Source organism: Oncorhynchus keta, chromosome 37, assembly GCF_023373465.1.
Source record: "Oncorhynchus keta strain PuntledgeMale-10-30-2019 chromosome 37, Oket_V2, whole genome shotgun sequence".
NCBI lineage: Eukaryota > Metazoa > Chordata > Actinopteri > Salmoniformes > Salmonidae > Oncorhynchus > Oncorhynchus keta.
Window position 1 is genome coordinate 24,447,690 of NC_068457.1, and position 61,921 is coordinate 24,509,610.

The 61,921-nt window shown below is 50.0% G+C and overlaps 1 protein-coding gene, 1 long non-coding RNA gene and 1 pseudogene across 2 annotated transcripts; 2 read left to right on the plus strand and 1 right to left on the minus strand.

Annotated features, from left to right (window-relative positions):
* The first annotated feature begins 17,929 nt into the window (after positions 1 to 17,929).
* On the plus strand, positions 17,930 to 19,557 carry LOC127916610 (uncharacterized; annotated as a pseudogene).
* An 8,404-nt stretch (positions 19,558 to 27,961) lies between these two features.
* On the minus strand, positions 27,962 to 28,653 carry LOC127916771 (uncharacterized). Its single transcript, XR_008095862.1, has 3 exons — positions 28,594 to 28,653; positions 28,267 to 28,486; positions 27,962 to 28,046 (listed from the first exon to the last, which is right to left on the minus strand). It is a non-coding gene; the product is annotated as an uncharacterized LOC127916771 (long non-coding RNA).
* An 8,088-nt stretch (positions 28,654 to 36,741) lies between these two features.
* Positions 36,742 to 60,626, plus strand: LOC127916611 (uncharacterized). Its single transcript, XM_052498914.1, has 4 exons — positions 36,742 to 37,285; positions 56,611 to 56,669; positions 58,055 to 58,142; positions 60,607 to 60,626. Exons 1-4 carry the CDS (start codon positions 36,742 to 36,744, stop codon positions 60,624 to 60,626), a joined length of 711 nt encoding a protein of 236 aa, XP_052354874.1.
* The last annotated feature ends 1,295 nt before the right edge of the window (positions 60,627 to 61,921 follow it).

Here is a 61,921-nt window from a genome sequence, read left to right on the forward strand (position 1 = left end):
CCTTTTGCTGAGCTTTGGGACTCGTCACTCATACAGCTCATCATGTGTTTTTCACTATATTGCCAACATTCCCAAAGAAGAAGTGCATACTATATTGTGGTGGAGGGCATAGTGTACACTCCTGCCTACAGGACAGGTGCAACACTCCCATCCCCCCTATCCTCTCCACTCCCTTCCTTCTCCTGCACACTTCAAACATTATTTCATTCAGTCAAACCCCTTTGTCTTTTAAGACTATGAATAAGTACAGCACAGTCTGTACTGTCTCTGAGAATCTACACACACACACACACACACACACACGCGCTTTGAGATGGATGTATTTGTATTGTTTCAGCATGCGTACCACCAACTGTACTGTGGATGTGTGCTCCAGGTGTGTTATTTGGGAGAGATCAGACTGAGACCGAACCCTGTGTTCTCAGATATGAAGGAGACGACCTCATCCTTGACAAAATATAGTGCTTCGAGCATGTTTGAAATTGGGAGCCCGATTCATTTCAGATTATAGTTGTAAAAAAGTGTCTGTGAAAGTCATTACGTTGCTTGGCTGCAGTGCAGATGGTCCTGTCAGTGTTGCCTCCTGATATGGTCGTCACTGACCCTGCTGTTGTCTTGGAACTCAAATGGTGAATTTCAAGTCCACCAAAATGCTGAGAATTGATTCAGACTAGACTTCAGGTACTGCATGCAGATGGCAGCATTGTCACAATAGAGAGTCACTCTGTTACTTTCTTCCTCAGCCTGCTTTGCTGTTGTAGAACACGCCCAGCCTCAGGTTCATGGTAGCTACTAGCTTAATATGTGAAATACATTTTTTAGGCTTAATATAATATATGCTTGACTCACTGGCCTATCGGTTGTTTTTACACCCCCGTTCAGGCGTCTAGCTGCTTGTGACAGCCAGGGCAGGGCTGTGATGAAAGTGTGATGAGGTGTGTTTCAAATCAGTCGGTTCTTTGCAGACAATACGGTTGGGTGTGTACTGTACCTTCGCTCTCTGCCTGGCTGCCTCGTGGGAGTGTTCACCCTGGCTGCCTCGTGGGAGTGTTCACCCTGGCTGCCTCGTGGGAGTGTTCACCCTGGCTGCCTCGTGGGAGTGTTCACCCTGGCTGCCTCGTGGGAGTGTTCACCCTGGCTGCCTCGTGGGAGTGTTCACCCTGGCTGCCTCGTGGGAGTGTTCACCCTGGCTGCACTCACCCAATAGGTTTAAATCTCTTCAATGATTTCCGAGATGAACGGTCGCCAGCCTGGTGGGACTGGAGCGCTTTGTCGCTGTCAAAATGGCAGAGGTTACAGTGATGTAGAAAAGTGCAACTTAACAATAACCTTTATGCTTTTAAAGCTAGCAATCAAACCAGTCAATTCAATGTGGTGTTTCTGTCTGTTACAAATAGGCTCTATGACCTGGAAACACACTGGTTTGGAGGCATTGTCAGTCTGGTCAAGCTGTAGGCTGACTGGACCTGTTAATGTTGTATAGGTTTATTTTCCTCTCTTCAGTAAAGGTGAGGAGGCAGACAGAGGGGAATGAAAGGACTAGCAGGGAGAAAGATGAGGTGTGTGTGTGTGTGTGTGTGTGTGTGGACGGACACAGGGCATATAAGAGCTGATCAACTTGCTGTAATCTCTCTTGATGTGAATAATGATCCATAAATGTCAAGCAGAGAGAAATTGAAAGCGAAAGGAAGACGAGGGGGTTTAGGGTTGAGATAAGGAAGGTAATCTCCAACACCAGCACCTTCCCTTGAGACCAGGAGAGAGGCTGGGGAAACTGGGTGAGGGAGGGGAGGGGAGGGAGGCTGGGGGAAATGGGTGATGGAAAAGGGATGAGGGAGATGGGGGGGAAAGGGCGAAGGGGGGAGAGAGGGCAAAAGGCGAGGGAGTGTGGGGAGAGGTGAAAGGGTGAGGGAGAGGATGAAAGAGTTGCTGACTGGAGGCTGGGAGAAGTGCTGCATTGAAAATCATGTGTGTGTGACTGCCAAGGCATGACTGTTCCATTACATGCTGACCAAACTGCCTGTGTGGCGTGAGAGAGCGTTGCAAAATAAATGTACACATATACATGTTATTATCATTTCACCCAAACTGCTCGTGTGCGTCAACGGACGTCTGTGTAGCCAGGCGGTAAAATAGAACTTGGTTGCAAGTCCCGCCTCTCCCTTCTACTCATTGGTTTTTACAGCACATACCCATGTGTCATTTAAAAAAATGAACGATGTCCACACTCCAGTCCAGTTGGTGGCGGTAATGCACCTTAAAGTTGGTTGCCAACTGCCATATAAGATCCACAGAAGAAGGACATGTAGTTGACCAATCAAATGGTCTGACGTTGAAGTGGACATGCTCGGTATTCATATCCATAAAGAAGTAAAGGAGCTTACTACAAAACATTTGAACAGAAAATTAGCAAAATTAGATAAGGTCTTGCTTACCACGGAAAGGTCGATTTGTGGAAAAATCACCCTGATTAATTGTTTAGTCATATCCCAGTTTACCTATTTACTTATGGCCCTGCTTACGCTGAAAAGTTTAAATTATTTGGGAAAAAATATTTTACTTTATTTCGAACGGCAAGCCAGACAAAATTAAATGAGATTATTTATATAATGTATAATAATACATTATTAAAACATTTAAACCTCTCACAAAAAGCATCAATCAACTAATGTTAACTGTTTATTGTGGGTTTTCCTTTCCTGTGGCGGTCCTCATGAGAGCCAGTTTCATCATTGCACATGATGGTTTTTGCGACTGCACTTGAAGAAACATTCAACGTTTTTGAAATTTTCCAGATTGACTGACCTTCATGTCTTAAAGTAATGATGGACTGACATTTCTCTTTGCTTATTTGAGATGTTCTTGCCATAATATGGACTTGGTGTCTTTTACCAAATAGGGCTGTCTTCTGTATACCACCCCTACCATGTCACAACACAACTGATTGGCTCAAACGCATTAAGAAGGAAAGAAATTCCACAGATTAACTTTGAAATTGAGGCACACCTGTTAATTGAAATGCATTCCAGGTAACTACCGCATGAAGCTGGTTGAGAGAATGCCAAGCGTGTGCAAAGCTGTCGAGGCAAAGGGTGGCTACTTAGAAGAATCTTAAATATAAAATATAATTTGTTTAACACTTTGTGGTTACTACATGATTCCATGTGTTATTTCATAGTTTGTCTTCACTATTATTTTAAAATATAGAAAATAGTAAAAATAAAGAAAAACCCTTGAATGAATAGGTATGTCCAAACTTTTGACAGGTACTGTATATACAGTATATCTTTTCATGTGACAACACTGAAGAAATGACACTTTGCTACAATGTAAATTAGTGAGTGTACAGCTTGTATAACAGTGTAAATTTGCTGTCCCCTCAACTCAACACACAGCCATTAATGTCTAAACCGCTGGCAACAAAAGTGAGTACACCCCTAAGTGACAATGTCCAAATTGGGCCCAAAGTGTCTATTTTGTGTGGCCACCATCATTTTCCAGCACTGCCTTAACCCTCTTGGGCATGGAGTTCACCAGAGCTTCACAGGTTGCCACTGGAGTCCCCTTCCACTCCATGACAACATCACAGAGCTGGTGGATGTTAGAGACCTTGCACTCCTCCACCATCCATTTGAGGATGCCCCACAGATGCTCAATAGGGTTTAGGTCTGGAGACATGCTTGGCCAGTTCATCACCTTTACCTTCAGCTTCTTTAGCAAGGCAGTGGTCGTCTTGGAGGTGTGTTTGGGGTCGTTATCATGTTGGAATACTGCCCTGCGGCCCAGTCTCCAAAGGGAGGGGATCATGCTCTGCTTCAGTCACAGTACATGTTGGCATTCATGGTTCCCTCAATGAACTGTAGCTCACCAGTGCTGGCAGCACTCATGCAGCCCAGACCATGACACTCCCACCACCATGCTTGACTGTAGGCAAGACACACTTGTCTTTGTACTCCTCACCTGGTTGCCGCCACACACGCTTGACACCATCTGAACCAAATAAGCTTCTTGGTCTCATCAGACGACAGGACATGGTTCCAGTAATCCATGTCCTTAGTCTGCTTGTCTTCAGCAAACTGTTTGCATCTTTAGAAGAGGCTTCCTCCTGGGACGACAGCCATGCAGACCAAGTTGATGCAATGTACGGCGCATGGTCTGAGCACTGACAGGCTGACCCCCACCCCTTCAACCTCTGCAGCAATGCTGGCAGCACTCATACGTCTATTTCCCAAAGACAACCTCTGGATATGATGCTGAGCACGTGCACTCAACTTCTTTGGTTGACCATGGCGAGGCCTGTTCTGAGTGGAACCTGTCCAGTTTAACCGCTGTATGGTCTTGGCCACCGTGCTGCAGCTCAGTTTCAGGGTCTTGGCAATCTTCTTATAGCCCAGGCCATCTTTATGTAGAGCAACAATTCTTTTTTTTCAGATCCTCAGAGAGTTCTTTGCCATGAGGTGCCATGTTGAACTTCCAGTGACCAGTCAGTATGAGGGAGTGTGAGAGCGTTGACACCAAATTTAACACACCTGCTCCCCATTCACACCTGAGACCTTGTAACACTAACGAGTCACATAACACCGGGGAGTGAAAATGTCTAATCGGGCCCAATTTGGACATTTTGACTTAGGGGTGTACTCACTTTTGTTGCCAGCGGTTTAGACATTAATGGCTGTGTGTTGAGTTATTTTGAGGGGACAGCAAATTTACACTGTTATACAAGCTGTACACTCAGTACTTTACATTGTAGCAAAGTGTCATTTCTTCAGTGTTGTCACATGAAAAGATATACTCAAATATTTACAAAAATGTGAGGGGTGTACTCACTTTTGTGATATACCATATATATATATATATATGTATGTGTGTTAGTTTCACAGTTAGTTTTGGTAATTTAACCTGTTTGTCATGAACGCTTCTGGTGAGGATAGACACAATCAACATATGCGCGGATTCGGTTTGGTCAGGAAATTAGTTGTACAGTAGTTTAGCTAAGTGCATTACAAACTATGATTCTAACCGTGAATGATTGGACCGTATCAATTAGCATATTTAATAAGGTTTCACCTTCGACAATTATTCTCAAGGACTGTACCCAGTTATATCAGTGGTTTGTTTTGCTTGTAGACTCGTTTATCAGGCTGCTGCCAAATTGGTTGACTAGAGTAGCCTTGAAGCAATACAACTAAATTCTGCGATGTCCACACAATATCTATCGGCAGTGAGCACAGCTCGTTTGAATATGGATGTGTTTGGAATTGTTATCAGTCTGTTGTAGTCATTGTTATCATTCCATAGTTTCCCTTTTTCGTAATATCACTTTCGTTCATCCTTATGGCGCTAGTAGTATCGATGGGGCAGCCCAGGTGGGTTTACAGATCCTGATGGCAGAGAGAAAAGCACAAGCCACTCCCCTAAATGAGAACCAGTGAGATGCTACAAATCCCGGAGTGGAATTTCCCAATGTTTGTTTTGAGCAACCTGATAGCCTTGTGTTGATAACCGTGTCCAATCGACCTTGGATGTAGGTGAAATCAATGCCACAATGTCTCATTTTCTCCCGGTGGTTGTTTTATCTCTGAATGAACCAGACTGTTCTTTGTAGGTATATATTACTGCTGTGGTTCTCATATATACAGTATATGCCTAGTTCCTATGTAAGTACACAGTTGTTACACATTTTAAATTCTTAATTAAAACACGGCTTTTGTTTATTGTAGAGGCCTGTGCAACCCTAAATTACTCGTAATATCTATATGAACTGTTTTGAAACGCCAGCAATCCGTCTGTGAATTCGTTCCATTCCATGTTTGAAATCCGATTCGTGTTTTGTTTCTAATCCTGGATTCTTGCTGGATGATCCGTGTCCCTCTTGAGTGTGAAGTGAGGAGAGAGGTGGAGGGGGAAAAGGATATGAGACCGTGGTTACGTTTCCTCGCGTTCTCAGGATAACCGTGTGTGAGTGAGGGATTGGGGAAGCTTGGTTTTGGCTATACATTCCCCCATTTCAATCACAATCGGACACTGGGGTTGAAAACAAAACCACTAAATCAATGTTCCTACGGCAAGCTGGCTTCGCTGCAGGAGATGCGCGCGAACACAATGGGAGACAACACACTCACTTCGCTTGGAGGAATACAGCGATGTAATAATATTACTCTACAATAATGGGAATACTGTCGTGGTGGATCTTGAAGCAATACACCCGGACACTCTGCTGCCTGAACCAGTAATATTTGTTTTGTTTGCTGTGAAAACAAATGACTCTGTAAGCGACTGCAGTCTCGTAAAGAACTGTGGGCATTTTTTTTGCACAAGCCATGCATTTTGAGAGGGAGAGAAGCCGGACATGCCCTAAATGAAGACGCGGTGCTTGTTTCGTTGCTTCATTACATTTGTTGCCAGTTTATAAATCCACCGGGATGTGAAAGGAATTCATTTCCTGCGTCGAATTCTCATGCCCTTTTGCACATCTGGATAAGTAAATTGTTTTGTTATTTAATATTAATTTAGTAGTGTAACTAATTTAATATAGTACGCGTTTAATTATAGTATTATTATAAATAGCCTACTATTACTTGCTTATTACTAGACGACATCAAAGGACCAGTGTCTGTAAGTCATTTTTCCATTCAAAGTAACGTCTGTCCCACTCGTGGAGCCTATTCAGTAGCTCCCAATTCAGTTCGTGTCCCTAGAGAATGTACCTTCTTGACGGTAATATAGAAAGGATGGAGCGAGGAACGCCACAAAGGAAAACAGTGTACCGGATCTCTCTCACCTTGGTAAAGAAAGAGAGCTTGGAGGAGGAGGATGGGGTTAGCTGCGGGAGCTCTGGACAACGACGTCTCGAGAACCCCAACGTGGGCGCTTACCGTCGCGAAGTCTCCTCGGAGCTCCAGAGGAGTTGTCTGCTGGAGGAGCTGAAAGAAGTTGAGGATGAAAGCGAGGAGTTCCACTCACACAACTACATGAGAAATTTCAGGACATTCAGCACCGGACAATTAGAACTGGGAAGGCTTAAAATGAAAAAGGTGCATCAGTTGCATAAAGAGTTGAAGGAAACTAGCCCCTCCACAGAGCCTGGTAACAACAGCCAGGCCTCAGAGGAGACCATGTCACCGCAGAGTCAGAAGAAATCACAGGGGATAAGCTGGACACAGGAAGGCGCTGAAACTGACTCGAGGCTTAAGGGGGATATTTGCACAGAGACCTTGACAACATCTGCTTCCAACGGTGAGAATGGGAGTGTTGATAAGAAGAAAAGACTTCTGAAAGCCAAGAGCACAGAGGACAAGGGCAGTGATGCTCCAACTAATGGGGACGGGGGTAAGGACAAGGGCAGTGATGCTCCAACTAATGGGGACGGGGGTAAGGACAAGGGCAGTGATGCTCCAACTAATGGGGACGGGGGTAAGGACAAGGGCAGTGATGCTCCAACTAATGGGGACGGGGGTAAGGACAAGGGCAGTGATGCTCCAACTAATGGGGACGGGGGTAAGGACAAGGGCAGTGATGCTCCAACTAATGGGGACGGGGTAAGGACAAGGGCAGTGATGCTCCAACTAATGGGGACAGGGGGTAAGGACAAGGGCAGTGATGCTCCAACTAATGGGGACGGGGGTAAGGACAAGGGCAGTGATGCTCCAACTAATGGGGACGGGGGTAAGGACAAGGGCAGTGATGCTCCAACTAATGGGGACTGAGGGGTAAGGACAAGGGCAGTGATGCTCCAACTAATGGGGACGGGGTAAGGACAAGGGCAGTGATGCTCCAACTAATGGGGACGGGGGTAAGGACAAGGGCAGTGATGCTCCAACTAATGGGGACGGGGGTAAGGACAAGGGCAGTGATGCTCCAACTAATGGGGACGGGGGTAAGGACAAGTTGTGTGTGTCCAAAAGTAAGGGAAGAGCCGTCAAGGCCTCTCCCGAGACGCCGCCACTGAAGAACCACCCCAGCCTGCTTCGCCGGAGCTTCAGTTTCCGCCACTGGACGGGTGGCGAACTGCTCCGCATCCGGGCCCTCTCCAAAGACCAGCACCACGGCAGCTCTGGGTGTGTCGGCCGCGGGGAAGGAACAGCCGGGGACGACAACCATCTGCCTCATCTCTCTCTGCCTCTACATCTCTCTCTCTGCCTCCCTCTACATCTCCCCTCTACCCCAGTCCACAGTCCTCCAGAACCCGGCTTACGATGAGACGGGACCGCCTAAACGAAACACATTAGAAGTCGGGGCTGTCCTTAACAAGACTGACTCAATGACGGAGCTGAGCCGCTGGGAACGAGCGAGAGGCAAAAACCGCACACTGGACAACAGCGATCTGATCACTCTTTCCATGAAGAGTGTGTCGGAGAAGGAGGGGTTTCTGAGAGGCACCGGCTCCCGCTCCAGTGGCTCAGACCGGCGGCTGGTCAGGTTCTTCAGCGGTATCTTCTCCAGGAAGGATGGAGGGATGGTGTCTACCTCTACTCCGGTGGGCAGCCCCAGCACTAACCGCTCCCTCAGGAAGGGGAAGAGGAGCGGCCCCATGGCCTACTCCCAGTCCAGCACAGAGAGTGTTAACGGAGGAGGAGGCCTGTCATCAGAGGGTAAAGGATGCTTTTCTTTACACACACACACCAGTTGTAGCTACAGTGTCCTTTCAGATATGCTCAAAAGGGTCCACGGATTGTTTTTGGCCTGCGCCTCTCCTGTCTCTGCCTCCCTCTACATCTCTCCTCTCTCTGCCTCCCTCTACATCTCTCCTCTCTCTGCCTCCCTCTACATCTCTCCTCTCTCTGCTGTTTGTAGAGCCGAGGGGTGAAGGGCCAGGATATCTCTCTGCTGTTTGTAGAGCCGAGGGGTGAAGGGCCAGGATATCTCTCTGCTGTTTGTGGAGCTGAGGGGTGAAGGGCCAGGATATCTCTCTGCTGTTTGTGGAGCTGAGGGGTGAAGGGCCAGGATATCTCTCTGCTGTTTGTAGAGCTGAGGGTGAAGGGCCAGGATATCTCTCTGCTGTTTGTGGAGCAGAGGGGTGAAGGGCCAGGATATCTCTCTGCTGTTTGTAGAGCCGAGGGGTGAAGGGCCAGGATATCTCTCTGCTGTTTGTAGAGCTGAGGGGTGAAGGGCCAGGATATCTCTCTGCTGTTTGTAGAGCTGAGGGGTGAAGGGCCAGGATATCTCTCTGCTGTTTGTGGAGCTGAGGGGTGAAGGGCCAGGATATCTCTCTGCTGTTTGTAGAGCTGAGGGGTGAAGGGCCAGGATATCTCTCTGCTGTTTGTAGAGCTGAGGGGTGAAGGGCCAGGATATCTCTCTGCTGTTTGTGGAGCTGAGGGGTGAAGGGCCAGGATATCTCTCTGCTGTTTGTGGAGCTGAGGGGTGAAGGGCCAGGATATCTCTCTGCTGTTTGTAGAGCTGAGGGGTGAAGGGCCAGGATATCTCTCTGCTGTTTGTGGAGCTGAGGGGTGAAGGGCCAGGATATCTCTCTGCTGTTTGTAGAGCTGAGGGTGAAGGACCAGGATATCTCTCTGCTGTTTGTGGAGCTGAGGGTGAAGGGCCAGGATATCTCTGCTGTTTGTGGAGCTGAGGGTGAAAGGCCAGGATATCTCAGCTGTTTGTGGAGCTGAGGGGTGAAAGGCCAGGATATCTCTCTGATGTTTGTGGAGCTGAGGGTGAAGGGCCAGGATATCTCTGCTGTTTGTGGAGCTGAGGGTGAAAGGCCAGGATATCTCTCTGCTGTTTGTGGAGCTGAGGGGTGAAGGGCCAGGATATCTCTCTGCTGTTTGTAGAGCTGAGGGGTGAAGGACCAGGATATCTCTCTGCTGTTTGTGGAGCTGAGGGGTGAAGGGCCAGGATATCTCTGCTGTTTGTGGAGCTGAGGGGTGAAAGGCCAGGATATCTCAGCTGTTTGTGGAGCTGAGGGTGAAAGGCCAGGATATCTCTCTGATGTTTGTGGAGCTGAGGGGTGAAGGGCCAGGATATCTCAGCTGTTTGTGGAGCTGAGGGGTGAAAGGCCAGGATATCTCTCTGATGTTTGTGGAGCTGAGGGTGAAGGGCCAGGATATCTCTGCTGTTTGTGGAGCTGAGGGGTGAAAGGCCAGGATATCTCTCTGCTGTTTGTGGAGCTGAGGGGTGAAAGGCCAGGATATCTCTGTTTGACGGTAGAAGACCATTATTTGTTTAGGACAGGAGGGTGATGTTTCTCCTGTCTCTCTGATGCCTGCTGCTGGCGTTGATCTTTCATTATAGTCTACTACTGTTGTCTGTGGTTCTTATAGGCCACTACTGTTGTCTGTGGTTCTTATAGGCCACTACTGTTGTCTGTGGTTCTTATAGGCCACTACTGTTGTCTGTGGTTCTTATAGGCCACTACTGTTGTCTGTGGTTCTTATAGGCCACTACTGTTGTCTGTGGTTCTTATAGGCCACTACTGTTGTCTGTGGTTCTTATAGGCCACTACTGTTGTCTGTGGTTCTTATAGGCCACTGCTGTTGTCTGTGGTTCTTATAGGCCACTACTGTTGTCTGTGGTTCTTATAGGCCACTACTGTTGTCTGTGGTTCTTATAGGCCACTGCTGTTGTCTGTGGTTCTTATAGGCCACTGCTGTTGTCTGTGGTTCTTATAGGCCCCTGCTGTTGTATGTGGTTCTTATAGGCCCCTGCTGTTGTCTGTGGTTCTTATAGGCCACTACTGTTGTCTGTGGTTCTTATAGGCCACTACTGTTGTCTGTGGTTCTTATAGGCCACTGCTGTTGTCTGTGGTTCTTATAGGCCACTACTGTTGTCTGTGGTTCTTATAGGCCCCTGCTGTTGTCTGTGGTTCTTATAGGCCCCTGCTGTTGTCTGTGGTTCTTATAGGCCCCTGCTGTTGTATGTGGTTCTTATAGGCCCCTGCTGTTGTATGTGGTTCTTATAGGCCCCTGCTGTTGTCTGTGGTTCTTATAGTCTACTGCTGTTGTCTGAGGTTCATATAGTCTCCTGCTGTTGTCTGAGGTTCTTATAGTCTACTGCTGTTGTCTGAGGTTCATATAGTCTACTGCTGTTGTCTGAGGTTCTTATAGGCCCCTGCTGTTGTCTGTGGTTCTTATAGGCCCCTGCTGTTGTCTGAGGTTCTTATAGGCCCCTGCTGTTGTCTGAGGTTCTTATAGTCTACTGCTGTTGTCTGAGGTTCATACAGTCTACTGCTGTTGTCTGAGGTTCATACAGTCTACTGCTGTTGTCTGAGGTTCATACAGTCTACTGCTGTTGTCTGAGGTTCATACAGTCTACTGCTGTTGTCTGAGGTTCATACAGTCTACTGCTGTTGTCTGAGGTTCTTATAGTCTACTGCTGTTGTCTGTGGTTCATATAGTCTACTGCTGTTGTCTGAGGTTCTTATAGTCTACTGCTGTTGTCTGAGGTTCTTATAGTCTACTGCTGTTGTCTGAGGTTCATATAGTCTACTGCTGTTGTCTGAGGTTCATATAGTCTACTGCTGTTGTCTGAGGTTCTTATAGTCTACTGCTGTTGTCTGAGGTTCTTATAGTCTACTGCTGTTGTCTGAGGTTCTTATAGTCTACTGCTGTTGTCTGAGGTTCTTATAGTCTACTGCTGTTGTCTGGGTGGTCCTTCTGTGGCTCAGTTGGTAGAGTGGCGGTTCATAACGTCTAGTGCTGTTCGATTCCCGGGACCTCTATAGTCTACCTGTTGTCTGTATTCATACATGACTGTAACTGCTGTTGTCGTCAGCTTGGCATATAGTCTATTGCTGTTGTCTGAGGTTCATATAGTCTACTGCTGTTGTCTGAGGGTCATATAGTCTACTGCTGTTGTCTGAGGTTCATATAGTCTACTGCTGTTGTCTGAGGTTCATATAGTCTACTGCTGTTGTCTGAGGTTCTTATAGTCTACTGCTGTTGTCTGAGGTTCTTATAGTCTACTGCTGTTGTCTGAGGTTCTTATAGTCTACTGCTGTTGTCTGAGGTTCTTATAGTCTACTGCTGTTGTCTGAGGTTCTTATAGTCTACTGCTGTTGTCTGAGGTTCTTATAGTCTACTGCTGTTGTCTGAGGTTCTTATAGTCTACTGCTGTTGTCTGAGGTTCTTATAGTCTACTGCTGTTGTCTGAGGTTCATATAGTCTACTGCTGTTGTCTGAGGTTCATATAGTCTACTGCTGTTGTCTGAGGTTCATATAGTCTACTGCTGTTGTCTGAGGTTCATATAGTCTACTGCTGTTGTCTGAGGTTCTTATAGTCTACTGCTGTTGTCTGAGGTTCTTATAGTCTACTGCTGTTGTCTGAGGTTCATATAGTCTACTGCTGTTGTCTGAGGTTCATATAGTCTACTGCTGTTGTCTGAGGTTCATATAGTCTACTGCTGTTGTCTGAGGTTCTTATAGTCTACTGCTGTTGTCTGAGGTTCATATAGTCTACTGCTGTTGTCTGAGGTTCATACAGTCTACTGCTGTTGTCTGAGGTTCATATAGTCTACTGCTGTTGTCTGAGGTTCATATAGTCTACTGCTGTTGTCTGAGGTTCATATAGTCTACTGCTGTTGTCTGTGGTTCATATAGTCTACTGCTGTTGTCTGAGGTTCATATAGTCTACTGCTGTTGTCTGAGGTTCATATAGTCTACTGCTGTTGTCTGAGGTTCATATAGTCTACTGCTGTTGTCTGACTGCTGTTTCTGAGGTTATAGTCTACTGCTGTTGTCTGAGGTTCATATAGTCTACTGCTGTTGTCTGAGGTTCATATAGTCTACTGCTGTTGTCTGAGGTTCATATAGTCTACTGCTGTTGTCTGAGGTTCATATAGTCTACTGCTGTTGTCTGAGGTTCTTATAGTCTACTGCTGTTGTCTGAGGTTCATATAGTCTACTGCTGTTGTCTGAGGTTCATATAGTCTACTGCTGTTGTCTGTGGTTCATACAGTCTACTGCTGTTGTCTAGTCATATAGTCTACTGCTGTTGTCTGAGGTTCTTATAGTCTACTGCTGTTGTCTGAGGTTCTTATAGTCTACTGCTGTTGTCTGAGGTTCATATAGTCTACTGCTGTTGTCTGAGGTTCCTATAGTCTACTGCTGTTGTCTGAGTTCTTCAGTCGATCTACATACATCTGTGAGGGAAAATGTGCAGGTGGCACAAACATGAAGAGAAGGATGTTTTAATCCATAGCTACCGACTGATTCATCTGCTTGATTTATCTCTCCCTCACACACTCCACACACACACCTCTGCATCCTCTTCCACTTGTGGAAAGTGTGATATGATAGAGGAAGTGTGTTGTTCCATTTAGAGCTGGCGACTCACTTTAGTCTTCCTGTGTCTGTATGACCAGAGGCCCTCTCTGACTGACTGGCTGGATGGCTGACTTCAGGACCCTAAAAACATCAGGCTCTTGACTCCCTGTATTGTTATTGGCAAGTTCCCTCTTCAAGGGGATCTCAGGAATTCCGGCAATGTGGATGCCCCCCTAGCCGTATCAGGGACGGTGTCATCAAAGTCCATTAAATCTCCCTCTGGCCCCACCCACACCTTAACCCAACTCCCAACCCCACCTCCCTCTGGCCCCAACCACACCTTAACCCAACTCCCAGCCCCACCTCCCTCTGGAGGGAAAACCACACCTTAACCCAACTCCCAAGCCCCACCTCCCTCTGGCCCCAACCACACCTTAACCCAAACCCAACCCCACCTCCCTCTGGCCCCAACCACACCTTAACCCAACTCCCAACCCCACCTCCCTCTGGCCCCACCACACCTTAACCCAACTCCCAAGGCCCCACCTCCCTCTGGCCCCAACCACACCTTAACCCAACTCCCAACCCCACCTCCCTCTGGCCCCAACCCACCTTAACCCAACTCCCAGCCCCACCTCCCTCTGGATGCCCCACACCTTAACCCAACTCCCAACCCCACCTCCCTCTGGCCCCACCCACACCTTAACCCAACTCCCAACCCCACCTCCCTCTGGCCCCAACCACACCTTAACCCAACTCCCAGCCCCACCTCCCTCTGGCCCCACCCACACCCTAACCCAACACTCAGCCCCACCTACCTCTGACCCCACCCACACCCTAACCCAGCCCCACCTCCCTCTGGCCCCACCCACACCCTAACCCAACACCCAGCCCCACCTCCCTCTGGCCCCACCCACACCCTAACCCAGCCCCACCTCTCTCTGGCCCCACCCACACCCTAACCCAACACCCAGCCCCACCTCCCTCTGGCCCCACCCACACCCTAACCCGACACCCTCAGATACCCACACCCTAACCCAACACTCAGCCCCACCTACCTCTGACCCCACCCACACCCTAACCCAGCCCACCTCCCTCTGGCCCAATCCACACCCTAACCCGACACCCAGCCTTATCCACACCCTAACCCAACACTCAGCCCCACCTCCCTCTGGCCCCATCCACACCCTAACCCAGCCCCACCTCCCTCTAACTGGTTAATGGTGTCAGGTATGGGTGGGTGTATATGGAAGACAGGTTATAGAGGGAGGGAATGTGTGTGTTAGGGGTGTATGACCTACAGCCATGCAGAAGTGATGTGAAGGACATGTGTCAAAAGGCACATGTGAGTGTTTAAAAATATATATATATATATACCCAGAGGAGTCGTTCCTCTCTCCTACTCACTCTCACAGAGAGTCGTTCCTCTCTCCTACTCACTCTCACAGAGAGTCGTTCCTCTCTCCTACTCACTCTCACAGAGAGCAGATTCCAGTCTCCTACTCACTCTCACAGAGAGTGGTTCTCTGAGCTTCTACTCACTGAGAGTGTTCCTCTCTCACTACTCACTCTCACAGAGGAGCAGATAAACAGTAATTTACTCAGTCACTCTCTGAGCTTCACTCTGATATGTTACTAGGTCACATATTACTCACTCGTCTATTTCACACACACACACACACACACACACACACACACACACACACACACACACACACACACACACACACACACACACACACACACACACACACACACACATCAGAGGGGCTCATTTGACTTGCAGCTCAGTGCCTGTTAACTGGCTGAGATGAAGCAGGTCTTTTTAGTTACAGTTCCTTTGATCTCTCTCTCCTGAGCACCCTCTTCTTTTTCTCTCTTTCTCTTCTCTCTCTCACTCACCCTGAACACACACACACACAGTGACTACTGCAGTGGTGTTATCTGAGACCCACTCCCACAATGGGTATAATAGGAGTAATATCCAGTTAGGACTGTGGCCAAGAGGGATTGGTGTTGGTTCTACTAGATTCCTGCAGCTGTTTTCTCCACTAGTTTGGTCTGGCTCTCTTCTGTTCTGGGGAGGTTCTCCACTAGTTTGGTCTGGCTCTCTTCTTTTCTGGGGAGGTTCTCCACTAGTTTGGCCTGGCTCTCTTCTGTTCTGGGGAGGTTCTCCACTAGTTTGGTCTGGCTCTCTTCTTTTCTGGGGAGGTTCTCCACTAGTTTGGTCTGGCTCTCTTCTGTTCTGGGGAGGTTCTCCACTAGTTTGGCCTGGCTCTCTTCTGTTCTGGGGAGGTTCTCCAGTAGTTTGGTCTGGCTCTCTTCTGTTCTGGGGAGGTTCTCCAGTAGTTTGGTCTGGCTCTCTTTTGTTCTTGGGAGGACAGCATGCCTAGAAGACACAATAAGACCAAGTTTATCCTTCCCAGACAGTCTGTCTGTTAGTGTGTGTCTGTCTGTTAGTGTGTGTCTGTCTGTTAGTGTGTGTGTCTGATAGACTGACTGTATCCCTGAGTCTAGGCCTATATATGTCAGTATTGTGTCTGTGTCTGATAGACTGACTGTATCCCTGAGTCTAGGCCTATATATGTCAGTATTGTGTCTGTGTCTGATAGACTGACTGTATCCCTGAGTCTAGGCCTATATATGTCAGTATTGTGTCTGTGTCTGATAGACTGACTGTATCCCTGAGTCTAGGCCTATATGTGTCAGTATTGTGTGTTCCTCTCTCCCTATTTGACAAATGATCAGAGATGAAAGTTAAACAGGACAGTCCATTAACTTTATGCACAGTTCTAATTGTCGACATAGGACTGACATCTGTCTGTCAGTCCAGGTCTTTATTGTGATGTCAGTCAGTCCAGGTCTTTATTGTGATGTCAGTCAGTCCAGGTCTTTGTTGTGATGTCAGTCAGTCCAGGTCTCTATTGTGATGTCAGTCAGTCCAGGTCAGGGTATAAGTCAGTCCAGGTCTCTATTGTGATGTCAGTCAGTCCAGGTCTCTATTGTGATGTCAGTCAGTCCAGGTCTCTATTGTGATGTCAGTCAGTCCAGGTCTCTATTGTGATGTCAGTCAGTCCAGGTCAGTGTATAAGTCAGTCCTGGTCTCTATTGTGATGTCAATCAGTCCAGGTCTCTATTGTGATATCAGTCAGTCCAGGTCTCTATTGTGATGTCAGTCAGTCCAGGTCAGTGTATAAGTCAGTCCTGGTCTCTATTGTGATGTCAGTGTATATGTTCTCCACCTTGACCTCACTTCTCTTCTGGCCTCTGTTCTTTCTTATTTAAAAAGTTGCTGTGACCAGAAAGAGCATACACTGTGTGTGTGTGCGTGCATACCCATGTCTGTTTCTCTGTATCTGCTGTCTCTCTCTATTCCTCCCTCCATGCCTGTGTGTGTTTCTCTGTATCTGCTGTCTCTCTCTATTCCTCCCTCCATGCCTGTGTGTGTTTCTCTGTATCTGCTGTCTCTCTCTCTATTCCTCCCTCCATGCCTGTGTGTGTTTCTCTGTATCTGCTGTCTCTCTCTCTATTCCTCCCTCTGAGTCTCTGTGCAGTAATGAGTCCACTGTGGCCTGTTCTGGCTGTGTAGAGACATGGAGTCAGGACTGGAGAAATCACCAGCTCCGACAGATAACTAACCATAGCAGTGACAGTGTAGTTGCAGCCAGAGTAGTAGCAGCAGCCGCCAGTGTAGTAGCAGCCAGTGTAGTAGCAGCCAGTGTAGTAGCAGCCAGTGTAGTAGCATCCAGTGTAGCAGCATCCAGTGTAGCAGCAGCCAGTGTAGCAGCAGCCAGTGTAGCAGCAGCCAGTGTAGCAGCAGCCAGTGTAGCAGCAGCCAGTGTAGCAGCAGCCAGTGTAGTAGCAGCCAGTGTAGTAGCAGCCAGTGTAGTAGCAGCCAGTGTAGCAGCAGCCAGTGTAGCAGCAGCCAGTGTAGTTGCAGCCAGTGTAGCAGCAGCCAGTGTAGCAGCAGCCAGTGTAGTAGCAGCCAGTGTAGCAGCAGCCAGTGTAGCAGCAGCCAGTGTAGCAGCAGCCAGTGTAGTAGCAGCCAGTGTAGCAGCAGCCAGTGTAGTAGCAGCCAGTGTAGCAGCAGCCAGTGTAGCAGCAGCCAGTGTAGTAGCAGCCAGTGTAGTTGCAGCCAGAGTAGTAGCAGCAGCAGCCAGTGTAGTAGCAGCCAGTGTAGTAGCAGCCAGTGTAGCAGCAGCCAGTGCAGCAGCAGCCAGTGTAGTAGCAGCAGCAGCCAGTGTAGCAGCAGCAGCCAGTGTAGCAGCAGCAGCCAGTGCAGTAGCAGCAGCAGCCAGTGTAGCAGCAGCAGCAGCCAGTGTAGTAGCAGCAGCAGCCAGTGTAGTAGCAGCAGCAGCCAGTGTAGTAGCAGCCAGTGTAGTAGCAGCAGCAGCCAGTGCAGCAGCAGCAGCAGCCAGTGTAGCAGCAGCAGCCAGTGTAGCAGCAGCAGCCAGTGTAGCAGCAGCCAGTGTAGCAGCAGCCAGTGTAGCAGCAGTCAGTGTAGTAGCAGCAGCCAGTGTAGCAGCAGCAGCAGCCAGTGTAGTAGCAGCAGCAGTCAGTGTAGTAGCAGCAGCAGCCAGTGTAGTAGCAGCAGCAGCCAGTGTAGTAGCAGCAGCAGCCAGTGCAGTAGCAGCAGCAGCCAGTGCAGCAGCAGCCAGTGTAGCAGCAGCAGCAGTCAGTGTAGTAGCAGTCAGTGTAGTAGCAGCAGCAGTCAGTGTAGTAGCAGCAGCAGCCAGTGTAGTAGCAGTCAGTGTAGTAGCAGCAGCCAGTGTAGCAGCAGCAGCAGCCAGTGTAGTAGCAGCCAGTGTAGTAGCAGCAGCAGTCAGTGTAGTAGCAGCAGCAGCCAGTGTAGTAGCAGTAGCAGTGCCAGTGTAGCAGCAGCAGCCAGTGTAGCAGCAGCTAGTGTAGCAGCAGCAGCAGCCAGTGTAGCAGCAGCAGTCAGTGTAGCAGCAGCCAGTGTAGCAGCAGCCGCCAGTGTAGCAGCAGCAGCCAGCCAGTGTAGCAGCAGCAGCAGCCAGTGTAGCAGCCAGTGTAGCAGCAGCAGCCAGTGTAGCAGCCAGTGTAGCAGCAGCAGCCAGTGTAGCAGCAGCAGCCAGTGTAGCAGCAGCAGTCAGTGTAGCAGCAGCAGCCAGTGTAGCAGCAGCAGCCAGTGTAGCAGCAGCAGCCAGTGTAGCAGCAGCAGTCAGTGTAGCAGCAGCAGCCAGTGTAGCAGCAGCAGCCAGTGTAGCAGCAGCAGCCAGTGTAGCAGCAGCAGTCAGTGTAGCAGCAGCAGTCAGTGTAGCAGCAGCAGTCAGTGTAGCAGCAGCAGCCAGTGTAGCAGCAGCAGCCAGTGTAGCAGCAGCAGCCAGTGTAGCAGCAGCAGCCAGTGTAGCAGCAGCAGCCAGTGTAGCAGCAGCAGCCAGTGTAGCAGCAGCAGCAGTGTAGTAGCAGCAGCAGTCAGTGTAGTAGCAGCAGCAGTCAGTGTAGCAGCAGCAGACAGTGTAGCAGCAGCAGTCAGTGTAGCAGCAGCAGCAGCCAGTGTAGCAGCAGCCAGTGTAGCAGCAGCAGCCAGTGTAGCAGCAGCAGCCAGTGTAGCAGCAGCAGCCAGTGTAGTAGCAGCAGCAGCCAGTGTAGTAGCAGCAGCAGCCAGTGTAGTAGCAGCAGCAGCCAGTGTAGCAGCAGCAGCCAGTGTAGCAGCAGCAGCCAGTGTAGTAGCAGCAGCAGCCAGTGTAGTAGCAGCAGCAGCCAGTGTAGTAGCAGCAGCAGCCAGTGTAGTAGCAGCAGCAGCCAGTGTAGTAGCAGCAGCAGCCAGTGTAGCAGCAGCAGCAGCCAGTGTAGCAGCAGCAGCCAGTGTAGCAGCAGCAGCCAGTGTAGCAGCAGCAGCCAGTGTAGCAGCAGCAGCCAGTGTAGCAGCAGCAGCCAGTGTAGCAGCAGCAGCCAGTGTAGCAGCAGCAGCCAGTGTAGCAGCAGCAGCCAGTGTAGCAGCAGCAGCAGCCAGTGTAGCAGCAGCAGCCAGTGTAGCAGCAGCAGCCAGTGTAGCAGCAGCAGCCAGTGTAGCAGCAGCAGCCAGTGTAGCAGCAGCAGTCAGTGTAGCAGCAGCAGTCAGTGTAGCAGCAGCAGCCAGTGTAGCAGCAGCAGCAGCCAGTGTAGCAGCAGCAGCAGCCAGTGTAGCAGCAGCAGCAGCCGCCAGTGTAGCAGCCGCCAGTGTAGCAGCAGCCAGTGTAGTAGCAGCCAGTGAAGCAGTAGCAGCAGCCGCCAGTGTAGCAGCAGCCGCCAGTGTAGCAGCAGCCGCCAGTGTAGCAGCCGCCAGTGTAGCAGCAGCCAGTGTAGCAGCAGCCAGTGAAGCAGTAGCAGCCAGTGTGGCAGCAGCAGCCAGTAGAACCAACACAGCCAGGGAACATAACATAGTCCTACTGTAACACCTGGCAGCCCTCTCTGTGACTTAACAGCACCTTTCCAGATCTTGATTCAGGAGAGGAGAGACTGGTTTTTGATGGCCTTGGATTCTTTGTTCTCTCTCTTTTGGCCAAATGTTGCGTGTGTGTGTGGTCTTGCCCTAGACCTTCTGAGCTGTCCCTGCATTGTGTTGTTTGTTTGAGTAGGACACACACACAGCCCTCTGTGCTTATTAGCTGGACACTGTCACCCTGTGGTTGTCTTCACAGGGGTCATCTCATCATGGGGTTAAAGAGCATGCATGGGGCGGTGTGTGTGTGTGTGTTAGGGGAGGCATTGTTGGGAGGTCGAGCCTTCACAGCCAGCGTACAACTGCCCTGTCTCCTCTCCTCCTTTCCCCCTCTCTCCTCCCTCTCTCCTCCTCTCCTCCTTTCCCCCACTCCTCTCTCCTCCTCTCCTCTTTCCCCCACTCCTCTCTCCTCCTTTCCCCTTCTCCTCTCTCCTCCTTTCCCCCACTCCCTCTCCTCCTTTCCCCCACTCCCTCTCCTCCTTTCCCCCACTCCTCTCTCCTCCTTTCCCCCACTCCTCTCTCCTCCTTTCCCCCACTCCTCTCTCCTCCTTTCCCCCTCTTTCCCCTCTCTCCTCCTTTCCCCCTCTCCTCTCTCCTCCTTTCCCCCTCTCCTCTCTCCTCCTTTCCCCCCTCTCCTCTCTCCTCCTTTCCCCCCTCTCTCTCTCCCCTTTCCCCCTCTCCTCTCTCCTCCTCCTTTCCCCCTCTCCTCTCTCCTCCTTTCCCCCTCTCCTCTCTCCTCCTTTTCCCCCCTCTCCTCTCTCCTCCTTTCCCCCCCTCCTCCTTTCCCCCTCTCTCCTCCTTTCCCCCTCCTCCTTTCCCCCTCTCTCTCTCCTTTTCCCCCCCTCTCCTCTCTCCTCCTTCCCCCCCCCTCTCCTCCCCCTCTCCTCCTTTCCCCCCCTCCTCTCCTCTCTCTCCTTTCCCCCTCTCCTCTCTCTCCTCTCTCCTCCTTTCCCCCTCTCCTCTCTCCTCCTTTCCCCCCCTCTTTTCCCCTCTCTCCTCCTTTTCCCCTCTCCCCTCCTCCTCCTTTCCCCCTCTCCTCTCTCCTCCTTTTCTCCTCTCTCCTCCTTTTCCCCTCCTCCTCTCTCCTCCTTTCTCCTCTCTCCTCCTTTCCCCTCCTTTCCCCCTCTCCTCTCTCCTCCTTTCCCCCTCTCCTCTCTCCTCCTTTCCCCCCTCTCCTCTCTCCTCCTTTCCCCCTCTCCTCTCTCCTCCTTTCCCCCTCTCCTCTCTCCTCCTTTCCCCTCTCTCCTCCTTTCCCCCTCTCCTCTCTCCTCCTTTCCCCCTCTCCTCTCTCCTCCTTTCCCCCTCTCCTCCTTTCCCTCCCTCCTCCTTTCTCCCTCCTCTCCCTCCTCCTTTCCCCCTCTCCTCTCTCCTCCTTTCCCCCTCTCTCCTCATTTCCCCCCTCTCCTCCTTTCCCTCCTCTCCTCCTTTCCCCCCTCTCCTCTCTCCTCATTTCCCCTCTCTCCTCATTTCCCCCCTCTCCTCGCTCCTCATTTCCCCCCTCTCCTCTCTCCTCCTTTCCCCCCTTTCCTCTCTCCCCTTTCCCCCTTTCCCCCTCTCTTCTCTCCTCCTTTCCCCCTCTCCTCTCTCCCCTTTCCCCCTTCTCTCTCTCTCCTCCTTTCTCCTCTCTCTCTCCTTTTCCTCCCCCTCTCTCCCTCTTTCCTTTCCTCTCCTCTCTCCTCCTTTTTCTCCCCCTCTCCTCCTTTCTCCTCTCTCCTCCTTTCCCCCTCCCTCCTCTCTGTAGTCATGTTGCCAGGGGCCTGGAGAGAGGGATGCTGTGTGTGTCGTGTGTGTGCTGTGTGTCACGGGTCGTTTGTGTGTGCGTTCATGCGCATATACATTGTCTGTGTGTGTTGCTCTCCCTTCCAGCAAAGGCCTGGCTCTAACCTAACCCTGCAGAGAGGGGAGGAGTGCTAGCTAGCCAGCAGGCTCTAACCTAACCCTGCAGAGGGGAGGAGTGCTAGCTAGCCAGCAGGCTCTAACCCTAACCCTGCAGAGAGGGGGAGGAGTGCTAGCTAGCCAGCAGGCTCTAACCTAACCCTGCAGAGAGAGGGAGGAGTGCTAGCTAGCCAGCAGGCTCTAATCTAACCCTGCAGAGAGAGGGAGGAGTGCTCCGAGCCAGCAGGCTCTAACCCTGCAGAGAGAGGGAGGAGTGCTCCGAGCCAGCAGGCTCTAACCCTGCAGAGAGAGGGAGGAGTGCTAGCTAGCCAGCAGGCTCTAACCCTGCAGAGAGAGGGAGGAGTGCTAGCCTAGCCAGCAGGCTCTAACCCTGCAGAGAGAGGGAGGATTGCTAGCTAGCCAGCAGGCTCTAACCCTGCAGAGAGAAGGATGAGTGCTAGCTAGCCAGCAGGCTCTAACCCTGCAGAGAGAGAGGAAGGAGTGCTAGCTAGCCAGCAGGCTCTAACCCTGCAGAGAGAGGGAGGAGTGCTAACTAGCCAGCAGGCTCTAATCTAACCCTGTAGAGAGAGGGTGGAGTGCTAGCTAGCCAGCAGGCTCTAACCCTGCAGAGGGAGGAGTGCTAGCTTGCCAGCAGGCTCTAACCTAACCCTGCAGAGAGAGGGAGGAGTGCTTCCCCAGCAGGCTCCCTAACCCTGCAAAGAGAGGGAGGAGTGCTAGCTAGCCAGCAGGCTCTAACCCTGCAGAGAGAGGGAGGAGTGCGAGCTAGCCAGCAGGCTCTAATCTAACCCTGCAGAGAGAGGGAGGAGTGCTAGCTAGCCAGCAGGCTCTAACCCTGCAGAGGGAGGAGTGCTAGCTTGCCAGCAGGCTCTAACCTAACCCTGCAGAGAGAGGGAGGAGTGCTAGCTAGCCAGCAGGCTCTAACCCTGCAGAGAGAGGGAGGAGTGCTAGCTAGCCAGCAGGCTCTAACCCTGCAGAGAGAGGGAGGAGTGCTAGCTAGCCAGCAGGCTCTAACCCTGCAGAGAGAGGGAGGAGTGCTAGCTAGCCAGCAGGCTCTAACCCTGCAGAGAGAGGGAGGAGTGCTAGCCAGCCAGCAGGCTCTAACACTGCAGAGAGAAGGAGGAGTGCTAGCTAGCCAGCAGGCTCTAACCCTGCAGAGAGAGGGAGGAGTGCTAGCCAGCCAGCAGGCTCTAACCCTGCAGAGAGAGGGAGGAGTGCTAGCTAGCCAGCAGGCTCTAACCCTGCAGAGAGAAGGAGGAGTGCTAGCTAGCCAGCAGGCTCTAACCCTGCAGAGAGGGAGGAGTGCTAGCTAGCCAGCAGGCTCTAACCCTGCAGAGAGCAGGAGGAGTGCTAGCTAGCCAGCAGGCTCTAACCCTGCAGCGAGAGCGGGAGGAGTGCTAGCTAGCCAGCAGGCTCTAACCCTGCAGAGAGGAAGGAGTGCTAGCTAGCCAGCAGGCTCTAACCCTGCAGAGAGAAGGAGGAGTGCTAGCTAGCCAGCAGGCTCTAACCCTGCAGAAGAGAGGGAGGAGTGCTAGCTAGCCAGCAGGCTCTAACCCTGCAGAGAGAGGGAGGAGTGCTAGCTAGCCAGCAGGCTCTAATCTAACCCTGCAGGGAGAGGAAGGAGTGCTAGCTAGCCAGCAGGCTCTAACCCTGCAGAGAGAGGGAGGAGTGCTAGCTAGCCAGCAGGCTCTAACCTAACCCTGTAGAGAGAGGGAGGAGTGCTAGCTAGCCAGCAGGCTCTAACCCTGCAGAGAGGGAGGAGTGCTAGCTAGCCAGCAGGCTCTAACCTAACCCTGCAGAGAGAGGGAGGAGTGCTAGCTAGCCAACAGGCTCTAATCTAACCCTGCAGAGAGAGTGAGGAGTGCTAGCTAGCCAGCAGGCTCTAACCCTGCAGAGAGAGGGAGTGCTAGCTAGCCAGCAGGCTCTAACCCTGCCAGGAGTGGCTAGCCAGCAGGCTCTAACCCTGCAGAGAGAAGGAGGAGTGCTAGCTAGCCAGCAGGCTCTAACCCTGCAGAGGGAGGAGTGCTAGCTTGCCAGCAGGCTCTAACCTAACCCTGCAGAGAGAGGGAGGAGTGCTAGCTAGCCAGCAGGCTCTAACCCTGCAAAGAGAGGGAGGAGTGCTAGCTAGCCAGCAGGCTCTAACCCTGCAGAGAGAGGAAGGAGTGCTAGCTAGCCAGCAGGCTCTAACCCTGCAGAGAGAGAGGGAGGAGTGCTAGCTAGCCAGTAGGCTCTAACCCTGCAGAGAGAGGGAGGAGTGCTAACCAGCCAGCAGGCTCTAACTAACCCTGCAGGGAGAGGGTGGAGTGCTAGCTAGCCAGCAGGCTCTAACCCTGCAGAGAGAGGGAGGAGTGCTAGCTAGCCAGCAGGCTCTAACCTAACCCTGCAGAGAGAGGGAGGAGTGCTAGCTAGCCAGCAGGCTCTAACCCTGCAGAGAGTGAGGAGTGCTAGCTAGCCAGCAGGCTCTAACCCTGCAGAGAGAGGGAGGAGTGCTAGCTAGCCAGCAGGCTCTAATCTAACCCTGCAGAGAGAGGGAGGAGTGCTAGCTAGCCAGCAGGCTCTAACCCTGCAGAGAGAGGGAGGAGTGCTAGCTAGCCAGCAGGCTCTAACCCTGCAGAGAGAGGGAGGAGTGCTAGCTAGCCAGCAGGCTCTAACCCTGCAGAGAGAGGGAGGAGTGCTAGCTAGCCAGCAGGCTCTAACCCTGCAGAGAGAGGGAGGAGTGCTAGCTAGCCAGCAGGCTCTAACCCTGCAGAGAGAAGGAGGAGTGCTAGCTAGCCAGCAGGCTCTAACCCTGCAGAGGGAGGAGTGCTAGCTTGCCAGCAGGCTCTAACCTAACCCTGCAGAGAGAGGGAGGAGTGCTAGCTAGCCAGCAGGCTCTAATCTAACCCTGCAAAGAGAGGGAGGAGTGCTAGCTAGCCAGCAGGCTCTAACCCTGCAGAGAGAGTGAGGAGTGCTAGCTAGCCAGCAGGCTCTAACCCTGCAGAGAGAGGGAGGAGTGCTAGCTAAGGCTCTAACCCTGCAGAGAGAGGGAGGAGTGCTAGCCAGCCAGCAGGCTCTAACCCTGCAGAGAGAAGGAGGAGTGCTAGCTAGCCAGCAGGCTCTAACCCTGCAGAGGGAGGAGTGCTAGCTTGCCAGCAGGCTCTAACCTAACCCTGCAGAGAGAGGGAGGAGTGCTAGCTAGCCAGCAGGCTCTAATCTAACCCTGCAAAGAGAGGGAGGAGTGCTAGCTAGCCAGCAGGCTCTAACCCTGCAGAGAGAGGGAGGAGTGCGAGCTAGCCAGCAGGCTCTAATCTAACCCTGCAGAGAGAGGGAGGAGTGCTAGCTAGCCAGCAGGCTCTAACCCTGCAGAGGGAGGAGTGCTAGCTTGCCAGCAGGCTCTAACCTACCCCTGCAGAGAGAGGGAGGAGTGCTAGCTAGCCACCAGGCTCTAATCTAACCCTGCAGAGAGAGGAGGAGTGCTAGCTAGCCAGCAGGCTCTAACCCTGCAGAGAGAGGGAGGAGTGCTAGCTAGCCAGCAGGCTCTAATCTAACCCTGCAGAGAGAGTGAGGAGTGCTAGCTAGCCAGCAGGCTCTAACCCTGCAGAGGAGGAGTACTAGCTAGCCAGCAGGCTCTAAACCCTGCAGAGAGGGAGGAGTACTAGCTAGCCAGCAGGCTCTAACCCTGCAGAGAGAGGGAGGAGTGTTAGCCAGCAGACTCTAACCCTGCAGAGAGAGGGAGGAGTACTAGCTAGCAGGCCTAACCCTGCAGAGAGAGGGAGGGCTAGCTAGCCAGCAGGCTCTAACCCTGCAGAGAGAGTGAGGAGTACTAGCTAGCCAGCAGGCTCTAACCCTGCAGAGAGAGGGAGGAGTACTAGCTAGCCAGCAGGCTCTAACCCTGCAGAGAGAGGGAGGAGTGTTAGCCAGCAGACTCTAACCCTGCAGAGAGAGGGAGGAGTGCTTGCCAGCAGTCAGAGACAGCCCAGCATCCCCCTCCAGTAATGCCCTTACATCACTAGCCCTCTCCTTCCCTCTGTACAACACACACAGTACTTTAGAGAACCGCTCCTTCATTTCAGCATTCAGCTGGATCATCTGAAGAACAAAGTCCTCTAATGACAGTGGAAAGGTCTTGTTTGCTGCCATAGCTGTGGTTCTATTGCCACAGCCTTGTCCAGATGTTGGGAGTGTAGCATCCCTGCTGCATTGTTCCAACTGACTCTCTGAATACAGAGTAGACTGTCAGCATTTCAGGCTCCGGGTACAAGTTAGGATCACATTGGCACAGTTCTAGGATCAGCTTATCCAAATCCTATCCTATTACGCTGACCTTAAACCATTTGAGATTTGATAACTCAAAACTGACCACATGTTGGTGTGTAGAGTGGAAATGTTAACTTAATCCACATTTCAGAGACCCCTCTCTCGTTCATCTCTCCTTCTCCTCCTCTCTCTCCTTCTCCCCTCTCCTCCTCCCCTCTCCTCCTCCCCTCTCCTCCTCCCCTCTCCTCCCCTCTCCTCCTCTCCTCTCCTCTCCTCCTCCCCTCTCCTCTTCTCCTCCCCTCTCCTCCTCCTCTCCTCTTCTCCTCCTCTCTCCTCTTCTCCTCTCCTCCCCACTCCTCTCCTCTTCTCCTCCCCTCCCCTCTCCTCTTCTCCTCCTCTCTCCTCTTCTCCTCCTCTTCTCCTCTTCTCCTCCCCTCTCCTCTTCTCCTCCCCTCTTCTCCTCCCCTCTCCTCTTCTCCTCCCCTCTCCTCTTCTCCTCCTCCTCTCCTCTCCTCCTCCTCTCTCCTCTTCTCCTCCTCTCTCCTCTTCTCCTCCTCTCTCCTCTTCTCCTCCTCTCTCCTCTTCTCCTCCTCTCTCCTCTTCTCCTCCCCTCTCCTCTTCTCTCCCCTCTCCTCCTCCTCTCTCCTCTTCTCCTCCTCTCTCCTCTTCTCCCCTCTTCTCCTCCTCTCTCCTCTTCTCCTCTTCTCCTCTTGTCACCTCTTCTCCTCTTCTCCTCTCGTCTCCTCTTCTCCTTTTCTCCTCCCCTCTCCTCTTCTCCTCCCCTCTCCTCCTCTTCCCCTCCCCTCTCCTCCTCTTCCCCTCTCCTCTTCTCCTCTTCTCCTCCTCTCTCCTCTTCTCCTCCCCTCTCCTCCCCTCTCCTCTCCTCTTCTCCTCCTCTCTCTTCCCATTGGGAACCATTCAGAGTTCTAACGTTACAGTAATATTTGATAATCCTCTCTGTTGTCTCAGCCTTCATCACTTCCACTGTCCCCTAGGCTCATTGTCTCCCCTGACACACACACACACACAGGAGTGCTGGTCTGGTGACCAGCGAAGGAGAAAGACCCCTATAGGTTGCAATACGTTCTAAATCTGTCTGCTCTCGCCGGCTATGGCTCACTGGTTGTGAAGGACCACCAGGCTTAACCCACTGATTAAATGGACTCATCTAATCGCTAGACTAACCCCCTGTGTTTACACACTACGCTGGGAAACCTGAAAGTGAGCTTTGTGTGTGTGTGTGTGTGTGTGTGTGTGTGTGTGTGTGTGTGTGTACAGACGGGGATCAGAATAGCTAGTATAATGATTAGTTTTTTTAGGATGGGGATCAAAGCAACAGCGCCCACTGCCAAGTGTGTATTGGCATCAGCATTCATGAATGTGTGTGTCACGCTTCACTGATTTAAAAGGCTGATATTGAGGTCAGTGTGTGTGTGTGTGTTCCAGTAGATTAGCGCTAGAGAGTGCATGCTCGGGATTGGCAGTTGCTCATCAACAGGGGGACCAGAGAGAGAGGATGGTGTCTGTTGAGCAGGGGGAGGGAGGGGCATAGGGAGAATCTATTGATGTACTGTATTCTATAGAACACACCTCTCCAGAGAGAGAGAGGATGGTGTCTGTTGAGCAGGGGGAGGGAGGGGCATAGGGAGAATCTATTGATGTACTGTATTCTATAGAACACACCTCTCCAGAGAGAGAGGATGGTGTCTGTTGAGCAGGGGGGAGGGAGGGGCATAGGGAGAATCTATTTATGTACTGTATTCTATAGAACACACCAGAGAGAGAGAGGATGGTGTCTGTTGAGCAGGGGGAGGGAGGGGCATAGGGAGAATCTATTGATGTACTGTATTCTATAGAACACACCTCTCCAGAGAGAGAGAGGATGGTGTCTGTTGAGCAGGGGGAGGGAGGGGCATAGGGAGAATCTATTTATGTACTGTATTCTATAGAACACACCTCTCCAGAGAGAGAGAGGATGGTGTCTGTTGAGCAGGGGGGAGGGAGGGGCATAGGGAGAATCTATTTATGTACTGTATTCTATAGAACACACCTCTCCAGAGAGAGAGAGGATGGTATGTTTATGTACTGTAGCAGGGGGACACCTCCAGAGAGAGAGGATCTATGTTTATGTACTGTATTCTATAGAACACACCTCTCCAGAGAGAGAGATGGTGTCTGTTGGATGGTATGTTTATGTACTGTATTCTATAGGACACACCTCTCCAGAGAGAGAGAGGATGGTATGTTTATGTACTGTATTCTATAGGACACACCTCTCCAGAGAGAGAGGATGGTATGTTTATGTACTGTATTCTATAGGACACACCTCTCCAGAGAGAGAGAGAGGATGGTATGTTTATGTACTGTATTCTATAGGACACACCTCTCCAGAGAGAGAGAGGATGGTATGTTTATGTACTGTATTCTATAGGACACACCTCTCCAGAAAGAGAGAGGATGGTATGTTTATGTACTGTATTCTATAGGACACACCTCTCCAGAGAGAGAGAGGATGGTATGTTTATGTACTGTATTCTATAGGACACACCTCTCCAGAGAGAGAGAGGATGGTATGTTTATGTACTGTATTCTATAGGACACACCTCTCCAGAGAGAGAGAGGATGGTATGTTTATGTACTGTATTCTATAGGACACACCTCTCCAGAGAGAGAGAGGATGGTATGTTTATGTACTGTATTCTATAGGACACACCTCTCCAGCAGTGGTAGAGGATGGCTGTGACTGTATTCTATAACCCTCTCCAGAGGGAGCAGTGGTAGAGGATGGTATGTTTATGTACTGTATTCTATAGGACACACCTCTCCAGAGAGAGAGAGGATGGTATGTTTATGTACTGTATTCTATAGGACACACCTCTCCAGCAGTGGTAGAGGATGGCTGTGACCTCGCTATAACCCTCTACCCTGGTTTAGATTGGAACAGGGAGCAGTGGTAGAGGATGGCTGTGACCTCGCTATAACCCTCTACCCTGGTTTAGATTGGAACAGGGCATACTGGAGCCAGAGATAACTGATCTGTGTTCAGTTTCTACTTTGCATAACATTACCTACTCACTCTGGAGCTTGTAGCCAAATGGAGTTTTCAATGTGTGTGGATTTTCAATGTACTTTTTTCCTTCTACTCTCCAGAGGTGTGTGTGTGGCATTGGTTGTATTCCACCTACATTATTGGAGGCATTCTCTGTTAATAGGCCAATCCTCTATTTGCTCTACTCCTCCAGACATCCTGATAAAACACTGTGTTGTTTCTCTACTCCTCCAGACATCCTGATAAAACACTGTGTTGTTTCTCTACTCCTCCAGACATCCTGATAAAACACTGTGTTGTTTCTCTACTCCTCCAGACATCCTGATAAAACACTGTGTTGTTTCTCTACTCCTCCAGACATCCTGATAAAACACTGTGTTGTTTCTCTACTCCTCCAGACATCCTGATAAAACACTGTGTTGTTTCTCTACTCCAGACATCCTGATAAAACACTGTGTTGTTTCTCTACTCCTCCAGACATCCTGATAAAACACTGTGTTGTTTCTCTACTCCTCCAGACATCCTGATAAAACACTGTGTTGTTTCTCTACTCCTCCAGACATCCTGATAAAACACTGTGTTGTTTCTCTACTCCTCCAGACATCCTGATAAAACACTGTGTTGTTTCTCTACTCCTCCAGACATCCTGATAAAACACTGTGTTGTTTCTCTACTCCTCCAGACATCCTGATAAAACACTGTGTTGTTTCTCTACTCCTCCAGACATCCTGATAAAACACTGTGTTGTTTCTCTACTCCTCCAGACATCCTGATAAAACACTGTGTTGTTCCTCCAGACATCCTGATAAAACACTGTTTCTCTACTCCTCCAGACATCCTGATAAAACACTGTGTTGTTTCCTCCAGACATCCTGATAAAACACTGTGTTTCTCTACTCCTCCAGACATCCCGATAAAACACTGTGTTGTTTCTCTACTCCTCCAGACATCCTGATAAAACACTCTGTTGTTTCTCTACTCCTCCAGACATCCCGATAAAACACTGTGTTGTTTCTCTACTCGTCTGTGTTGCTTTGTGGTTCTGGATCGTCCTCTCTGTCTCATATCGAGGTATCAGGAAAGTGGAAAGTGTGAATGGGGAGGGGGGAAGGGGAGCTGCTGTTATCATGTCCCATATTCCGGTGGGAACTGATAGTGAAGCGTAGGAGGCAGCCTGGGTGTGCCAGGAGCGATTTGGAACGCTCAGAGTGCTTGGAAAGCTGATAGGAGGGGATGGATGGCGCTCCTCTTCTTCCCCGTACAGCCGTCTGCATCTGTTCACTAAAGCCACCGAGACAAGAGCCTCTCTCTTCTCTGTCCGTCTCTGGCAGAAGGAGACATCTTCTCTGTCTCTCATCTCAACCCGCTGGTTTAGAGTATGACCTACATGGGGCTCAGTAGTGGAGTTGGAAGGATGCTTTCATGTGTATAGATTACATTTGCACGAATGCTTGCGAATGGTCTTCATTGGTCGCGTATAGCGCACGCAGACACACATGCACAATATCATGCTTAAAGTTGAACATCTCTCTCTCTCAGCACTCACTCTCAGTACTACTGACTCTGTGTCAAGTGGCTTAGCCAGTACAGTAAGTCGTTTCAGACGCTCTCTGTGACTCTCTGTGCCCGTCACGGTGACCGTGATGGGCATAACAGACATTGGCACGGACTAGTGTCATGGCTCTTTGCCTATTGTCTCTCTGACCTCCGGTATCTTCCACGGCAGGTCCAGGACAGCTGCTGCTCTCTGCTCTCCTCAGGGAGTCCTGCTTACTGCATGTGTTGTCTTGTCGGGTCTTGTGCAACGCCAGGCTGCTCAAAACCAGATATAAAGTATGGTAGAAAAGGCTGTTCTTACTGGCAGAGAATTGCACTTGGGCCTTCTCATGATTTAGGCCTAGCTGGTTACTGATCTAATGATGTAGCTGGTTACTGAGGGGTTATAGGGAGGAAACTGATGGTAATGATGTAGCTGGTTATAGGGAGGACACTGATGGTAATGATGTAGCTGGTTATAGGGAGGACACTGATGGTAATGATGTAGCTGGTTATAGGGAGGACACTGATGGTAATGATGTAGCTGGTTACTGAGGGGTTATGGGGAGGACACTGATGGTAATGATGTAGCTGGTTACTGAGGGGTTATAGGGAGGACACTGATGGTAAGGATGTATGTAGCTGGTTACTGAGGGTTATAGGGAGGACACTGATGGTAATGATGTAGCTGGTTACTGAGGGGTTATAGGGAGGACACTGATGGTAGGATGTATGTAGCTGGTTACTGAGGGTTATAGGAGGACACTGATGGTAATGATGTAGCTGGTTACTGAGGGTTATAGGGAGGACACTGATGGTAATGATGTAGCTGGTTACTGAGGGGTTATGGGGAGGACACTGATGGTAATGATGTAGCTGGTTACTGAGGGTTATGGGGAGGACACTGATGGTAATGATGTAGCTGGTTACTGAGGGGTTATGGGGAGGACACTGATGGTAATGATGTAGCTGGTTACTGAGGGGTTATAGGGAGGACACTGATGGTAATGATGTAGCTGGTTACTGAGGGTTATAGGAGGACACTGATGGTAAGGATGTAGCTGGTTACTGAGGGTTATGGGGAGGACACTGATGGTAATGATGTAGCTGGTTACTGAGGGGTTATGGGGAGGACACTGATGGTAATGATGTAGCTGGTTACTGAGGGGTTATAGGGAGGACACTGATGGTAATGATGTAGCTGGTTACTGAGGGTTATGGGGAGGACACTGATGGTAATGATGTAGCTGGTTACTGAGGGGTTATAGGACACTGATGGTAATGATGTAGCTGGTTACTGAGGGGTTATAGGGAGGACACTGATGGTAATGATGTAGCTGGTTACTGAGGGGTTATAGGGAGGACACTGATGGTAATGATGTAGCTGGTTACTGAGGAGTTATAGGACACTGATGGTAATGATGTAGCTGGTTACTGAGGGGTTATAGGGAGGACACTGATGGTAATGATGTAGCTGGTTACTGAGGGGTTATAGGACACTGATGGTAATGATGTAGCTGGTTACTGAGGAGTTATAGGGAGGAAACTGATGGTAATGATGTAGCTGGTTACTGAGGGTTATGGGGAGGACACTGATGGTAATGATGTAGCTGGTTACTGAGGGGTTATGGGGAGGACACTGATGGTAATGATGAGACACTGGTTACTGAGGGGTTATGGGGAGGACACTGATGGTAATGATGTAGCTGGTTACTGAGGGGTTATAGGGAGGACACTGATGGTAATGATGTAGCTGGTTACTGAGGGGTTATAGGGAGGACACTGATGGTAATGATGTAGCTGGTTACTGAGGGGTTATGGGGAGGACACTGATGGTAATGATGTAGCTGGTTACTGATGGTAATGATGTAGCTGGTTACTGAGGGAGGACACTGATGGTAAGGATGTAGCTGGTTACTGAGGGTTATAGGGAGGACACTGATGGTAATGATGTAGCTGGTTACTGAGGGGTTATGACACTGGGAGGACACTGATGGTAATGTAGCTGGTTACTGAGGGGTTATAGGACACTGATGGTAATGATGTAGCTGGTTACTGAGGGGTTATAGGGAGGACACTGATGGTAATGATGTAGCTGGTTATAGGGAGGACACTGATGGTAATGATGTAGCTGGTTATGGGGAGGACACTGATGGTAATGATGTAGCTGGTTATAGGGAGGACACTGATGGTAATGATGTAGCTGGTTACTGAGGGGTTATGGGGAGGACACTGATGGTAATGATGTAGCTGGTTACTGAGGGGTTATAGGGAGGACACTGATGGTAATGATGTAGCTGGTTACTGAGGGGTTATAGGGAGGACACTGATGGTAATGATGTAGCTGGTTACTGAGGGGTTATAGGGAGGACACTGATGGTAATGATGTAGCTGGTTACTGAGGGGTTATAGGGAGGACACTGATGGTAATGATGTAGCTGGTTACTGAGGGGTTATAGGGAGGACACTGATGGTAATGATGTAGCTGGTTACTGAGGGGTTATGGGGAGGACACTGGTAATGATGTAGCTGGTTATAGGGAGGACACTGATGGTAATGATGTAGCTGGTTATAGGACACTGATGGTAATGATGTAGCTGGTTACTGAGGGGTTATAGGGAGGACACTGATGGTAATGATGTAGCTGGTTACTGAGGGGTTATAGGGAGGACACTGATGGTAATGATGTAGCTGGTTACTGAGGGGTTATAGGGAGGACACTGATGGTAATGATGTAGCTGGTTACTGAGGGGTTATAGGGAGGACACTGATGGTAATGATGTAGCTGGTTACTGAGGGGTTATAGGGAGGACACTGATGGTAATGATGTAGCTGGTTACTGAGGGGTTATAGGGAGGACACTGATGGTAATGATGTAGCTGGTTACTGAGGGGTTATAGGGAGGACACTGATGGTAATGATGTAGCTGGTTACTGAGGGGTTATGGGGAGGACACTGATGGTAATGATGTAGCTGGTTACTGAGGGGTTATGGGGAGGACACTGATGGTAATGATGTAGCTGGTTACTGAGGGGTTATAGGGAGGACACTGATGGTAATGATGTAGCTGGTTACTGAGGGGTTATAGGGAGGACACTGATGGTAATGATGTAGCTGGTTACTGAGGGGTTATAGGGAGGACACTGATGGTAATGATGTAGCTGGTTACTGAGGGTTATAGGGAGGACACTGATGGTAATGATGTAGCTGGTTACTGAGGGGTTATGGGGAGGACACTGATGGTAATGATGTAGCTGGTTACTGAGGGTTATAGGGAGGACACTGATGGTAATGATGTAGCTGGTTACTGAGGGGTTATAGGGAGGAACTGATGGTAATGATGTAGCTGGTTACCAGGGAGGACACTGGATGGTAATGGTCATGACTGCACCGTTGGTTACTGAGGGTAAATACTGGGATAATGTTAGCCTAATGACTAGTGGATAATATACTGATGGTTAAGCCTGATGATGGATAATGTATATCTGGTTAGCCTGATGACTCTGGGGATAATGTATATCATAATGTTAGCTTAATGACTGGTGGATAATGCATAAAATGTTAGCCTCATGTCCTGGTGGATAAGAGGACTAGCCTAATGTCTCTGGTGGATAATGATTTATGTTGGTCTGGTGGATAAGATCATAATGTTGCCTCATGTCTCTGGTGGATAATGTACATGTTATTGTATATCATAATGTTACCTAATCCCCTATGGATAATGTAACTTTGCCATGTCTCTGGTGGATAATGTACATGTTACTGATAATGTTAGAATGTCTCTGGTGGATAATGTACATGTTATTGTATATCATAATGGGTATATCATAATGTTAGCCTAAACACTGGTGGATAATGTATATCATAATGTTAGCCTAATGTCTCTATGCTATTGGATGTCTCTGGTGGATAATGTACATGTTGATAATGTATATCATAATGTTAGCCTAATGTCTCTGGTGGATAATGTACATGACTTATAATGTATATCATAATGTTAGCCTAATCTGGTGGATAATAATATACATGTTATAATGTATATCATAATGTTAGCCTAATGACTAGTGGATATCATAATGTTAGCCTAATGTCTCTGGTGGATAATGTATATCATAATGTTAGCCCAATGTCTCTGGTGGATAATGTACATGTTATTGTATATCATAATGTTACCCTAATGTCTCTGGTGGATAATGTACATGTTATTGTATATCATAATGTTAGCCTAATGTCTCTGGTGGATAATGTACATGTTATTGTATATCATAATGTTACCCTAATGTCTCTGGTGGATAATGTACATGTTATTGTATATCATAATGTTAGCCTAATGTCTCTGGTGGATAATGTATATCATAATGTTAGCCTAATGTCTCTGGTGGATAATGTATATCATAATGTTAGCCCAATGTCTCTGGTGGATAATGTACATGTTATTGTATATCATAATGTTAGCCTAATGTCTCTGGTGGATAATGTACATGTTATTGTATATCATAATGTTAGCCTAATGTCTCTGGTGGATAATGTACATGATAATGTATATCATAATGTTAGCCTAATGTCTCTGGTGGATAGTGTACATGTTATTGTATATCATAATGTTAGCCTAATGTCTCTGGTGGATAATGTACATGTTATTGTATATCATAATGTCAGCCTAATGTCTCTGGTGGATAATGTACATGTTAATGTATATAATGTCAGCCTAATGACTAAGTAGCCAGGGGGAATATGTGGTCTAGACAGACTGACTACCGGCCCGTCTCCTCAATGCTGTCTTGTTTTGGAAAAGCAGAAGTGTGTTCTTGAATAGCCCAGAACATTCCGGAGCCAGCCAGACCATGTGAGTGTGTGAATTCTCTCCTTCTCCTGAAACTTATGGGCATGGGGGCCAATCGGGGCCCTGACATTGCTGGACAGCCATAAGCACGTGTGTGTGTCTAACTCCAGGCTCCATTTCATCTCACAGTTCAGCTGAGGCCACAGCCCACTGCCTTCCAGCACTCTGTGCTTTAGTAAACCTGAGACCCTGGAACAGAAAATGTGGCTGGTCTCTGAAACGACCAAGTTTTGGGGGTCAAATCCATTTGAAGTCAATTCAGGAAGTGGTGTAAGGAAGGGCAAGATAATCCAAATCCAGTTAATCAATGGAAAAGCCCTAAATAAACCAAGCATTATCCATTCACAAATCAAATTCTTATCCATCTTCTGATTTGTCAGTGAACAATACAACTGCCTCTTTTGAGGAGCTTCTTAGCCAATGAAAACCCAGTGTCTTTGTGTCACCACCATCACAGCTCCATTTGGATCCTGTCTCCTGCTTCCTGGCCCACTAACTTCCCCCCTCTGGCTGTTCTATTCAGGAGTGGAGATGTGGGGAGAGCAGTTTTCCCTGTAACACTGACAGATGAGCTAATGATGGTGCTCCTGCCATTTCCCCAGCAGCCAAGCAGAGGAGATGGGAGAGAGGAGAGGAGGACAGCACTCATGGCTTTGATTGATGGCTGGGGCTTTATTAAAAAGTATCCTGGCATTGGCTGCTTTCTAGAAGCTTCTTCTCTGCTCTCCCTCATTCCCTCCTATTGGTTTGTCCTGTCTTAGAGAGAGAACAGAACTGTGGTTTATACTGCCAGGTGTTCTACTGATCCTTGAGAGCCTGGTCACTGACCTGTGACTCTTTCCTCTCCTGTGTCTGTGTGTGAACTTACAACTCTCCTCTCCTGTTAATCAAGAGCTACTGAACGAGCTAGTAGGCTGGGGTAGACCCTCAACCCCCCTCCTCTCCCCTTCCGCCAGTGACTCCTGAAGCAGGCCTAATCTTCTGTTTGCCTTGCCATTGTGCGCTGTACAATAGGGCTGGCTGCCGGCTGCAGGGCTGGGGGATGAAGGCTGCAGCAGAGGGCTAATGAACAGCATTGAGCCCAGAGGAGGTGGCGCACAGCCAGGAGTGTTCCACTGAGACAGAGAGAGACTGGTGTCAGAGGTGCCAGCGCGAGAGACTGGTGTCAGAAAGGGTAGGGTTGGTGACGTTGCACCAACTGTACGCAGCAATAGATCCATGTCTACCTCAGTTTACACAGCAGGTCAGCTAGATGTTTGCTCAACCTACATCAGCTAACACTGAGATTCTACTGTATCTGACATCTGAACTTAAGACACTCAACAGTCAGTACACACAGCAAGCCCTACTCTACCCTGCCCCACCACCCTGTGCTGCTGACATCTCTCATCTGCCAAGATGCTGTGTGACTTGTTGGGAGGTACTGTCAATCAGTCAATATGCCTAGAATAGGGTGTGGGTGTGTGTGGGTGTGTGTGTGTGTGTGTGTGTTCAGATGTTATGGCTAAATGTAGTTATGTACATTGTGTGTGTAACCCATATGACTGGTTCATATGAGCTGAGACACACTAGAGCTCTGCACGGGCATGAATTTCAGGCCCTACCCTACCCAGGCCCCCAACGTTCAGCCCCAAGCCCCCATGCCCCCAACGTTCAGCCCCAAGCCCTACCCATGCCCCCAACATTCAGCCCCAAGCCCTACCCATGCCCCCAACATTCAGCCCCCAAGCCCTACCCATGCCCCCAACGTTCATTACCCATGCCCCCAACGTTCAGGCCCCAACCCTACCCATGCCCCCTAACGTTCAAGCCCCACCCTACCCATGCCCCCAACGTTCAGCCCCAGGCCCTACCCATGCCCCCAACGTTCAGGCCCTACCCTACCCATGCCCCCAACGTTCAGGCCCCACCCTACCCATGCCCCCAACGCTCAGGCCCCACCCTACCCATGCCCCCAACGTTCAGGCCCCACCCTACCCATGCCCCCAACGTTCAGGCCCCACCCTACCCAGGCCCCCAACGTTCAGGCCCCACCCCTACCCAGGCCCCCAACGTTCAGGCCCCACCCTACCCAGGCCCCCAACGTTCAGGCCCTACCCTACCCAGGCCCCCAACGTTCAGGCCCTACCCTACCCAGGCCCCCAACGTTCAGGCCCTACCCTACCCATGCCCCCAACGTTCAGGCCCTACCCTACCCATGCCCCCAACATTCAGGCCCTACCCTACCAAGGCCCGATTTCTCCTTCCAAATTGAAGGCCCGTTCGTGTCCGAACCCTAAATCAGAAAGATCTTCCATCAATATCCATTAGCTGCTCTTCTGTCTGTCCCTCGCTCCCTGCTCTACTCACGCTGCATGTGACCTGAATGGCTCTGCTTGTGTGAGTATCCATAGCAACGCCTCTCCTTCCTGTTCTGTTCAATGATGAGACCGAGGGCATTTTTAGTCGCTTTGAACTCCGACAACTCAAGGAACATAATTATTTTCTGTAAAAGAATCTCTCCCGTGGACTCTGACAATGTTCTGGTCTTCTATTGGATGAGGTTTAAGCACTTCTGCCACCATGATATGTACTGGACTGCAGAGCAAATGTCTGCTTCAAACTGTTACTGATCTCTTTAGTGGTACCAGATCCTTGTCCGTACCCTAGTTATTGATGAGACAACAGGCCCTGCCCGGCCCTAACCCAGTGTATAATGCCGGGCCCGTTGGGTTTTTCAGGCCCAGAGCTCTAACACACACAGTGTGTCACAGCGGTGTGGAAATAGACGGCTACGGCCCTACCGGTTATAGACGGCTACGGCCCTACCGGTTATAGACGGCTACGGCCCTACCGGTCATAGACGGCTACGGCCCTACCGGTCATAGACGGCTACGGCCCTACCGGTCATAGACGGCTACGGCCCTACGGTCATAGACGGCTACGGCCCTACCGGTTATAGACGGCTACGGCCCTACCGGTCATAGACGGCTACGGCCCTACCGGTCATAGACGGCTTTGGCCCTACCTCATAACGGCTTCGGCCCTACAGGTCATAGACTGCTTCGGCCCTACGGTCATAGACGGTTTCGGCCCTACCGGTCATAGACGGTTACGGCCCTACCGGTCATAGACGGCTACGGCCCTACCGGTCATAGACGGCAAACACGGCCCTACAGGTCATAGACTTGGCCCTACGGCCCTGCCCGGTCATAGACGGCTACGGCCCTACCGGTCATAGACGGCTACGGCCCTACCGGTCATAGACGGCTACGGCCCTACCGGTCATAGACGGCTACGGCCCTACCGGTCATAGACGGCTTCGGCCCTACCGGTCATAGACGGCTACGGCCCTACCGGTCATAGACGGCTACGGCCCTACCGGTCATAGACGGCTACGGCCCTACCGGTCATAGACGGCTTTGGCCCTACCGGTCATAGACGGCTACGGCCCTACCGGTCATAGACGGCTACGGCCCTACCGGTCATAGACGGCTACGGCCCTACCGGTCATAGACGGCTACGGCCCTACCGGTCATAGGCGGCTACGGCCCTACCGGTCATAGACGGCTACGGTCTTTACCGGTCATAGGCGGCATTTACGGCCTTTACCGGTCATAATGCTGTGGGCCCTAAAGGTCATAGACGGGCAGGAGTCATAGACGGACGGGGGTCATAGGGCGGCACGGCCCTACCGGTCATGGCGTCTACGGCCCTACCGGTCATAGGCGGATGGCCCTACCGGTCATAGGCGGCCGGCCCTACCGGTCATAGGCGGCTTCGGCCCTACCGGTCATAGGCGGCACGGCCCACACCGGTCACACACTACGGCCCTACGGTCATAGCTGCTACGGCCCTACCAGGTCATAGACGGTTAGTTGGGCCCTACCGGTCATAGGCGGTCGGCCCTACCGGTCATAGACTGCTACGGCCCTACCGGTCATAGGGCCTGGCCCTACCGGTCATAGGCGGCTACGGCCCTACCGGTCATAGGGCTACGGCCTACCGTGTCATTTATCTGGGCTAAAGCTGCCCTACCGGTCGTAATGTACGGCCCTGTCGTAGGGCGGCTTTGGCCCTACCGGTCATAGGAGCCTGGCCCTACGGTCATAGACTGCTTTTGCCCTACCGGTCATAGGCGGCTACGGCGAATGCTACCGGTCATGCTACGTACCGGTCATAGGCGGCTGAACGGCCCTACCGGTCATAGGCCTACGGCCCTACCGGTCATAGGCGCCTGTGCCCCTACCGGTCATAGGCCTGTGCGTGCCCTACCGGTCATAGGGCCTGCCGTGCGCGTGTCAGGGCCTGTGCCTGCCGGTGTAGGCGGGCCTGTGCGGTCATAGGCGTGTGTACGGCCCTACCGGTCATAGGCGGCTACGGCCTACGTGGTGTGTAGGCGTGCTACGGCCTTACTGGTTAGAGGTGTTTACATATGTAGTCATATCTTATCTAGGAAATAAGCTGGTCTTTATCTGGGCGAAAGCTGTATCCTCTGTAATGTCTGTGGTGAAAGGAGCCAGGAGGTGAGAGGGAGAAGAGGAGGGAACACGTGCCGCATTACAATATGAGGGCCATATATGCCGATGTGAGAATGCTTGGCTGATTTGTCACCCTTTGTCTCGCATGAAGTCCGATTAGTGACACACACACACACACACACACACACACACACACACACACACACTACGCTGCCTGCCTGTCTCCAGGGCCTCAGGGGATGAACGGTTGTTGGGCTGCACCCACCATGTGTGTCACCTCAACCCTGTTTGTTTTTCTTGTGTGTGTGTGCGTGTGTAGGGCCTGTGCGTGCGCGTGTGTAGGGCCTGTGCGTGCGCGTGTGTAGGGCCTGTGCGTGCGTGCGTGTGTAGGGCCTGTGCGTGCGCGCGTGTGTAGGGCCTGTGCGTGCGCGCGTGTGTAGGGCCTGTGCGTGCGCGCGTGTGTAGGGCCTGTGCGTGCGCGCGTGTGTAGGGCCTGTGCGTGCGCGCGTGTGTAGGGCCTGTGCGTGCGCGCGTGTGTAGGGCCTGTGCGTGCGCGCGTGTGTAGGGCCTGTGCGTGCGCGCGTGTGTAGGGCCTGTGCGTGCGCGTGCGCGTGTGTAGGGCCTGTGCGTGCGCGCGTGTGTAGGGCCTGTGCGTGTGTAGGGCCTGTGCGTGCGCGTGTGTAGGGCCTGTGCGTGCGCGCGTGTGTAGGGCCTGTGCGTGCGCGCGTGTGTAAGCCTGTGCGTGTGTGCGTGTGTAGGGCCTGTGTAGGGCCTGTGCGTGTGTAGGGCCTGTGCGTGTGTAGGGCCTGTGCGTGTGTAGGGCCTGTGCGCGTGTAGTGCGTGTGTAGGGCCTGTGCGTGTGTGTGTGCGTCCATTTAGAGCCTGTGCGTGTGTAGAGCCTGTGCGTGTGTAGGGCCTGTGCGTGTGAGAGTGTGTGTGTGTAGAGCCTGTGTGTGTGTAGAGCCTGTGTGTGTGTAGGCCTGACAGTGCGTGTGTAGGGCCTGTGCGTCTAGTCTAATGGGCCTGTCGTAATGGTCTAACCCTGGTAGGGCCTGTGGGTTTGCTGCTGACTTAGACAATAGTATCATTAGTCCATTTGGCCCCTGTGTCTAATGGCTCACTGTGTGAAGAGCTCTTCAATGGGGCCCTGTTCAGCTAATGGCTAACCCAGGGAGGGTGTGTGTTCTCGTAATGGTCTATCCCCACGTCTAGCATGATGGGTTTAAACCCCTGTTATGGACAGGTGAGATTCAAACTGGGAGGAAAAGGTCTAACCCTGGTCACCTCATGAAAGACAGTGTGTAACCCTGTCTTAAAAACCCTGAGCCTAAGGTCTAACCCTGGTCTGTGTCTAACCCGTGCTCTAACCCTGGTCTAGTCTAATGGTCTAACCCAAGAATGGTCTAACCCTGGTCTAGCCTAATGGTCTAACCCTGGTCTAGTCTAATGGTCTATCCCTGTTCTAGCCTAATGGTCTAACCCTGGTCTAGTCTAATGGTCTAAGCCCTGGTCTAGCCTAATGGTCTAACCCTGGTCTAGCTAATGGTCTAATGGTCTAACCCTGGTCTAGCCCTGGTCTTGTCTAATGGTCTAGCCTAATGGTCTAACCCTGGTCTAGTCTAATGGTCTAACCCTAACCCTTGTCTAATGGTCTAGCCTAATGGTCTAACCCTGGTCTAGTCTAATGGTCTAACCCTGGTCTAGTCTAATGGTCTAACCCTGGTCTAACCTAATGGTCTAAGCCTAATGGTCTAACCCTGGTCTAGTCTAATGGTCTAAGCCTAATGGTCTAACCCTGGTCTAGTCTAATGGTCTAACCCTGGTCTAGTCTAATGGTCTAACCCTGGTCTAGTCCTAATGGTCTAACCCTGGTCTCTCTAATGGTCTAATGGTCTAACCCTGGTCTAGTCTAATGGTCTAACCCTGGTCCTGGTCCCTGGTCTAAGTCTAATGGTCTAACCCCCTGGTCTAGTCTAATGGTCTAAGCTAGTCTAATGGTTTAACCCTGGTCTAGTATTCTTTTAATACTTTTCTAACATTTCATGGTCTAGCCCTGGTCTTGTCTAATCTTAGCAATTTGGTCTAGCTAGCTAATGGTCTAACCCTGGTCTAGTCTAATGGTCTAACCCTGGTCTAGTCTAATGGTCTAACCCTGGTCTAGTCTAATGGTCTAACCCTGGTCTAGTCTAATGCTCTAATGGTCTTTGCTAATGGTCTAACCAAGATAATTGTGTAGTTTGGTCTAGTCTAATGGTCTAACCCTGGTCTAGCCCTGGTCTTGTCTAATGGTCTAGCCTAATGGTCTAACCCTGGTCTAGTCTAATGGTCTAACCCTGGTCTAGTCTCACATGGTCATTTCATTACAGCACCTGGTCTAGTCTAATGGTCTAACCCTGGTCTAGTCAAAGATAATGGTCTAACCCTGGTCTAGTCTAATGGTTCTAACCCTGGTCTGGTCTAATGGGAACCTGGACTTGAAAGACATGTTTATCTTTACCTGCCTGATGTAGAAATAGTTTACAACAGAATTCTGTTCAGTCACATTCTAGTCTCAGAATGCTTGTTGACATCTCTGAGGATTCTGCTCTGTTGTCATTCAGACAAAGGAGGGATGTTGTTTAGCTTTGCAGTGACGCCGTCACCATGCTGGTACCTTGTCAGTAAAATACCTCCACCTTGTTTGAGTTACTTAGTAACACACACGTGTTGAGCAAGAACCTGTTCTGTTGTCAATAATTACCAGGCCTAGTGTTATTTAGACTATAACAGATTCCTAGCATAGGGCTTGTCCTTTCAAAGGATCCATTCTAATGCTCTAGAACCAGGGCCTCAAGGTCAAATGAGGGCACAATGTGGTCTGGTCACCGCTGTGGTTGGCACTGGCAAGTGCAAGTGGGCACCCTACAGCCGCCTGCCCTCTTGCTTTCCCCTGCGTTAGCCAGCCATGGCACACTGTGTGTGTGTGTGACACACTCCAGGGCTCTGCCCACCATTGTTTAGCGCCAGCGTGTTGCGTTTTCACAACCGCAGTCGCTGTTTGTGAGAGAGACAGAGCGGCCACCCGCAAGTGTGTCTTTGTCAGTCAGCTAGCTTGGGTTGGAGGGCTGCCAAATTTTCTCTCTCTCTCTCTCTCGCTCTCTCTCTCTCTCTCGCTCTCTCTCTCTCTCGCTCTCTCTCTCTCTCTCTCTCGCTCTCTCTCTCTCTCCTCTGCCATTCCTGTCATCGTTCTCTCTCTCTCTCGCTCTCTCTCTCTCTCCTCTGCCATTCCTGTCATCGTCTCTCTCTCTCGCTCGCTCTCTCTCTCTCTCCTCTGCCATTCCTGTCATCGTTCTCTTCATGTGTTATTCCACTACCTTTGTCAGTGTGGTGATATTTTGCTATTGTTCTGTTTCACCAGTCCAGTAGCTTTAACAAGGGGACCATTTAGAAAAGTCCTGAATAGATCTATGTGGTAAATAGTCATATATTTAGGCTACCGCTCTGTAGTAGTTTGGTTCTGTTATTCTCTACGCTCAGTGACCCCATCATGAAAGCACTGTCTGTTTCTGTGGGCTTCAGGCTGTTGGATAGTTTCATGGTTATTTTACACTACTTTTTACCTGAGGGGACCTTTGCACAAATTTCCAGGCTAACTAAGCCAAGGCAATCTAGTCTCTCAGTGTTCTGTTCTGTTTGAAGGCTATGTTTATCTGAGACAGTTTTCATCCCTCCCACCCTCTTTCTCTCTCAATTTTTTTCAATTCCATTCAAAGGTCTTCATCGGCATGGGAAACATATGTTTACATTGCCAAAGTAACTGTAATGGATAATAAACAAAAGTGAAATAAACAATCAGAAATGAACAGTAAACATTACACTCTCAAAGGTTTCAGAGAAATAGACATTTAAAATGACATTGTCTATATACAATGTTGTAACGATGTGCAAATAGTTAAAGTAAAGAATTGGAATAAACATAAATATGGGTTGTATTTACAATGGTGTTTGTTCTTCACTGGTTGCCCTTTTCTTGTGGCAACAGGACACAAATCTTGCTGCACATGGGTATTTCACCTCTCTCAGCCCCTCTCTCCCTCCTTCCCACCAGAGAAGGTAAACATTAAGCTAGCGCCAAGCTGTTTGTCATTCTGCTGTTGTCTCTTAATCAAAACACTGGGCCTCGGACAAACTGTAGGCTTTACTCACTACACTCCAGTCCAACCCAGCCCAGGCTAACTCAGCCCAGGCCTACTCCACTCCAGTCCAACCCAGCCCAGGCTAGCCCCGTCCAGGCCTACTCCAGTCCAACCCAGTCCAGGCTAGCCCCATCCAGTCCAGGCCTACTCCACTCCAGCCCAGACTAGCCCCGTCCAGGCCTACTCCACTCCAGTCCAACCCAGCCCAGGCTAGCCCCGTCCAGGCCTACTCCACTCCAGCCCAACCTAACCCAGCCCAGGCCTACTCCACTCCACTCCAGCCCAACCCAGCCCAGGCCTACTCCAGTCCAGCCCAGTCCAACCCAGCGCAGGCTAGCCCCGTCCCGTCCAGGCCTACTCCACTCCAGCCCAACCCAGCCCAGGCCTACTCCACTCCAGCCCAAGCCCCCCAGCCCAGGCCTACTCCAACAGCCCAGCCCAGGCCAGGTCTTCCCAGTCCAGCCCAGTCCAGGCCTACTCCACTCCACTCCAGCCCAACCCAGCCCAGGTCTTCTCCAGTCCAACCCAGCCCAGTCCAACCCAGCCCAGGCTAGCCCCTGCTTTTAGTCAGAAGTTTACATACACTAGGTTGACTGTGCCTTTAAAAAGCTTGGAAAATTCCAGAAAATTATGTCATGGCTTTAGAAGTTTCTGATAGACTAATTGACATAATTTGAGTCAATTGGAGGTGTACCTGTGGATGTATTTCAAGGTCTACCATCAAACTCAGTGCCTCTTGCTTGATATCATGGGAAAATCAAAATAAATCAGCCAAGACCTCATAAATAGAAATGTAGACCTCCACAAGTCTGTGGTTCAGACAAGGGAGCAATCTCCAAACGCATGAAGGTACCACGTTCATCTATACAAACAATAGCACTTAAGTATAAACACCATGGGACCATACTAGAGGTCGACCGATTAATCGGATTGGCCGGTTAATTAGGGCCGATTTCAAGTTTTCATAACAATCGGAAATCGGTATGTTTGGGCGTTTTCTTATTTTCAATGCATTCTTATTTTCAATGGCCTTAGTAACTGTGGGTTAACTGCCTTGTTCAGGGGCAGAACGACAGATTTTCACCTTGTCAGCTCAGGGGTTCCAATCTTGCAACCGCAGAGTTAACTAGTCCAAGTCTCTAACCATTGCACTCCACGAGTAGCCTGCCTGTTACGTGAATGCAGTAGAAGCCAAGGTAAATTGCTAGCTAGCATTAAACTTATCTTATAAAAAATCAATCAGTCATAATCACGAGTTATAACAACTAATCCAGTTTAGCAGGCAATATTAACCAGGTGAAATTGTGTCATTTCTCTTGCGTTCATTGCACGCAGTCTGAGTATATGCAACAGTTTGGGCTGCCTGGTTCATTGCGAACTAATTTGCCAGAATTTTACGTAATTATGACATACATCGAATGTTGTGCAATGTAACAAGAATATTTAGACTTAGGGATGCCACCCATTAGATGAAATACCGAACGCTTCTGTATTTCACTGAAATAATAAACGTTTTGTTTTCGGATTCGATCATATTAATGACCAAAGGTTTGTATTTCTGTGTGTTATTATGTTATAATTAAGTCTGATTTGATAGATCAGTCTGACTGAGCAGCAGCAGGCCCGTAATCATTCATTCAAGCTTCAAGTGTGGCTGTTGTCGATGTATTCCTGGTTCGAGCCCAGGTAGGGGCAAGGAGAGGGACGGAAGCTATACTGTTACACTGGCAATACTATAGTGCCTATAAGAACATCCAATAGTCAAAGGTATATGAAATACAAATGGTATAGAGAGAAATAATCCTATAAATACTATATTAACTACAACCTCAAAACTCTTACCGTGGTATATTGAAGTCTCATGTTAAAAGGAAAAAACAACTTTCATATGTTCTCATGTTCTGAGCAAGGAACTTAAACGTTAGCTTTTTTACATGGCACATATTGCACTTTTACTTCCTTCTCCAACACTTTGTTTTTGCATTATTTATACCAAATTGAACATGTTTCATTATTTATTTGAGGCTAAATTGATTTTATTGATGTTTTCTATTGAGTTAAAATAAGTGTTAATTCAGTATTGTTGTAATTGTCATTATTACAAAGAAATAAAAAATAAAAAAAATTGTCAGATTTTAATCGGTATCGGTTTTTTTGGTCCTCCAATAATCTGTATCGGTATCGGCGTTGAAAAATCATAATCGGTCGACCTCTAGACCATACCATACCGCTCAGGAAGGAGACGCGTTCTGTCTCCTAGAGATTAACGTGCTTTGGTGCGAGAAGTGAAAATCAATCCCAGAACAAGGAAGGAAGAGCCTTAATTTCTCAGAACAAGAATCGACTGACGAGTTTCAGAAGAAAGTTCTTTGTTTCTGGCCATTTTGAGCCTGTAATCGAACCCACAAATGCTGATGCTCCAGATACTCAACTAGTCTAAAGAAGGTTAGTTTTATTGATTCTTTAATCAGAACAACCGTTTTCAGCTGTGCTAACATAGAAAACCCTTCTGGAATTAATGATCAATTAGCCTTTAAAATGATAAACTTGGATTAGCTAACACAACGTGCCATCGGAACACAGGAGTGATGGTTGCTGATAAAGGGCCTCTACGCCTATGTAGATATTCCATTAAAAATCAGCCGTTCACAATATTAACAATGTCTACACTGTATTTCTGATTAATTTGATGTTAGTTTAATGGATAAAAAATGTGCTTTTATTTAAAACACAGACATTTATAAGTGACTCAACTTTTGAACGTGTGTGTGTTCGTTCGTCACACACACACACACACACACACACACACACACACACACACACACACACACACACACACACACACACACACACACACACCCTGTTTTAGAATATACCTTCCTTTATTATTCACCCTACCACCCCTCTCCTAATCGGAGTAACTAATGAACAACAACACTTAGGCTTCTACTTCCAGCTTATATATACTATATACATTTAACAGACACAGTATTTTACAATAGTTATATTGTGTTTGTCTTTAGTCCTGTCTTCTATTTCTGTTTGCCATATATTTTTAACTGTACTATTTCACAAACGTTCTGAACCGATATACATTTTACAGACCCGGTATATTTTACATTAGTTATCTTGTTGTTATTAGTCCCACCCTTCAGCTCCATTCAACCTTGACCTTTTACAGCCGGTTCCCTTTTGGTATCTGCTACCAGGATTACTTATTCAATCTTTATCTGTCAGGGAGCCTCGTGGTTAGAGCGTTGGGCAAGTAACCGGAAGGTTGCAAGATCAAATCCCTGAGCTGACATGGTAAAAATCTGTTGTTCTGCCCCTGGAAGTTCTCATTTAGAATGACAGTGGGTTACACTGTTCCGAGGCCGTCATTGTAAATAAGAATCTGTTCTTCACTGACTTGCCTAGTTAAATAAAGTTGTTTTTTAAAGTGGTCTGTTCTACTCTCTTCACCTCTTCACTGACTCACACACTGAACATGTGAAGAGGCCTGACAAAGAAAAATGACTTTCTCTCTCACTCCTTCAGCTCTATATTGCGCAGAGCGAGGGAGGCAGGTAGAGAGAAGGGGGGAAGAGTAGCTGCTGCCTTGGCAGCATGGGGATCCCTAATAAATACAAAGAGTCTGTGGATCTCTCTGGGAGACAGACCACTGGGCCATGTGCATCTCTCTTCCTCCTTACCCCTGTCTTTCTACTTCTCTAATCACTATTTTCCCCTCTTCCTCCCTCTCCATCGGTCTCTCCTGCATATCTCTTCCTCCCTCTCCATCTCTCCTGCATATCTCTTCCTCCCTCTCCATCTGTCTCTCCCCCATATCTCTTCCTCCCTCTCAATTTCTCTCCCCCATATCTCTTCCTCCCTCTCCATCTCTCTCCTGCATATCTCTTCCTCCCTCTCCATCTGTCTCTCCCCATATCTCTACCTCCCTCTCCATCTGTTTCTCCTGCATATCTCTTCCTCCCTCTCCATCTCTCCTGCATATCTCTTCCTCCCTCTCCATCTGTCTCTCTCCCCATATCTCTTCCCTCTCCCTCTCCCCCATCTCTCATCTCTCCCCATATCTCTTCCTCCCTCTCCATCTCTCTCCTGCATATCTCTTCCTCCCTCTCCATCTCTCTCCCTGCATATCTCTTCCTCCCTCTCCATCTCTCTCCCCCATATCTCTTCCTCCCTCTCCATCTCTCTCCCCATATCTCTTCCTCCCTCTCCATCTCTCTCCGCATATCTCTTCCTCCCCTCCTCTCCATATCTCTTCCCCCTCTCCTCTCTCTCCCCATATCTCTCTCTCCCCATATCTCTTCCTCCCTCTCCATCTCTCTCTCCCTGCATATCTCTTCCTCCCTCTCCATCTCTCTCCTGCATATCTCTTCCTCCCTCTCCATCTCTCTCCCCATATCTCTTCCTCCCTCTCCATCTCTCTCCCCATATCTCTTCCTCCCTCTCCATCTCATATCTCCTGCATATCTCTTCCTCCCTCTCCATCTCTCTCCTGCATATCTCTTCCTCCCTCTCCATCTCTCTCCTGCATATCTCTTCCTCCCTCTCCATCTCTCTCCCCCATATCTCTTCCTCCCTCTCCATCTCTCTCCCCCATATCTCTTCCTCCCTCTCCATCTCTCTCCCGCATATCTCTTCCTCCCTCTCCATCTCTCTCCTGCATATCTCTTCCTCCCTCTCCATCTCTCTCCTGCATATCTCTTCCTCCCTCTCCATCTCTCTCCTGCATATCTCTTCCTCCCTCTCCATCTCTCTCTCCCCCTATCTCTTCCTCCTCTCTCTCATCTCTCCCCATATCTCTTCCTCTCTCCATCTCTCTCCTCTCCCCATATCTCTCTCTCCCCATATCTCTTCTCTCTCTCCATCTCTCTCTCCCCATATCTCTCTCTCTCCCCATATCTATCTCTCTCTCCCCATATCTCTCTCTCCTCCCCATCATCTCTCTCCTCTCCATCTCTCTCTCACTCACTCACTCACTCACTCACTCACTCACTCACTCACTCACTCTCCATCTCTCTCCTCCAATCTCACTTTTGCCTCCCACAGCTGTCCCAGAGTCTGTTTCTACTATGGGGGATAGTAGATTGAAATAGGCTAGTGATTTACTGTTTGTTCGGTACTCGTCTTGTTGGCTTAGGAAAAGTAAATGTGGACAGTTATTCTAACGTCTTCAAAGTTCACATCAGAATTTGGTAAGAAGTACATTTTCCCTACAGAATCCCTGGTGTGTGTGTGTGTGTGTGTGTGTGTGTGTGTGTGTGTGTGTGTGTGTGTGTGTGTGTGTGTGTGTGTGTGTGTGTGTGTGTGTGTGTGTGTGTGTGTGTGTGTGTGTGTGTGTGTGTCACTAAAATAGCCATACTGTGATAATCTAGGATGGATACATTCAATTCCCTGCTTTCTTCTGGCAGCAGCCAGAGTCAACATTTGTTTCATGTTAATGACTCATTAACACAGAGTGCTGAGTGGCAAGTTCCCTTCCTGTGTGTGTGTGTGTGTGTGTGTGTGTCGGCTGTGAAACACGCACCAGTGAGAGCCAACAGGTGGTGTGTGTGGTGACAGAGTGAAGGGACGGACGCTGGCAGCCAGGCACTGTGTGGGCGCGGTGACAAGGTGACGTGATGGTTGATGAATTGATACGGGGCAGGTGGACTTCTGTAGCCCAGTGGTTCACACACATTGTTGGGCTGGGAATGCTCTCTTCATTCTCTGCTGACCCACCAAATCAACATAATGTTAATAGCATTGACCCTGGGGGCATTTCCCAGGTGAGCTCCACAGTTGCAGGTCAGTGAAGGGGGTAGTTAGTGAATTGAACACTAAGATGGGATAGCTAGATAGTCAATGCAGGTGTAAATACTCATGGCTGGCTAATGCTTTGTACCAGTGTAGCATGATGGCATACAGGGCTAGTCAGTCATGTAGCTTGTTAGTCAAGTGGCTATTAGCCACTCATTTACTGGGAGCCACCGGGGAAACTGGAGCGGTGTTGGCCGGTCCCCCAGCTCTGAAAACAGGATGCAGCTATAACAACATCCTGTCTGTCAGCGAGAGGTGAGCAGAACACAGGCGGCCATTTGTGATCCGCCACACAGCCAGCCAGCTAGATCCCATAACTACAGACCGGGGTACCAGGGCAACAATACACCCCTGTGTACCAGTCGGCCAATAGGGGCCCCTCTTACTGGATTCTTTCCAGTCCCGCTGTTGTTTGACCAATCCCAATAGACCATCAGACAGAGGCGGGGTTAGAGGGGACACTGACTTATTTAAATGTTTTACACATCAGGGAGGAGGAGGATGAGGAGGAGGAGGGAGGGTTGTTGTCATCATGTGTTATCTATCCCAGTGTTTTCTCAACTCTGGGACCCATCAAATGCTTTCAGAAATATGTTGTGGTCCACTACATTGATGCAGTAGATTAATCTCTTGCCCACAATCAAGTCATGAACATCTTCTGAAGTGGTGCTTCACAGCTCAAGGTCTGAGACGCTGTAAAATGTCAGATGACGGGACACCTGCTGTCCTCAGACACTGGTGATGTGGAGATGGAGACTGGACTGATGTGGTGGAATACAATGGGTTGGGATAACGTCGGAAAATATGGTCCACAGCCTTCCCATAACCACGTCTTTGAAATCACCTGTTTGGTACTCAAGGCATTAATAGGTGTGTGTAGTGTCTGTCAGTCTGCCTCAACTGTAGTGTCTGCCTGTCATGTAGTGTATGTCTGTAGTCTACTGTAGTGACGGTCTGCCTGTAGTGTAGTGACGGTCTGCCTGTAGTGTAGTGACGGTCTGCCTGTAGTGTAGTGACGGTCTGCCTGTAGTGTAGTGACGGTCTGCCTGTAGTGTAGTGACTGTCTGCCTGTAGTGTAGTGTCTGCCTGTAGTGTCTGCCTGTAGTGTAGTGTCTGCCTGTAGTGTAGTGTCTGCCTGTAGTGTAGTGTCTGCCTGTAGTGTAGTGTCTGCCTGTAGTGTAGTGTCTGCCTGTAGTGTGTCTGTCTGCCTGTAGTGTAGTGACTGTCTGTGTCTGTAGTGTGTCTGCCTGTAGTGTCGTGTCTGCCTGTAGTGCCGTGTCTGCCTGTACAGTGTCTGCCTGTAGTGTCAAGTGTCTGCCTGTAGTGTAGGTGTCTGCCTGGCTGTCTGCCTGTAGTGACGTGTCTGCCTGTAGTGCCAGCTGTCTGCCTGTGTAGTGACTCTGCCTGTAGTGTCGTGTCTGCCTGCCTGTCCCTGTGTGCCGTGTCTGCCTGTAGTGTAGTGTCTGCCCCCTGTAGTGTGGTGTCTGCCTGCCTGTGCCTGTGGTGTCTGCCTCCTGTGGTGTGGTGACTGCTGCCTGTAGTGGGTGACTGCCTGCCTGTAGTGTGGTGTCTGCCTGGAGGTGAGGTGTCTGCCTGCCTGAGTGTGGTGTCTGCCTGTTTCTCAACTCTGGGACCCATCAAATAGGGGTGTCGTGGTCTGCCTGTAGTGTGGGGACTGTCTGCCTGTAGTGTGGTGACTGTCTGCCTGTAGTGTCGTGGTGACTGCCTGTAGTGTCGTGTTGTCTTCCTGTCGTGTTGTGTCTGCCTGTAGTGCAGTGAGAGTAATCTCTGCCTGTAGTGTGGTGAACATCTGCCTGAGTGTGGTGACTGTCTGCCTGTAGGTCTGGTGACTGTCTGCCTGTAGTGTCAGTGTCTGACTGCCTGTAGTGTCGTGACTGTCTGCCTGTAGTGTGTGAGTGACTGTCTGCCTGTAGTGTAGTGACTGTCTGCCTGTAGTGTCGTGACTGTCTGCCTGTATGGTTGTCTGCCTGTCGTGTAACCACTGTCTTTGTCACCTGTCGTGACTGTCTGCCTGTAGTGTTGTGACTGTCTGCCTGTCTGTGTCGTGACTGTCTGCCTGTTGTGTGTTGTCTGCCTGTAGTGTCTGCCTGTCTGTGTAGTGTCTGCCTGTCGTGTAGTGTCTGCCTGTAGTGTAGTGACTGTCTGCCTGTAGTGTAGTAACTGTCTGCCTGTAGTGTAGTAACTGTCTGCCTGTAGTGTAGTGTCTGCCTGTAGTGTAGTGTAGTGTCGTGTCTGCCTGTAGTGTAGTGTGTCTGCCTGTAGTGTAGTGTTGTGTCTGCCTGTGGTGTAGTGTCTGCCTGTCGTGTCTGCCTGTCGTGTCGTGTCTGCCTGTCGTGTCGTGTCTGCCTGCCTGTAGTGTAGTGTCTGCCTGTAGTGTAGTGTCTGCCTGTGTAGTGTAGTGTCTGCCTGTAGTGTAGTGTGTCTGCCTGTAGTGTGTGTGTCTGCCTGTAGTGTAGTGTGTCTGCCTGTAGTGTAGTGACTGTCTGCCTGTAGTGTAGTGTCTGCCTGTAGTGTCGTGTCTGCCTGTCGTGTCGTGTCTGCCTGTAGTGTCGTGTCTGCCTGTCGTGTCGTGTCTGCCTGTCGTGTCGTGTCTGCCTGTCGTGTCGTGTCTGCCTGTCGTGTCGTGTCTGCCTGTCGTGTCGTGTCTGCCTGTCGTGTCGTGTCTGCCTGTCGTGTCGTGTCTGCCTGTCGTGTCGTGTCTGCCTGTAGTGTAGTGTCGTGTCTGCCTGTAGTGTAGTGTCTGCCTGTAGTGTAGTGTCGTGTCTGCCTGTAGTGTCGTGTCTGCCTGTAGTGTAGTGACTGTCTGCCTGTAGTGTAGTGTGTCTGCCTGTGTGTGAGTGTCTGCCTGTAGTGTAGTGTCGTGTCTGCCTGTCGTGTCGTGTCTGCCTGTAGTGCAGTGTCGTGTCTGCCTGTAGTGTCGTGTCTGCCTGTAGTGTCGTGTCTGCCTGTAGTGTAGTGTCTGCCTGTAGTGTAGTGTCGTGTCTGCCTGTAGTGTAGTGTCGTGTCTGCCTGTAGTGTAGTGTCGTGTCTGCCTGTAGTGTAGTGTCGTGTCTGCCTGTAGTGTAGTGTCGTGTCTGCCTGTAGTGTAGTGTCGTGTCTGCCTGTAGTGTCGTGTCGTGTCTGCCTGTAGTGTCGTGTCGTGTCTGCCTGTAGTGTAGTGTCTGCCTGTAGTGTCGTGTCTGCCTGTCGTGTAGTGTCGTGTCTGCCTGTAGTGTCGTGTCGTGTCTGCCTGTCGTGTAGTGTCGTGTCTGCCTGTCGTGTCTGCGTGTCGTGTCTGCCTGTAGTGTAGTGTCGTGTGTCTGCCTGTCGTGTCGTGTCTGCCTGTCGTGTGTCTGCCTGTAGTGTAGTGTCTGCTGTAGTGTCTGCCTGTAGTGTCGTGTCTGCCTGTCGTGTAGTGTCGTGTCTGCCTGTCGTGTAGTGTCGTGTCTGCCTGTAGTGTAGTGTCGTGTCTGCCTGTAGTGCAGTGTCGTGTCTGCCTGTAGTGCAGTGTCGTGTCTGCCTGTAGTGTAGTGTCTGCCTGTAGTGCAGTGTGTCTGCCTGTCGTGTCGTGTCTGCCTGTAGTGCAGTGTCTCGTGTGCAGTGTCTGCCTGTAGTGCAGTGTCGTGTCTGCCTGTAGTGCAGTGTCGTGTCTGCCTGTAGTGCAGTGTCGTGTCTGCCTGTAGTGCAGTGTCTGCCTGTGCCTGTAGTGTAGTGTCGTGTCTGCCTGTAGTGCAGTGTCGTGTCTGCAGATGTGTCTGCCTGTCGTGTCTGCCTGTCGTGCAGTGTCGTGTCTGCCTGTAGTGCAGTGTCGTGTCTGCCTGTAGTGCAGTGTCGTGTCTGCCTGTAGTGCAGTGTCGTGTCTGCCTGTAGTGCAGTGTCGTGTCTGCCTGTAGTGTAGTGTCGTGTCTGCCTGTAGTGTCTGCATGACACAGATTGTCCCTGATGAATTAGTAAAGCTAACACTGGTCCAAATGGAGGCCTAAATGGAACAGGGTTGTTTGTGGTCCTCAGTCCTGTCTGATGGTGGGGTCTGTGACCTACTTACCCAGCAAGATAACACACGGGGGTGTCTGGAGAAAGGGAAGGGCTGAATGGTGTGTGTGGCACAGTTGGTAGAACATGACGCCTGCAATGCCAAGGGTCATGGGTTCGTTTCCCGCTCGGGCCACTCATACGTGAACATGTATGCATGCATGACTAAGTATCTTTGGACCAAGTCTCTCTGGACCAAGTCTCTCTGGACCAAGTCTCTCTGGACCAAGTCTCTCTGGATAATAGTGTCTGCTAAATGGCCTTCTATTAGAACAGCACTGTGTTGTGTGGGATTATAACAAGCATGAACAGAGCCCTTTTCTGGAATGACCTGATATTATATGTGTCAGCTCAGCTCCCTCCAGGGTAACACTGTGGTGAGTGACTGGATGGCCCTGATAAAACTGACCACACACACACCAATAACCAGCAGTGAATTGTGTGTGTGACCGTTACTAGTTAGGTGTGTGTGTGTGTGTGACCGTTACTAGTTAGGTGTGTGTGTGTGTGTGACCGTTACTAGTTAGGTGTGTGTGTGTGACCGTTACTAGTTAGGTGTGTGTGTGTGACCGTTACTAGTTAGGTGTGTGTTTGTGTGTGTGTGTGTGACCGTTACTAGTTAGGTGTGTGTGTGTGTGTGTGTGACCGTTACTAGTTAGGTGTGTGTTTGTGTGTGTGTGTGTGTGTGACCGTTACTAGTTAGGTGTTTGTGCTGTGTTGAGTGTTCTACAGTATCTGCTGTAACAACCAGTGAGGAGGAGGAGGAGAGTCTAGGAGGTCTTGGGAAATGAGGGGAGTGATTGAAGTGGCAGAGGGATGGCAGTTTATTCCCCCCACGCATTACTACACACACAAACTGTACACAGCACACTGCAATTATAGACGACAATACACTGTTTCACCCACGCTCATTTAGCAGTCACTCACACATGCACCACCCATTATTACAGTCAAGTCAGCAGATGCAATTCCAAACAACACATTCACATTAGTCTCTCAACTCAACCTCCTCATACAGCTGTAACCTACAGTTAAATAAACTGTCCCACACACTGACCTCACTTAACCTTCCATCCATCCTGCCAGGTCTAATCTCTGTCTCATAAACAGCCGAGGGTGAAGTGGAGGAATGTACACAGGACCTACAGAACGGATCAGAGTAGAGGCCACAGCTCCTGTTAGTCCACTAGCCATAATAACAGACAAGGTGTTGCGTAAGGACAGTTGGCATCAGAATGCCTTGTATATAATGACTAGCTCCACCCCTAACCCTCTCTCCTCTATGGGTCTAAGCCACGCCCACATCCCCTCTGATTGGGGCTTTGGTTAGCCTCGTTCCTCCTGAAAGATCTATTCTGGCATTACCGTGTGTTGCCAGAGAATGGCCCTGCCAGCGCCACAACAGTGAGCCAAGATGGAGCTCAGTGGCTCCAATAGAGCCTGTCGCAGAGCAGCTGGTGTGATATTAAACATTAAGAGTGTGACCGGCTCCACCACGGGCCTGCTGCTTTTGTTTGGCAGCCATGCTGGGCCTCTGATGGATAATAAGACCTGGGCCCAGTCAGGCTCATGGGCCTCACAGCCAGGGAGATATTACACCTAGCCAGTAGCCTCACGGCCAGGGAGATATTACACCTAGCCAGTAGCCTCACGGCCAGGGAGATATTACACCTAGCCAGTAGCCTCACCGCCAGGGAGATATTACACCTAGCCAGTAGCCTCACGGCCAGGGAGATATTATACCTAGCCAGTAGCCTCACGGCCAGGGAGATATTACACCTAGCCAGTAGCCTCACGGCCAGGGAGATATTACACCTAGCCAGGAGCCTCACGGCCAGGGAGATATTACACCTAGCCAGTAGCCTCACGGCCAGGGAGATATTACACCTAGCCAGTAGCCTCACGGCCAGGGAGATATTACACCTAGCCAGTAGCCTCACGGCCAGGGAGATATTAAACCTAGCCAGTAGCCTCACGGCCAGGGAGATATTATACCTAGCCAGTAGCCCCACGGCCAGGGAGATATTAAACCTAGCCAGTAGCCTCACGGCCAGGGAGATATTACACCTAGCCAGTAGCCTCACGGCCAGGGAGATATTACACCTAGCCAGTAGCCTCACGGCCAGGGAGATATTACACCTAGCCAGTAGCCTCACGGCCAGGGAGATATTATACCTAGCCAGTAGCCTCACGGCCAGGGAGATATTAAACCTAGCCAGTAGCCTCACGGCCAGGGAGATATTACACCTAGCCAGTAGCCCCACGGCCAGGGAGATATTAAACCTAGCCAGTAGCCTCACGGCCAGGGAGATATTACACCTAGCCAGTAGCCTCACGGCCAGGGAGATATTACACCTAGCCAGTAGCCTCACGGCCAGGGAGATATTACACCTAGCCAGTAGCCTCACGGCCAGGGAGATATTCCACCTAGCCAGTAGCCTCATGGCCAGGGAGATATTACACCTAGCCAGTAGCACGTTAGCCAATACCACACACACCTACTATGGGCAGGATTCTACTATGGGCAGGGGTATAGCTGGTATAGTAGTTGTTCAGTGTAGTGTATCATCGGTCTTGTTGACTTACTGTTCCGTGTGTATGTACAGCTGATATGCTCTACTGAAGACATCCATTCAGACCAGACAGGAAGTATCTCTGAGAGGATGCAGCTATCCTAGCTGTCACTCAGCTTTCATCTTTCATGATACGCTCCTATCCTCCCCCGAAGTCTCTCCTACTCGTCTCCTCATCCTCTCCCTTTCTTCTCGTTTGTCTGTCTCTTTCCTCCCTGTTAGTGGGTGACTACTGAGCAGGAACAGATTGGAACCCTTGTTGCCGTGACGTCTGGAGGACATGCATTATAGCTTGTCAGACCTCTGATGTTATCTGGGTCGTGTGTGTATCGTTGATTGACAGGCTTCTCTCTTTTTGTTGCAGACGCCTTTGTGAACAGCCAGGAGTGGACCCTGAGCCGATCGGTACCAGAACTCAAAGTGGTGAGTCTGAAATTGGATACAAACGCTCCAGTGAGTCTTGTCCTGGATGTACATGTACACAGACCAGGAATGAGGTCAAAACTTGAAACAGAATAGAATTGCCTTCCTCTATATTCCATATTCTCTATATTCATGTGTGCATCTGAGGCAGTCTTCCTCTATATTCATGTGTGCATCTGAGGCAGTCTTCCTCTATATTCATGTGTGCATCTGAGGCAGTCTTCCTCTATATTCCATATTCTCTATATTCATGTGTGCATCTGAGGCAGTCTTCCTCTATATTCCATATTCTCTATATTCATGTGTGCATCTGAGGCAGTCTTCCTCTATATTCATGTGTGCATCTGAGGCAGTCTTCCTCTATATTCCATATTCTCTATATTCATGTGTGCATCTGAGGCAGTCTTCCTCTATATTCTATATTCATATTGTGTGCATCTATATTCATGTGTGCATCTGAGGCAGTCTTCATATTCTCTATATTCATGTGTGCTCTATCTGAGGCATTCTATATTCCATATTCTCTATATTCATGTGTGCATCTGAGGCAGTCTTCTCTATATTCATGTGTGCATCTGAGGCAGTCTTCTATATTCAGTGTGCTCTATATTCCATATTCTCTATATTCATGTGTGCATCTGAGGCAGTCTTCCTCTATATTCCATAGTCTTCTCTATATTCCATATTCTATATTGTGTGCATCTGAGGCAGTCTTCCCTCTATATTCCATCTATTCTCTATATTCATGTGTGCATCTGAGGCAGTCTTCCATATTCTCTATATTCATGTGTGCATCTGAGGCAGTCTTCCTCTATATTCCATATTCTCTATATTCATGTGTGCATCTGAGGCAGTCTTCCTCTATATTCATGTCTGCATCTGAGGCAGTCTTCCTCTATATTCCATATTCTCTATATTCATGTGTGCATCTGAGGCAGTCTTCCTCTATATTCCATATTCTCTATATTCATGTGTGCATCTGAGGCAGTCTTACTCTATATTCATGTGTGCATCTGAGGCAGTCTTCCTCTATATTCCATATTCTCTATATTCATGTGTGCATCTGAGGCAGTCTTACTCTATATTCATGTGTGCATCTGAGGCAGTCTTCCTCTATATTCCATATTCTCTATATTCATGTGTGCATCTGAGGCAGTCTTCCTCTATATTCCATATTCTCTATATTCATGTGTGCATCTGAGGCAGTCTTCCTCTATATTCCATATTCTCTATATTCATATGTGCATCTGAGGCAGTCTTCCTCTGAAGATCTTCTGAGCTTTATCCACTGCAGCACAACCATTCTGATTATTATTACAAGCCAAAGTAGAAGATACGCAAAACCAGGAAACAGCCTCACTTCCCCGTTCTTCTTCCTCCCCCAGGGCATTGTGGGTAACCTGGCCAGTGGGAAGTCTGCGCTGGTTCACAGGTACCTGACAGGAACATACGTCCAGGAGGAATCTCCAGAAGGTAAGACCAGGGTTCTCTCTGCTGCTCACCACATCTGTGTCTGTACCAGTGTGTGTGTCTCTACCAGTGTGTGTGTCTGTACCAGTGTGTGTGTCTGTACCAGTGTGTGTGTCTGTACCAGTGTGTGTGTCTGTACCAGTGTGCGTGCGTGTCTGTACCAGTGTGCGTGCGTGTCTGTACCAGTGTGCGTGCGTGTCTGTACCAGTGTGCGTGCGTGTCTGTACCAGTGTGCGTGCGTGTCTGTACCAGTGTGCGTGCGTGTCTGTACCAGTGTGTGTGTCTCTACCAGTGTGTGCGTGTCTGTACCAGTGTGTGTGTCTCTACCAGTGTGTGTGCGTGTCGGTACCAGTGTGTGTGCGTGTCTGTACCAGTGTGTGTGTCTGTACCAGTGTGCGTCTGGACTGAAATAGCACCCTTTTCACTACATTGTTTTAGTCCACTATATATAGGGAATAGGGTGCCATTTCGGATGCAGATCATGTCTGTCAGTCGATAGCGGTGTGGTTGGTTCGGGAAAAGCTTCCTAGAAAGCCTTAACTAATTCACCAGGGTTCCGTGCTCATGCTTAACTACACCGCCTGCTTAACCCAACTACCCAGCTACAAGGAGCTGGAGAGAGCAGTATGTTAGTCCTGAAGCTATAGTTCTTTCCATGTTACCTCTCCTCAAGCTAAGCCTGAGGGGCTCCTCTCAATAGTCCTCCTCTCTCTCCACTCCAGGCTGCGTCTCAATAGTCCAGTGTCCTCTCCTCCACTCCAGGCTACGTCTCAATAGTCCAGTGTCCTCTCCTCCACTCCAGGCTGCGTCTCAATAGTCCAGTGTCCTCTCCTCCAGGCTGCGTCTCAATAGTCCAGTGTCCTCTCCTCCACTCCAGGCTGCGTCTCAATAGTCCAGTGTCCTCTCCCTCCACTCCAGGCTACGCTCTCAATAGTCCAGTGTCCTCTCCTCCACTCCAGGCTGCGTCTCAATAGTCCAGTGTCCTCTCCTTCACTCCAGGCTGCGTCTCAATAGTCCAGTGTCCTCTCCTCCACTCCAGGCTACGTCTCAATAGTCCAGTGTCCTCTCCTCCACTCCAGGCTACGTCTCAATAGTCCAGTGTCCTCTCCTCCACACCAGGCTACGTCTCAATAGTCCAGTGTCCTCTCCTCCACTCCAGGCTACGTCTCAATAGTCCAGTGTCCTCTCCTCCACTCCAGGCTACGTCTCAATAGTCCAGTGTCCTCTCCTCCACACCAGGCTGCGTCTCAATAGTCCAGTGTCCTCCCTCCACACCAGGCTGCGTCTCAATAGTCCAGTGTCCAGGCTATGTCTCAATAGTCCAGTATCCTCTCCTCCACTCCAGGCTACGTGTCAATAGTCCAGTGTCCTCTCCTCCACTCCAGGCTACGTCTCAATAGTCCAGTGTCCTCTCCTCCACTCCAGGCTGCGTCTCAATAGTCCAGTGTCCTCTCCTCCACACCAGGCTGCGTTTCAATAGTCCAGTGTCCTCCCCTCCACACCAGGCAGTGTCCGTCTCACGTCTAGTCCAGTATCCTCTCCTCCACTCCAGGCTACGTCTCAATAGTCCAGTGTCCTCTCCTCCACTCCAGGCTACGTCTCAATAGTCCAGTGTCCTCTCCTCCACACCAGGCTGCGTCTCAATAGTCCAGTGTCCTCTCCTCCACACCAGGCTGCGTTTCAATAGTCCAGTGTCCTCCCTCCACACCAGGCTACGTCTCAATAGTCCAGTGTCCCTCTCCTCCACTCCAGGCTACGTCTCAATAGTCCAGTGTCCTCTCCTCCACTCCAGGCTACGTCTCAATAGTCCTCTCTCCACTCCAGTGTCTCAATAGTCCAGTGTCCTCTCCTCCACTCCAGGCTACGTCTCAATAGTCCAGTGTCCTCTCCTCCACTCCAGGCTACGTCTCAATAGTCCAGTGTCCTCTCCTCCACACCAGGCTGCGTCTCAATAGTCCAGTGTCCTCTCCTCCACACCAGGCTGCGTCTCAATAGTCCAGTGTCCTCTCCTCCACTCCAGGCTACGTCTCAATAGTCCAGTGTCCTCTCCTCCACTCCACTCCAGGCTACGTCTCAATAGTCCAGTGTCCTCTCCTCCACTCCAGGCTACGTCTCAATAGTCCAGTGTCCTCTCCTCCACTCCAGGCTACGTCTCAATAGTCCAGTGTCCTCTCCTCCACTCCAGGCTACGTCTCAATAGTCCAGTGTCCTCTCCTCCACTCCAGGCTACGTCTCAATAGTCCAGTGTCCTCTCCTCCACTCCAGGCTACGTCTCAATAGTCCAGTGTCCTCTCCTCCACTCCAGGCTACGTCTCAATAGTCCAGTGTCCTCTCCTCCACACCAGGCTAGTCCAATAGTCCAGTGTCCTCCCTCCACTCCAGGCTACGTCTCAATAGTCCAGTGTCCTCTCCTCCACAGCAGGCTGCGTCTCAATAGTCCAGTGTCCTCTCCTCCACTCCACTCCAGGCTACGCTGCGTCTCAATAGTCCAGTGTCCTCTCCTCCACTCCAGGCTACGTCTCAATAGTCCAGTGTCCTCTCCTCCACTCCAGGCTGCGTCTCAATAGTCCAGTGTCCTCTCCTCCACTCCAGGCTACGTCTCAATAGTCCAGTGTCCTCTCCTCCACTCCAGGCTACGTCTCAATAGTCCAGTGTCTCTCTCCTCCACTCCAGGCTACGTCTCAATAGTCCAGTGTCTCTCCTCCACTCCAGGCTACGTCTCAATAGTCCAGTGTCCTCTCCTCCACTCCAGGCTGCGTCTCAATAGTCCAGTGTCCTCTCCTCCACTCCACTCCAGGCTGCGTCTCAATAGTCCAGTATCCTCTCCTCCACTCCACTCCAGGCTACGTCTCAATAGTCCAGTGTCCTCTCCTCCCACAGCAGGCTGCGTCTCAATAGTCCAGTGTCCTCTCCACACCAGGCTACGTCTCAATAGTCCAGTGTCCTCTCCACACCAGGCTATGTCTCAATAGTCCAGTGTCCTCCTTTAATTATCTCCTCTCCTCTTGTTCAGCTGCAGTAGTCTAAAAGAAGTGGACAGGTACTCAGTCATCACTCATCTGTCCTATTGGTTTCAGCTCTCCTGTGGCTTCATATCAATGCAGATAAATATAAATAAATATATGCCATTTAGCAGACGCTTTTATCCAAAGCGACTTACAGTCAGTGTGTGCATACATTCTACGTATGGGTGGTCCCAGGGAATCGAACCCACTACCCTGGCGTTACTATGTCTCAAAGCGCCATGCTCTACCAACTGAGCTACAGAAGGACCACTATGAAGGAAAGGAGATTGGGAGAGGAAGTCACCAGACACTATTGAGATGCAGCCCTTCATGTAGCGTTAGCGTGTTAGCATCATCAGTTCGGTCCAGGCCCTGAGGAGACAGCCATACTCTGCATCCATTATTGAAGCTTAGAGGAGGCACCCTGCCAGCTCTGCTCGCCCACATACGGGAGCCCTCTCTGCGCTCTACTTCGTTGCCTCATAAATTTACATTTGACATTTTAGTCATTTAGCAGTTGCTCTTATCCAGAGAGACTTAACCCCAATTGTTCCTTTAAGTGCCTTGCTCAAGGGCATATTGACATATTTTTTAAACCGCAACCTTTCGGTTACTGGCCCAATGGTCTTAACTGATAGCCGACCTGCCGCCCTGTAGATGGGCTTAGATAGTCTTATAGTGGAATAGCCTAGTAAATTTTGAGACACCTACTGGAAGGTTTAACGTTTAAATGCAGGAGTAAAACTGAAGGATGATCCGTGTGTCCCACTGTATTGT

Bases quoted from the DNA above. Each gene is read 5' to 3' on its own strand.
- LOC127916611 (XM_052498914.1), top strand. From the start codon at position 36,742: ATGACTGGTTCATATGAGCTGAGACACACTAGAGCTCTGCACGGGCAT. The intron at 37,286-56,610 runs GTTCAGGCCCTA...TTTTTGTTGCAG, and splicing joins ACCCTACCCAGGCCCCCAAC to ACGCCTTTGTGAACAGCCAG. The intron at 56,670-58,054 runs GTGAGTCTGAAA...TTCCTCCCCCAG, and splicing joins CGGTACCAGAACTCAAAGTG to GGCATTGTGGGTAACCTGGC.